Consider the following 72089-nt stretch of genomic DNA (forward strand, 5'->3'; position numbering starts at 1 on the left):
ATTTCAATCTGCCAAAGATAGCATTGTTGACAAGTCAATATAAAATACAGGGTGTTTTGAAGTGCTCTGACTGGGCATTTGTTTCAAAAACTTCCAAGAGATAGAGTTGCGAAATTTTCAGGGTATTATTTCTAGTGTAGGAGCGTTTTAAATCCTAAATTTCAGAAAAATCGGAAATAATTTCGGGTTTTTGTAAAAAAAATATTTTTTCATCGGTATTTGCTATTAAAAACGTTTCAATGAGCAAGTTGTGAGAGTGCTGTTCACAGAAATTGGTTTCATTGGAAAACAACACTTTTTCAAAGATATGAGCTGACGAAAAAACAAGCTGTCCATATGAGCCAATTTCATTCGCATTTTTGTATGTATAATAAAAATATATTTTGAGGTTTTTTTAAAGCTATAGAGTAAAATATGATGTATAAATTTTTACAAGGGCAATTTGGGAGTTCAAATTCATTGATTGTACCCCCGTCTGAAATCTAGGAGACAACAATGTACCCCTGAGCCCCACTATTCCACCGCTACCACGTTTTTCAATGGACGGGTATTTTACTTTTCTATTCGGTGAAAATTTAAAACCGTATTTATTGAGCTGGTGCTTTTGTCAAAGCATTTGACGTTCACTGATATAATTAGTATTATAAGGATAAAAGACCAGGAAATAAGGATTGTTATCTATGTACTCGATACAGTGATAAATTGCTTTTTTTGCCAAAGAATTCCTTTAATTGTTCATACCAAGTTTATGTACATTTTGTTCAAAACATTTTTCTAATTGACAGGGTCAGTTTGGAAAGTGTTGTAAATATTTTTTGTAGGAAAGTTACCTTCGGTTATTAAGGATAAGTGCTTTAATAACGTTAAAAGTCAGCGTTATTGAGTTACGTAACGAGGTGGTTAAGAAAACGCATATTTTAGTAAAATTTACCCATAGAAGGAAGTTCACGTATTAATTTAATGTTCAAGTTGATTAAAATATTATTTATAATTGATGGACAGAGCGATTAATTAGCGTTGTTATGGACTTTTTTTTAAGTAAAATAACACTTAGATCATAAATTATTAAGCATAATGACAGAGTCGTTCTGATATTGTTCTTCAAGTAAGGGTGTTTGAGAAAATGGTCATTATCGACAAGAGTTATCTTAGGTTATTGAAGTGCGCTTATTGACTAATGCACAATTGGTTCAAATATAATATGTAAGATATGCTTAATACTTCAGGTCATTAGTGGTATTTAGTCGTATCCGCATCATTTTTAAATTGAATAACCCTGCTGAAACAGGGTTAGTGAAAGAATAGAAACTCAACCTGAATCTTTCTAACTTTTATCTTATTTATTTGTTAATACTTTGTACATATCTTTACTTGAAAATTTGAATAAAATTACTTTGTTAATTTTTATAATTATCTCGGTGAGCTTTATTGTTCACTGAAGTAAAAACGACCGGAAATTGGGGTAGTGAAATTAAGATACATTAAATTTTCGGTTTTGGTTATCTAAAGCTTAGTGCTTCAGAGTAGTGCCACCATTTATAAAATATATTTTAATATTAAAAATTAATTATCAAATGGTTAATTGTAAACAAAGTTATGAGTCAGTGTTAGGTAACAAAACTTGAGGATTATTTTTCTCAAAGTTCTGTCAATAATCACGTATATCGACATTTCTGACGTTTGCTGTCTGGCGGCGAAGTATGTGGGGCCTCATATTAAAATAATTATTAGATATTAAATATTTTATTATTTAAATACTAAATATTAACTATTACATTACATTTTTATTTAATTATGTGATTAAAAGTAGTTTACTAACATTTGCATGGCCTTGGGTTTAAGCCTAGCTAATAATTTTTATATTTATTATTATCATTGTTGGTTTTCAGAAAAACTTAACGATTCCCTCCCGGTTTTATAGGAAATTTCATTGCATTTTTTAGTGTAACCTATATTATTGAACAACCACTATTGCACCAAATGAAACATTTATTTAAAACGCTCTGACTGGCGTCGATGTCAAAAAAGGCTTAAGCTAGAAGTGTAATACTCTTTCCACAGAAAGCCTTAAATTTTGGGCTAAGTTAAAAGAAATTTTTGCCAAATTTATTTCAGTGTACTAAGTTAACTGTGATTTCCTTATCTAGAGCCTAATACAAGAGGCCAGTTTAGTAACGTCAAAAATTTAAACGTGGCTTACCGGTAAGTGCTCGTATAGCTTTAGTTTAAATAATTGTTATGAAATAAATTTTACCGGGAAAGGATAGAGACGAAAAACGGCCCATAGGTCTACTATGAATCCTGGCGGACGGCCTGAAAATATTAAGGTCGGGCTGTCCTTTAATACTGATGTGTAAGACCAAACATTTGTGTTGATTTTCATATTTCCAAACATAGTAGGGGAAAAATAAGCGTCTAATGTCTGAAAAAAAGGGGGTGGTTTAAAAAATAAAGAAACCATTGTCAGAGAACCCAGCATTATACTAAGCGGAATAATTATGATCATAATCTTTAACGTGTAGGCAAAATATTAACATATAATAATAAAGAGAATTAACCTTATTTTTGACTGAATTCTCGAAGAATCCCCATCCTCCTCCTGTTCCCCAATCAGCGGCCAACGCTTCTATGCTAAAAAAAGCATTTAAGATTCAAAGGCTTAGGGAAATAGAATTGTGACCAAACTCTTATTGAAAATGGGTTTGAATAATTATTTTCTTTATTCATCTCGAAAATAACACAGTACTTGGTAAAGATTTTTGTAAATATCACGTTGAAAGAAAAGCTTGAAATGTTTTCTTCATTAAATGTTGAAAAGACCAGGACGTGATCCTGCGTCAAAAGGCCTTTAAGTTATTGCATTTTGAAATTTTATCGGTGTTTTTGCATCAAATATTCATATAATTCATGTTAATTTTTTCCACATAGTTGAGTGATGATAAAGGTACAAAAATCTAACGTTAATTAAATCATTTTTATGAAGCTGCTAGTTCCTACTGCGACGCAAAGGCAAAGAAACTTACGTTGTTAAAAGAGCCTTCCCAAAGAGCTCATAAAATATAACTAGCAGGACCGTGCTTTAGCTTAAGTGTTCCGAAGCGAATATAATTTTAGCAGTGCTACACTATTTTTAACACTAAGAGAGCCAAATAATATCAATTCAGTAATTAATTAGAAAAATTAACTAAATAAACAAAGTTTTACAATACTACTGGTTAATTCATTTTGGAGCAGAATAACTAAAACACACTTTCTAATTGTGTTATGATATTCTCTATTTAAGAGCGTATACCAAATTCCACTACATTGACAACAGATAGAAAAACCAATTACTTACCAGCTATAGCGTCACGACTCGAGGGTAAATAGTATCGATCGCGCGGCCAAGAATATATACCACCGTGAGTCGAGGCGTGGGAATTTCAGTGGCAAATACCTCCGCCGCGCGATCGAGTGTCTTTGCCACTGACAACCGGGGCCGTCTGATTTCCGTTGGCAAAAATTCTCGATCGCGCGGCCGAAGCTATTTCCCACCTACACGGACCAAGCCCCTACTTTCGGTGGTTAATAGTCTCACCAATGATTGACGCCATTTGCCACCCTTAATCTGACGTTTCTCCATTTCGGTGGTAAAAAGTTCTGGTTCCGCGTATCGTAGTTTTTACCCCGACAGTTTAGGCTGACATTTTAATGCTTAATACGAAAATGATCGTACATAATACGCATAATTTTAATTTCTGCGAATTAGATTACTAAAACTATTGGCTGCTCGGAATCTCGGCATATTCAGTTATTCAAGTAGGGGTTCGTCTCTTAAAGTATAAAAATGCATACAATTTTTAAAACTGGACCGACAAATGGAATAATTATTTCTCGAAAATTATCCATTAGATGGTATTCAAGTTTTGACTACATTTCTTGACTCTGAGAATGCTTCGCTTATTTATGTAGTTAAGTTGGGGTCATCTAAAACGGGCTACTTGTCATATTAAAACCTAAATACTATAAAACAATTTTTTACAACTTACATAGTCGGTTTCCCCTAACGGAAATTTTCAATCAATATGTGATCAAATAATGATCGATATTGGAACGGATAAAATCTTGATCAGAATTCGATAAATTTTTTATAGTTTTATAAAATTTTCATTACGGTTTGGTCAGTCGAATTTCCGAAAAAAAAACAATTTACGTATCGGTATTTGTTCATAAATATCAAGTTTTACCATATTTTAAACAATTTTCAACTGATTCTCGTCCATACCTTTGGCCGACATCTTCGCACTCTCATCACACCACTAATTCAATTCCATTTTCCCAGTTTCTTCGCTTTTGCAGAATTTGCTCTTCAGATAATGACTTCAACAACAAGGCCATCGAAATGCGCGATTGATTTTTGGCAAGAGGTTACTCTACCAAAGTTCTACAGCTTGCTCTAACCAAGGCCTCTGCTGTTACACGCGATGATGCTCTTGCCGTTCACCCCAAGAAGCCGGCCACTGAGAGGCCTTCAGTCGTCCTGACGTATCATCCGCAAATTCATCGAATCGAAAGTGTTATTCGGAAAAACTATCACCTTTTACAGATGGACCCAGACACAAGCCATATTTTCAGTGATCCGCCTAGATTTTGTTACCGCCGTGATAATAACATGCGATCTATCCTTGTTTCTAGCTCCTTGCGGGGGCATGACGCCAGCGCGACCTACGAAGGTACCCAAAAGTGCAATCGCCCGCGGTGTAACACTTGCGCTTTTGTGTCTGGTGATCTACTGGTGCATGGTCCGAAGCGGGATTTCCAGATCAAAGGGTCTTTCACCTGCACGAAGTCCAATCTCAATTACGCTCTTAGCTGTAAAGTCTGTTCGCCGACAGGTTCAGGGAGCATCTCAACGACATTAGAAAGACGCGAGCAAAGAACCACGTCAACCAGCATTTTAATCACGTTCACAACTTCAACGACGTTTCCATCCAAAACTACTAATCTTCCCACGAGAGGCCGCCGCAATGAAGAAAACCGCCTCATTTTTAATTTAGCCACAGAGTTTCGGTCGGGGTTAAACATTAAATTAGTGTTTAGCTACGTTGGTTCGTTTTTAAGGGGGTGTTGTTTATATTTTGCGGTCATCCCGACTTCGTGATTTTCCCGTCTACGTTCGACATTGCTCGGTTGTCGTCTTTTTCGAACGAGGACGGTTTTTTGGTTGTCGGATAGGCGTTTGTTCGCAAGCATTTGATGTTTGGTTACCTAGCCTCTCGGTTTCTTTCGTCATTTTCCCCTTTTAATTGTTCATCAAACTTATTGCGAACATTCCCCTTTTATGACAGTCCTTTCTAGCTTTTGTAGCCCCCCCCCCCTTTTCTCGCTTTTGTTGTCGCGTGTCAACGTCTCGCGCCTAACATCTTTAAAATTTTTAGACATTTTCAAATTGTCGGTTAGTCTTAATTAAGTTTTTCGCCTTGAAGGCCTATCGGCCGAAGTACCGCATATTTTCCCCCAATAAAGCTTAGCTTTCTCCCCCACTTTTTGGTCTCTTTACTTGTTCGCGTTTTTACTCCTCACTCTCTAGACAATTGGTGGTTCTCGTGTTTTTGTTATGGACTAATATTCTTATTCGGTAATTTTATCATTCTAATCTAGACTATGGTTGCCATAACTGTTATATTATACTGCCCTACAAAACCTTTCAGCTCGCTGATTTCATACCGGGCAATATTGTTTTTATTATCTTAGATTTAAATTTTTAACCTGCTAGAATGGTTGCGTGATCTATTGTCGATTTTGAAAACTGCATTGTCCGTGTTTCCTTTTAAGATTTGAGTAGCGAGTTGAGACCGCGAGGCTAAATGCCTAACTGACTAAATGTTGTATAGTCCGCCCCTGGAAGCAATACGAGGTGTATTTGAGGGGGATATTTCTTAAACCAAGTGGTGGTTTTATCAATAAAAATTAAATTAGGCAAAATTTACTATATAAGCATGTGCTTCTATCTAGTATGAAAAATGGAAACTAATGTAGAGCTAATATGATGTCATCTGTGTTTGAAATTGAAATTTGAGAGAAAGAAACAAGATACTGACAAGGCTGAGGAAGTTATCTTCTCAAATATCTTGGAAAAATTATTAAATAAATATTGCCCCAAAGAAATCAGAACAATTTGAAATGGTTTATTTCTGTTTAAAAATATAACTGAAACAAAGCACAGGTAAATCATGACAAATATATGTTAATTCCTGAAACAAAGAATCCTTGAGTATAAATTTAGATCGAATATACAAAGAAACCTACCAACCCAATTGTCCGATAAACTAAAGTTATTTATAAAACACTGTTTTTGATCGTTTTAGTGAATCAGCTTGCTAGAAAGCTTTATTTCCATGCTAAAGATATATTTCTCAAGAAACAATGGGTCAATCAGTTTCTGTTGACAATCAACGTTGCTTTTGGAAAGCGCTGCAGGAATTATCTCGTTATTAAGGTAGTAAAATAGTGTCACTCTAGTATATAGCGCAATTTGCTTTATATTATTTTTTAAACGTACTCGAGTTTTTAAATATATCTGTCTGTTATTAACTGAAGGATGGGGTGGTTGTTCCGATAAGCCTTGAATTGCCAAGTATTATACCAGTCGCTTCATTTTATTTCAGTGAAAGAATATACTATGTCTTAAAAAAACGCTAAGCCTCGGCTGTACTGTTAAACATAATTTTTTTCCAATATATGCTTCGTAAGTAGTTTAATTTTTGGTTAGACGTATCATCACCTACCGGTTAAGCTTGCGATAGACTATTACTTTTCCCCTGAAGTGGCTATTTTCGAAAGGTTTAGAGTAGAGCACGGTGAATCAAACGCTAATTTTACAGGATTTCCATAAATTTTTTGCTCAAAATTAATTAGTGTACATCTTAAATGTATGACGACCCTGTTAATAAGGCGCTAAAAATGTCAACTTATAAGACTTACAAAAATAGCATCATCTGCTTTAATATACGTTGAAATAGCAGACGACATTTCTATTTCGAGGTTGACACTTTAATCGCTTGTACTGACTTGTGAGGGTTTTTAAAAATAGTTGCCAATATATTTATTTTGCGTCGAAAATGTATGACAATCATTCTTGTAAATAGCAGAACCAAATCCGGTTAATTAATTGCTCAGACCAGTTTATCAATTGAAAAACTAGGGGTCACAAGTCCTTATGACCAGTTTAAAAAAACCTTATTTAAAAGACTGATGGCAACCCAGTTACAATTTCGCTTAAAGGGTTTTACCAAATAATTATAATAAAAATAATTGTAACTAAAAATGCAATTCAATAATCAAAATTAATAATGAGATATTTGGTTTTCGCCATAAGGTAGCGAGCCTCAATCCTTAACCATTTTTGATATAATAAATTTATTATTAAAATGGAATGTTAGTACGCACAAATTAGGAAAAAGGCTTTAAAAGTCGCTCGATGACTTAGGCCTAAGGTGGTGCCTTATTATAATTATTAAGATACATCCATTTATATTGAACACTACTGTTTTGAGTTATAGTTTCGTCGGGGATTTCCAACAAACCTTTCATTTCAATTTCTGGTAACTAAAACCAAGGGCTGATCACTTCCAATAATTAGTGAACAAATCTGTAACGTTGACTCTTGAGTGTAATAAATGGTTCCCATAACTGATAAATTCAGCGTAACCAAATGCTTTACCCAATTTTATATGTGTGTGATTGGAGTACAGATTTTAGAAAGTGCTTCGACACTCGACTAAAATGTTATTTTCAACATAACAAACATTGAAATGTGTGGCACCAGACAATTTAATTTTTGATCTATTCAATATAAGTACGGTATGACAAATTGAAAATAAAATTTTTTTTATAGCTTTTCGATCTTTGAACTTTCAAATTCACATTTTAAAATCTGCAATTCATGTAGAATGAAGTATTTTAAAAACTAACTTTCCACACTTTGTTCAATATTTAGACTTACAAAAATGAAAACCCCGTTTTAATAACTGTATAAATTCAGGAAATATGTTGATAAATTACATGATTAACGATTAAAATGATAAATGTTTTGTACGAGCTAAACTACAACCATATCCAAATCGTAACATTACTTTTGTAGCAACGCGCATTGGAAAAACCTTAAGTTCTCAAACGGCCTGCATACCATTAAGAGATTACTTTGTTTCTTCATCTATATAAACACTGCTTTACAAAGTTGGAAGTGGCAGAGGTTCGTATAAGCAGTCGAAAAAACCTTACTTAGAATTAAAGTTAAGTAACGAAATTGCAAATCTAGGTTATAAAGCTATTAAAAATTAGAAATTTATCGATAATTGGACTAAATTTAAGGAACGTTATGTAGATTTTTAAGCGAAAATAGAATATCACTAAAATGGGGTTCCCGTTAATTGCTCCCAAAACTTTCTTAAAAAAATACATACTAATATAACCGAAGATATAGGTACTCTGGGCCCTGATCTAACTAAAAATTTATTTTTTGACGTGATTGGACTTAATTTGAAATAAAATATCTAATACACAAAGCGTAAAAATTAAAACAAGGAAATTGGGCACCAATGCAAAAATTATCGGGCTCAGATTTAAAAATAAATTATTGGGCTATCGAGCCCTGTAAATGGACCATCCAACGAGACAAAGTTGACCTTTATCTCCTTAAGTGTTAAACAGATATTAACGACATGTTGTCAGAATTTATAGCCCGCTGTACCGGTAAATCAAGAAACCACACCAGCGGAGGCCTATCATCAGAATGCCCTACGCCAGCGTCCACAAGCCCGGACAGGTGACAAAACCAGCATGGGTAGCAGAACCCTACTACTGATGGTCGCACCCTCGACGCAAGCCGCTCAACCCAGCAGAAGGTGCAACAATGGGACGACCAGCCCGCCACTTCGCACACAGCAGTGGGATAGAGAACGGATGCTCTAGCAACTCCGGCCGACACCCCACCTACAAAAGCAGGGAGCCAAGCCCTTTGGAGAGAGCGCCTAAAGGGGAACGGCAGGCACGCAGCAGCCCGCATAACCCGGCACAGCTGACACCGGAGATCCCGGTGTGATCCAAAAGGCCGGGAGATGGGTCCGCCGCGCCCTCATACGGAGGCCCGCAGCCCCACAGCAGGCAACCCAATACGCTGAGGCAGCCAGTTTGCCCGGCCCCTCTCCATTAGCCTGGGCCGAAGCCCAGTATCCAGCCCACACCTGACCGAAGTCGGAGGTTGGAGATAGGACCCTTTGGACGGAGCTAACATCTCCCAGTGCGCCACCGCCCTTATGGGTTACAAGAGCCGGACCCCGACTCCCCGGTAAAGCCACCAGTTATTGCACACTCCGACCCCTTGAGGGCCTAGATATTAACGACAAAGAGTGGCATTTGTATCAGAATTTTAGCCTGGTGTACCACAAAGAGAGTGCACCCCACCGGGGATCCTCCTCATAATACCCTACGCCAGTGTCCACAGCCCGGACAGGTGACAGAACAGTCAAGGCAGCAAGAGAACTCACCGCTGACGGTCTCACCTTCGACGCAAGACGCTCAACGCAGCAGAAGGTGCAACAATGGGACGAGGTAACCCTCACTTCGCACACAGCAGTGGGAATAAGAGCGGATGCTAAAGCAACTCCAGCCGACACCCTACCAACGTAGGTAGAGTGCCATACCCTTCAGAAAGAGCTCCTAAAGAGGAACGGAGGGCACACATTGGCCCAAGTAACCCGGCACAGACGGCACCGGACACCCGGTTTTGCCCCAAAATGCCGAGAAACAGGACCACTGCTCCTCATACGGAGACCCGCTGCAACCCTACAGCAGGCTACCCAGTCCTCCAAGGCGGCCAGTTTGTCGGAAGACTCTCCGTTAGCCTAAGCCGAAGCCCAGATTCGACACACATACGACACACCGGCATCGGCATTAGTTACACTGTACATGAAACCATTACCGGTACACCGGGCTATAAATCTGATAAGTGTACATGAAACCATAAGACTATCAATGTCTCCTAAGTTTGAATTGGGCATGAAGGCGCGTTTAATCAGCATAAGACTAGCGCTGGAGAAAACAATTAGGACCTACGCCACCTAGTGGATAAAAAGAGCAAATACTTCCCACCCCCTTAGCCCTACCACCTATACTACCTCTTGCCATCCGGTAGTATGCATTGGAGGAATTGTGCATAAGTTAAAAATTTTCACCACCAAATAGATTTATGTTTTGCACAATAGAAAATTTAAAACAAATTTCCAAAAAGTTGAACCTCATATTAAGCCCTTTGATGACATAATTTAAGATATCGGTATAGAGGACAGGGTCGTCAAAGGTTGATGGTACGAAACAATTTTCATCACTATCATATTCAATGGTGTAAGGAATCTATGAAAGAAATAGAACCCATTTGTGTTATTAAGAATAGTATTTATGTTAAAAACACTTATGGTGAAATTGAAAAAGTTACATTTGCGTGTGCTTCTCTACGCACAAAAGGTTTGTTCGCCTCTTTGGTCTTTTTGCGCTAAGAGCGTACCTTTTTGAGATTTAGGTAACAGTAATAGAATGGTTAAAATGACCAGCCTCATTGTAATCTAAAAGCCATTGACGTTTGACACACTCACTTGAAATGTAACATTTTGCACACTCATTGATCATAAAGCATTATATATTTATCGCTTATAAGGGTTTCACAATGGTAATAAATAAAGACTGCTACTTCATGGATTATTTTTTATTTAGTATAATTTTTTTTTAAAATGCGGGAGTTTTCGGACCGTGGTCCTTCATCCTTTTAATAACGTTGTGAAATTGTAAATACGCCATGGAACGTAATTTTAGCAACTGTGATGCATTAGGGTTTTCCGATAACTTATGATGCATTCAACTCAGATATAAGTTTTTATACTCACTTCTTGGTAAATAATTTTCAAAGTCATTTGATTATTATAATATTACCGGTAGTTAATTTAATGCATTGTCTAGTAAATAAAAGAAATTAATTAGTAATTGACTGCGGACGTTTTACACGCAATAAGGAAATTGAAATTTTAAAATTTCTTTTACCAGAAACTTTCAGAACGCGGATAATTTTCACTAGAGTCAGTTCAAAGTAAGTAATATATTTTAATTTTTAGTCTGAGTTCTTTGAAATCAATCGGGTTTGTTAAAAGTCCTACCAAATATTCAGTTTTAATACTGAAACCTAAAAATCTGTATTGAATCAAGTAAGCAAAGTTTATTTAGGATTCGTCAACACTTGGAGCCATGATTAAGTGTAAAGAAGCGTGTGGAAAACGCAGGGGCCTATGTGTTCCACTGCACGTGACACTAGACCCTTTGGCGTTGCACAGACTACTTTTCTTTCAATTAGATAATGTTCTATTATCCAAGTTTCGCCAGTGTTACAAAGCAGATTATGTCAAAGTGAAACTAAGAAATGTTTTCTTTTTCGATTTTCATGAAACACCAATTTATTTATTTCCACTTTTTAGAATACTAGATTCAAGTTTCACCTTTAAGCTCGAAGACTGTTCTAAAAAGTAGGAGTGCTCTGTCAAATCCTACGTTATTTTAGGGTACCTGTGGTTTAAACACAATATAACGAAAGTTAGAATGTTCTGGAAAATATTTGGTCAACAGATGCCTTCAGGAAGTTTAGACCGTGTAAAAACGAGAAGAAACTTAATTTTCTCCTGACCTTTACCTGAACGATAGATTATTAAAACGTTTAGGTATAATAATTTGTTGAATTTTTCATAACCCTTGGACGTGTAGAATGTTTATTATATCTTTATATTAAATATAGTAATTTGTATTTAGTCACTTGGAATACTACGGAGAGATTATATTTAAAGATTTGATAACATATTTTCTTAGGTAAATAGTAGAAATCTAAACCAAATTTTAAACTTCGCAGGTTCGAAATGATTTTAAAAGGTCGCAATTTTCGACGAAAACACGTATGCCGATTCAAAACTAAAAGCATACATGCACGGTTTTAATTACTCCGTTAAATTTGTGAAATATATAAATTGTGAAAAGTATGAAAATTATTGCTAACAATATTATTCCCATTTCATAGATTTATAAATTCCATATAATGACATGTTTCTCCTGCACTATTCATCTTTGAAAATGCATTTCGAGAAACAACCGTAAACCTGCAACATTATATATTTCAATCGAAGAGTAACACGAAGGATGATCATTTATTATGACTTTGTGATGACTGTTTTAGGCGTTTCTTTCAATTACCTTCTTGCTCGAAGAGTAAGCTCTTTTCCTCATTGGTTCCCTTATACCAACAACTTCCAACGCGATTCAAGACATAACTTCCTCCAGTAATGGTAAACGACAAATTCCGATTTAAGAAATATTTTATATACTTCTTAAATTACTAATAATCCCCAAATGATAAGGAAATCAAACATATCTTTAATTTTAATTATTGTTTACAAATAGAGGTAAGATCTCTTACAGGGAGTTTCAGTGACTGAGATGTTACAGCCTACTGGGATTCCATACTTAATAAATCGTTATTTTTTATTGAATCTTTTCCAGATTTCATTTCATGCTTCACACACGCAAGAGTCTTTTCTAAATTTAGCGTCAGTTTGCATTGTTGTACCGAACTAAGTAATATTTAACTTTCAGTAAAAATCTATGTAGATAATGGAACTGCAAACTACAATATAGAAATTGGAATTTAAAGGTAAAACAATCGTAAAAGCACTCTGTTTCCAATGTACTTCGACACGAAACGCCTTTTAGGTTTTAGTCGAAATACCTTACGGTATTTACTTACGATTTTTTTTAACTATTGTTACATCAAATACACACTTTCGATAAACGCCTTGTGTGGTAAATGCACTTTTTGAAGGAAAATATTTCCCTAGTTCAATTATATCTATTTTTCATTTTGAACTATATATGTAAAACTCATAACCTACAGGTAGGCGTGTCTAAAAATCAATTGGAGATTATTTTGTTTAAAGTGATCAAAACCATTTTCGGTTGCCATGGCAAATCGAATGGGTAGTGCAACGTCTCCTTTTGGAAAATTTCATATCTCATATAGGTCTACATTACGCCCAACTTATATCAAAATCGCCAATAAACACCTCGGGTACTCCCCTTGTTAGTGGGGTACCCCGTATTTTGAACCAAATCTCGAGCGTTTAAAAAAAACGTAACAACCGAGGCACTTGTCATTTTAATTAGTATTTTAAAGTAATTTGTTAAATTAGTGTTTATAGTGATTAAGTTAGCTACAAAGAAACAATAGGGAATTCTGTCAAATATCTTTTTGGGATTTAACTGTAAATTTAATGTGTGTATAATACTTGATTCTCAATATTGCATATCTTAAGTAAGTTTTAAATCTCTTGCGTTGTAATTTCCTTTAAACCTTATTAATTTAGTAAAACTAATTGTAGCGTTATTTTAAAAAGAATAAAACACGCGGAATTGTTTACGCGGCTCGCGCTGAGCTGTTGAAAAAAGTATATAATAAAAAGAGACATTCGGGCCTAATATTGTAACGAAAACGGATGGACGCAATCTCAGGGCAATAAATTATCCCGTCATTATATAAAGCTTATTCTGATTTATTTTAACTACTAACCTGATCGTAAGACACCACATTTTGGCGACGGATATGGGATTTGCTTCGCTTTAACATCTTTTTCCCAACTACTTATTAAAAAATGGTTTCTTAAACAATATCCGTATCGTTTGATTGATTAAATCTTCATTAATTATATTTTACGAGGCTGTGATGACCGAAAAAAGCCGAACTCATTCGGAAAACATCATCATGGTTTAAGGGGTTTTCCCCCGGGCTCTTCGGTTTCCCCTTCCATAAAAACTTGTTGACGTTAACGGCGATAGTTAGTTTAGGGAGTTGTTGGCTTGCAGGGCTTGCCACCGCCCTCCTACGCATTGTAACCCGGCCACCTGAATTAAAGTCTTTAAAAGTCACTCGTTGACTTAGGCCTAAGGTGGTGCCTTGGGTATTAGCCTAGCTGATTAAACAAGAATAATTTAAATAATAAATATATAGGCGTTTTATTTTTAGAACTTATAAACCAGAAAATCAAAATACTCGAAGGCGTTCATAGAGATACTATATTCGAAATTCTGGTCTCACTCCTTGAAAGATATTGAAAAAATCATTCCCGCCGAGCGGAAGCCTTCGCTAGCAAGTTACCGTGTTATTTTTACCGGTTTGGATATATGTATGTTTCGCAACATTTTAAATTCGTAGCATCGAAAATTTCCTTTTTTCTAGACATTCCCTCTAACTTATTGTGATATTCCTTCCACAATTCAATAAGAATAAACAATTCTTTGGCTGACCAAATATCGGAATTTGGTTCTGAAGTTGAAGAACCCGTACGCTTTGCGGCTTTAGCCATAATTTAATAAATCTTAATAATTAGCTGTACAGTACGAGCGCTTTCGTCAAAAATGAGCCTAAACAGATCAGCTACAACAAATTTAATAGAAAAAGTGTGTGTAGGGGGCTTCCCGTTCTGGTTTTCCCAAATATTTTGAGAAAGAAACTACAGAAAGCCGTTCGCACGTGCATATTTTCTCAAAAGTTTTTGGTTCCGTCTTTTCGAGTAGCGTTCGGACGACAACGGATCTCACATAGGGGGGGTGAATTGACCCTCCCAGGATAGTCGGAGTTCTCCGTGCGAACAAGGTTTTATACTCGATAACGTTTTCAGAGGACCGAATTTGTGATAAGACTGGGGGTAGTGACATAGGTAATGAAACTTATTTGTCATAATTTCGGGACCGAACACTTTACGCTCTTTATTTAAAAATATTTCTATAAGTTTTTGAAGTTTCGGAAAGACCGAAATATGTAAATGAGTAGAATAAATGAGTCGATAATTTCTCTGAGCTTAAGGTACACTTCCCAGCTTGAATAATTCTCCTCGGGCATAAATTGGGAAAACATGAAAGGGAAAAGCCTAAATAATCAGTACATTTCACTCGTGGATCCTTTAAGGTGTCCATTTAATAGCAGTTTTGATTTGTATTTCTGGACGACTTGTTTCAGTTTTACCATAAGTGAACGTCTTTATGATACGGTTAAGTTCATCGAGGTTTAAGTGAGTAATTACAAACATATAATTCAATATATGTTTTAGAACTCTGGGTATTACGCCCTCTTTTAAATCGTGCATAGGATCAGGAGGAAGCTGTTGCGTAAGGTCAAAAGAACTGATATTCATGAGTGGGCTTTCAAAAAAGACTCCGTAAACTATTCGTTCTTTTTGGTCTTTCGAAATATCGTCTAAATGGTATTTATGACGCTCTACTGATCTTAAAAGCAAGTCCTTTTCATTTGATTTAAGCGCGATATTAGCTTTGCTCACCATGCAAAATCAACAAATTCTTCCGGAAGTAAAACAAGGATTAAAACCTGCCAGTTATCTTTTTTCAATCGAAATTCCATTGGTTGCCATGAGATTCAAATCGAAGATTAGAGGCTCGAGTGCTTCATTCCATCCATAATTATCTACGTCAATTGATTAAGCTTAAAATACCAGATGTATATCGCTCAATTTTGATCTGTATCTTGCTTGAAAATTAAGTTTTGATCCAAGTGGGTTGCAAGCTTCAAACTCATCCAAAAATATTTGTAAGAAAAGAGTTTTTGAAGAAAAAGTATCATTTTTTGTTGAAATGGATTTACGTTGACGGATTTAAAGTCTGTGATACATCAAATATTTTCAATGCCCTTTTGTGCTCTTGAGAATGCTTTTGCATTATTTAAATCATTGTCGTTTATAGAGTTATGTTTGTTAGGTTTAGATAATACTAAAATTGACCATTAGGTAAAAAAATTGATAAACAAATGTAAAGGAGTATAGAAATTTTAAAAATTTTGAAAATGAGGGCACGGTCTGGCATTTATTTCAGAAAAATTTGAATGTGTTAAAAATTAAAGGACTGTAAATTTTTTCAACCATTTAAAAAATGAAACTTATGTCTTATTTTAAATGTTTGTGTAGTTTCACCTTCGCTTTGAAATTAAACCACTTGGTTTATTTCAGTACTAAATTAAATGTCAAAGGGTTTATTAAATAAAATGTGCAGTGTTTAAATAGGAACATGTTGGGTTTTATATAAATCCAGTTTAGGTAGGTTTTAAGATTGTAATGGGTTTATTTTTCTTAAAAGTATACTCTTAAGGGATTTTAGTAAGAATCGCAAATTATTGATTTTAAACCTTTTAGGGATTTTATGAAAGGACAATTAAGGGTTTATTTAAAAATAATGGTTCTTTAACAAGATCATTAATGTTTTGGTTTTCAACTCTTTGGAAACCGCCAAGGGGTTTTTTTATATAAATTATTACCTTTACGGATATGATGTATGAACCTGTTGGATTCGAATTTAAGTTTAGTTTAAACCTATGTGAGTATTATTATTAACCATTTAGGGTTTGGACAGTAAAATAAATGATTCCCTCAATGGTTTTAAATTAATTCCTTAACGGATTGGTTTTCTAACAAAAATGAACAAACCATTAAGGGTTTAGAAGAAGTCCCTTTATTTTTACAGTGCGCCCTTAGGCGCTTTGACACTAACAGAAGTCAAACATGAAAGAGAACTAGACGAATTGATCCCGCAAGTTCAAATTAACTGATAAGTTGAAACCAAACTGGGAAGTAGTCAAGAGAGTTCAAAACGAACTATCTGACGAGAACGGCTTACTTTTAAAAAGTTTAAAGTAGTGCTACCTACCGGCCTCTTGGATAATGACATAGTTATTGCACATGAAGGACATCTAGGAATTGTGCGGACTAAGCAAACTCTACGAAACAAAATATGGTTCGCAAAAATTGGTGAAAAAATTAAAAGTACAATCGACTCATGCATATCGTGTCAAGCAACTACCCCACGTACGTCTTACGAACCATTGACAATGACCGATTTACCACTTCCATCTTGGCTTTCAGTGACTATTGATCACTTTGGCCCAACTCAATTTTGTTTAAATGAACAGCCGATAATATTTCCTTTAATCGTGTAGCATTTTGAAGGGGTACTCTAACTGACGTATTTTTCACGATGATGCTTCCTAAGGCGTCTCCTGAAATTATGACCTTAAAAGGGTTTAGTTTGCAATTCATCCCTGTTGGTCTCTGCAGCCTTGTATTTTGGTAGTTGTTGAGTTTCGCTTGACGCTGCGTTAGTATTATTATTATAATTATAAATTTTACAATATATTTTACAAGTATTGCATCGTCCCATTGCCACATTAGTATGACACTCATGCGTGACTGGGACTACCTTAAAGTTATATGAAAAAAATGTTATAAATTAAACAAAACAATCTGTAAAACTAAACTTCGCGTTACATTGGATTAAATGAAATAAAATTTCGTGAATTAAATGTATAATATATTATTAAGTTCCGCGAGATCAATATTCTTTAGCCATGTAATAATTCGTTCTTTAAAAATATGGAGGTTACTTAATTTTTTAGATCTTTCTCTAACAAATTATATATTTTGGCCACTTGGATACTAGCAGAAGTCTACAATAAACCTCTTATTCCGCCAATATTAAAAACTTACAACAATTTTTTGAAAATATTACTAAAGAAATAACTTAACGGGAATGGATTGAAAAATTATCTTGCGAGTTTTTAAAGACCTTGAAAACATAGATCACCTGGTTGAGCGCACATATACTTTCCCTAAAATTGTTATACGGAATGAGCATAAATCTTTTTGAATTTTTTTTTGGTTGTTTAGAATAATGCTCATCCGTGAGCAGTAACTCGTAAAAGGACATTTCAAGAAATTCTTGGAAGTTAGATATTTCTCACCAAAGGGATATATAATAGACGTCTGATAGTGATTTTAATTTTTTTTCAAAATTATAAATATTTTTCAGTGAACTTGAAGAGCTTTTTTATAACTCCAGTAGTGCTAAGGGTATCGGAGAAAAAACTGTTTCAACAGAAAATTAAAGACATTTTTAACAAGTTTGAAAATTAAACATATACTGAACACTTCATACTTAATTTTATTAAAAGACTATAGATACTTTATGGCTTAAATATTTAATTTCTATACTAAACATGGTGAGCTTTCGACCCATGGTTCTTTGTCATAGCCTTCGTTACACGTGCATGAATTGTCTGTAACGAAGGCTTTGACCAGGAACCATGTTTCGAAAGCAGCTGCTGTACATGTAAATAAAATATTTTAGACATGATAATAATCAGCTTGGCTAATACCCAAGCGACTTTTGAAGCCATTAATTTAGGTGGCCGGGTAACATTGCGTAGGAGGGTGGTGACAGGCCCTGCATGCCACGCCAACAGCTCCCTACAGTAACTATTACCGTTAACCTCAACAAGTTTTTATGGAAGGGGAAACCGAAGATCACGGGGGAAAAACCCCTTTAACCAGTGGAGAGAGGACTTGCAAACTCAACGCAGAAGGAGTTGCTCCGAGTTTTCACCCAGTGCCACAAGCTGTGATCGAACCCGGCTCCTCTTGTTGCGAGGCGAAAGTGCTAACCACTCCTCCACCCCACATGAAGTACCTTGTCTTTTAATTAGATTAACATTGTATTAGTCTGCGATGGCTGGAAAAAGTTTTTAAATTTATGATAATATACTGAACATCTTTTAACACATCCTTTTCTGCATCTCCTTTAATGAAGAGGCAGGGCCGATCTCTGAGGAGCCAAATGTTACTTATAATAGTTCAATTTCAAATGAAGCTAGTGCTTCTAAATTAAATGACAGTACAGAAGAGAGAGAAGTTGGTGGCAGAACTACAGTAGCAACTCAGCTAAAAGCATTGAGAAAGGACACGGACAAAAGGCACGAGGAAAGGGAAGAAAACAAAGAACGTCGCCATTAAGAAAGAATGGCAATTATTCAAAAGTGTTTTTTTCAAAGGATAACAAAATGATCCATTAGTAAGTGAAGTTTAAGGGAATGAAGAAATTGGGAAATATTACCAGCTGCCGTTGGTTGAACACCTGTTAAAATATTGATTTCATGATTTGGATCTCCAACAATTTCGTTTTCCATTTCCTCTATAATAAGCATTTTTTATCACTGGGATAATATGCAATATTATAAAACATGCAGCATGAAAAAATTAAGTCGTAGATTGTTTCTATTTCTCTTAAATTGGCCAAATTCAAAATGGTTAATTTCTTTTTTATAAAAACTATCTAAAGGATAGGTGCTGTCACCCCACCTATCAAATGAAAGTTGTGAATTGAAAGAAAAGCAATAATCTAAAGAATTTATAAGAAGTGTAAAAGTGAGAGTTTAGAGCCACGGGGTGTAAAATCCCATAGGGTTATAACGGGGTGCCAATATTTTCCGTAGGGTTAGCGCGGGGTGCCGGTATCTCCCTCGAAACCGCATCGGCTCGATGTGGCCAGATTTGCCGGCATCGAGAATACGAGAGAGACCGATGAAAACTTGAAGTGAGAATCGAAGCCGGTCAGAGTCTTGTTGACGGGGTGTAATATCGTTCGAGGAGGAAGCTGAGTTTCGTGACGAGGTAGGGGAGAGAGACCCGGAAGAGAGTGAGGTCTCGGATTTCAACCGCGCCAGAAAGGAGCGGCTTGTTTATACGCGCGTTTCCTCGGTACCGGGTGGGAGTTTACGCGGGGATTAACGAAATACCCAATAGGGTATGGCATGGGGTATAATTCATGAACAAAGTACGGGTCAGCATCGAGAATACGAGAGCGTCCGTCGAAAACGCGAAGGGACCATCGGAGCCAGCCGGAGATTTATTGACGGGGCGTAATAAGGAAGCGGAATAGAGGTCCGCGATAAAACGAGGTCAAGCTTTTCATCCGCGCCAGAAAGAAGCGGTTTGTTTATACACGTGTTTAGTCGGTACGGGGCATGAATCTACGGTGAGGGTAGCGATATTACGACGATTGTATATTTGCGGGGATTTGAACGGAGAGCAACGTCTAGGGTTAACCAGGTGGAAAGAAGCCGATTGTTTTCCAGCGTGTTTAGTCTGCAAATATAATTCTTACAGATGCGAAACGTCAATTGAAATGAACGGAGAGTAACGTAGATGTTGATACGCCAAGGATTGAAATTACTCTTTTTGTAAAGTATATGAAACCAAGAGACTCAGTTTCCTTAAAATTACATCCCGAATTTGGAATCTTGTCTTTCACGTTTTAGAAGCGGCGCTCACCAGTCATACGAGGAGTAACCCAAAATGTGAGTTTTATCACGTATTAATTATTCGCGAATCATTTTTAATTTGTATTGTCAATTCTAGGTCGGAGAATAACTCTCGCATTCTCGAAGTCAACTTTCTGAGAGCCAACAACGAATATGTTCTCAAAGAATTGGCATTCTTGGTGGTTGAAACTGGAGAGAGTGGGGTGTACGCCTTTAAGCCGCCTTTTCCGTATCACGAGCTAAACGTGAAAGACAAAAGACTTTGTTCGTGGATCTCGACGAATATTTGCGGGATGCAGTGGGACGAGGGTGAATACGAAATAAACGAATTGGATGGAATCATCACCTACATCACATCTAAAGCGTCAACCTTCTTCACGAAAGGTCTGGAGAAAACATCGTTCCTCTCGAATCGTTTCGTTAAGAAGATCATTAACGTTGAGGACATTGGATGCCCAAAATTTAAAAATTTTGCAGATTTGGGTCCAAGGGTCTGCAAATACCATTTTCAAAATTTCAATTGTGCATTATTTAAAGCGCATCAGATAAATTTATGGAAAAAATATAAATAAAATATTTTGGTCTTAACCATGTCTGATTTTTTTTCCTTTTACCTCTCTCATATAGATTTACTTGAATCAAACATTGGGAAGTGGAATGGTTAAATAGAAACATTTTTACTTACAACCGTCTAATTGGTCTACTGTTGGAAATCAGAATTAGTCTTATTACCAAGAATATATTTATACTAAATATAGATAAATACAATCTTTATTTATACCCCACTGTATAAATACGTTCTTATGTATACCTTATAGTATAAATACGTTATTTATTCTTTGTGACATAAATAAAGCGTAATTTATATCTTATGGCGTAAATACATTCTTGTTATTACGAAAGGTTGTAAACTATAAGCTCTATTTATTACTTGTGGTGGAGACGACTTCCAGAAGAAATTTCAATTCTGGCTGGGATATATAAGTCCATCTCCCGAAAATCAAAATCATATTCATTTCAGAATGGCAACTAACAATACCGTCTTAGACAAAAAAGTTACCGTCGCGGTCTTAAGATATAAGGCTGCGCTGGGACACATTCCCGGCCGCCCCGAATTACCAACCTTCAATTTTCGAACTTTCGAAGTCATTATCCGGAAGCAACATCGGGGATTTTGGGTGGAATTCCGCCCGGATGAAGCGTGTGCATTTATTGACGTGCACCTATGTTACCACCCGAACATAGCCAACATAAGACGGGCTCTCGGAGGATTAAACCAACTAATCGGGGTATGTTTATTTTCGTTTATTACGTATAAAACGTGTATTTATTCCAATTATTTTAAGATCGAAAAACTGGATTTAACGATATCGGCGGAAGAAGACTCCATCGCTTCGCTCCTCTTTTTCGGAATGAACAACGAGCCGAATCCTTCAACGCCAGAAATCCCGACCACCCTATCATTGATCCCTTCCACATCTTCATCGGGATGTTCTATAACCGGAAACTCATCATCATCTCTATCGTCTCTACCATCAATAGCGTCAACTTCTTCTACCCCCGAAGTTCCTTCGACTCTTCTCGCATCTGCTTCAGTTTCCACACAGAAGCGGAAGAAAAGAAGCGCTCCATCAGAGAAGCAGATTAAAAAAAAACAAAAAAAATTGACTTTAACGATGATTTGGAAAAATTATTGGCTTTAGAACAAATTGTTCAACAAACCCTCGGTGAGGAATTTGTAATGTGAAAATAAATAAATATTAAGAGAAAATACCAAAGTTTAATTTTTACGTACTTATAATTAGGAATTATATTTAATTTTGGTTGGGAATTAATAAGATATTATTTTTTTAATCCTTGTAAATTCTAAAGAGCGCATCAGATATAATTTTCCAAAGATTCTTTATAACATTGAAAACATTCTAGCGAGGTAGAGGCGACCCCCGTTATAATAACAAAGTAGAGATGTACTTTCATTGAAAGAATTCTCCCACGTCCCAAGCGCTAAGAACGAAATAAAAAACCCCGCTCTTCCCCAACTGGCGAAGGACCCTACTATTATAACCTAAACAACGCGAAGCGAATGTTTAGGGGTGCAAAGTGTATAAAAGCTCGAATCGGAGCTGATGACATTGTCAGTTGCGAGTAGCGGCTAGTGAGTCAAAATGTTTTCGTGCACCATATGTGTTAGAGAATTTGCAACAAAGTTTACTTTGAATCGACATAAACGAGAACAACACGGTAATAGAAAATACGTTTGTTTGCTTTGTGGTAACAGTTTCGCGCGCAAATACGGATTGCAACGTCATTCGCGAATTCACGCGAGTGGTTCAGATTCATCGACACCCGATCCATCGCGTAAAGAAGCCATCCTCCCATTTCAGCAGCCAGTTTCACCGACACCCGCACAGCCATGGCAAAATAATCCTCTACCACTTCAAAAACCGATGGAAATAGACGACGCCGAGGATAGCTTTCTCGAAAACGTCAAAGAACTTTCCGTTATCGATGACGCCATCATTAGCTCGCGTTATACCCCGAAAACCACTCAAACGGACCCAGAGGTATTAATCACTTCTATATGTTCAGCCTTATTTAAATACTTGAAAAATCGCTTATCTAAGAAACGGGGTATAAAATGGAGCGTATTTATTCGCGCGAAGTACGTGCGTAAACTCAATGACGGCGAGGAAGTTGAAGCGTTACCGTATTTCCGTAGCAAGACTCAAACTTCCCTCATGCCGGACGTAATACCAGTTCAAATAGACTCTTGCATAAAGCAAGTTGCGGAAGCAATGGGGGAATTCCAAGACATGGGTAGTGGATGGACCATTGATCGGATTTTGTTTTTCCAAGTGGATATTATAACGTATCTTCCACTCGTAGGTGGTACCTATATAGATCTACCCTCGGGGCTTTGTAAAGGTAAAGGTCTCCTAAATATTAAAACTAAAGACCAGAAGTGTTTCTTATGGTGCATTCTAGCAAAACTACATCCTACAAATTCACATTGACGCCGAAAGGAACAATACCAAAAATTTGAAAGTGAAATAGACTATAGTGACATTTCATTCCCTTTTCAATTACACGTTTTAAAACTTACAAAATTTGAATTTAAAAACAATCTATTAATCAACGTTTTTGGTTATGATAACGAAGTTTTCCCGCTTCACGTCAGTGAAAACAAAGTGCCGGAAGATCGACAAATAGACCTTCTATATCTCGTGTCAGGAAAAAACCAGCACTTTTGTCTTATTAGCGACCTTAGTCGCTTGTTGAGTCACTTCACAAATCATAACGGAAAAATTTACGTATGTCGTTATTGCTTACACCGCTACTCTGGTGTAAGCGCCGAAAGTAATCATAGAGAGCACGTAAAAAACTGTAATGTCCACGGTCCACAGCTTGTGAAAATGCCCCACAAAGAACCCATTTTAAAATCGACTGGCTACAAAAGGTAAAAAAGAAATCTTATTACAAATTTTCACTTTTTAATATTCTTCTTAAATTTAGGTACCTTACGTCATATACGCGGATTTTGAATCTATCATTGATAAAATCCATACATGTTTACCCGATTCTTCACTGTCATCAACAATCAAACTTTCCGAACATGTAGCGTGTGGTTTCAGCTATGTTGTTGTAGGACCCGATGGTATTTATATTTTGTACTGTTTTTAAAAAATATCTTCGCTACAAAGAATATTCAATTTATAGGAAAACCGCATCCGCCCGTGACTTATAGAGGAACTGACGCTACTGATGTTTTTCTTGAAAGTTTGTTGATGGAACGGGAGTACATCACCGAATTATTAAAGAAAAACGTTCCCATGGTTTTGACACCAGTCGAAGAAGAATCGGTTCGCAACGCCATTCATTGTTACGTGTGTAGAGATCTTCTCACGCAGAGCGATCCGGGAGTTAGAGACCATTGTCATTATTCCGGTATATTACACTTTTATCGGTGGTTTTTATTATCAGAAAGCTAAACGTCTAATTACAATTTTTAGGGCGTTTTCGCGGAGTGGCCCACAATTCGTGTAATTTAAAGCTAAGAGTTGGAAAGTTTACACCCGTCGTCATGCACAATTTATCACGGCACGTAACTTATTTTCCTTTCTACTATCGACGAAATTATAACTAAATTATATGTATTTTCAAATTGTAGATACGACGCCAATCTTATTATGCAGAGGATTGGGTTGATGAAGGAACATAAAATTTCCTGCATTCCATCAAACACCGAAACTTATTTAAGTTTCACTATAGGTCGTCTCCGTTTCATCGATTCACTTCGTTTCATGCCAGCTTCCCTCGAAACTCTAATTAATAACTTAGCTATGGGGGGTCGGATAAATTTCCTATTTTAAACTCTTTCTATCCTTCGCATCAAGTCCCGTATTTACTTAAAAAATTAACCTATCCTTACGACTACATGAGCAGCGTGGCAAAGTTTGAGGAGACACTTCCTCCCAGAGAAGCATTTTTCAACTCTCTCACTGACGAACACATATCAGATGAAAGTTACGAATCAGTCCGACAAGTGTGGAATACTTTCAACGTAAAAAATCTAGGTATTTCGCCAGAAATCTTTAATGGAAAGAAATAATGTTACTAACGAAAATTTTCTTGACAGGTGAACTACACGATTTGTACGTTCAAGCGGATACCCTCCAGCTCGCTGACGTCTTCGAAAGTTTCCGCGCCATGTGTGTAGCATACTATGGCCTGGATTGCGCGCACGCGTACACCGGATCAGGATTCGCCTAGGAATCTGCGCTTCACATGACCAAAGTGAAGTTGGAGTTACTCCTCGATATTGACATGCACTTATTTATTGAGCGCGGTATTCGAGGAGGGGTTTCGATGATTAGCCACAGATTCGCCAAGGCGAATAATAAATACATACCCGAAACTTACGACCCCGAGCAGCCGAGTAATTTTATAATGTACTTCGACATGAACAATTTGTACGGGTCGTCGATGGTCGGCTACCTACCCACTAGTAAGTTCGCTTGGGTACCTGTAAAAGACCTCCTCGATTACACTAATTTACACGTGCTTACTTTATCGGACGAGTCATCCTATGGTTTCATTTTGGAGGTTGATTTAGAGTATCCTGCTGAATTGCATCAAGAACACAATTGCTACCCCCTTGCGCCCGAATCTCGCGCAATAACCACCGATTTATTTTCTTCATATTATAAACTGATGCTTAAACAATTGAACCTTTCCACAAAAGACACTCTTTCTAAGCTTGTACCTAATCTATTCAACAAGCAACGTTACGTAGTTCACTATCGTAATTTAAAATACTACGTTTCGAAGGGGATGAAACTTACTAAAGTTCACAGGATACTCTCGTTTGACCAAAGTCCTTGGCTTCGTCCCTTCATCGAGTTCAATACGGAGAAAAGAAAACTTGCCAAAAACAACTTTGAACGGGAATTTTTCAAGTTGCTCAATAATAGCACTTTTGGTATATTAAATATAAATTTAAAAAATAATCAATACTAATCTCATTTTCTCTAATACTAGGTAAGACCATGGAAAATCTCCGTAATCGTATAGACTTTCATCTCGTGCAAACACCTGAGCGGGCCATCAAGAAAGCGTCTTCTCCGGCATTTGAAAAGTTCACTATTTTCCACAACGAACTCGTAGGCATTCAAATGAAGAGGAAGTCGCTTACTTTGAATAGACCTATTTTATTCCGGTTTCTCCATTTTGGATCTATCCAAACTTTCCATGTATGAGTTTCATTACGAGTACATGCGGAAGAATTTCGGGGGTAAAGCGCGACTCCTTTTCACAGATACTGACAGCCTCACGTATGACATACAATCCGAGGATGTGTACGCGGACTTACAGAAGTCCTCCCACCTCTTCGATTTCTCAGGATATCCCGTTAATCATCCTCTTCACAATGAATCAAATAAAAAAGTGATTGGGAAGATGAAAGACGAGATGGAAGGAGTTCCGATTCGCGAGTTTTGCGGTTTACGCCCGAAAATGTATAGTATCCTTTCGGAGAAGGGGGAGAAAAAAACCGCGAAGGGTGTTTGCAAGAGAGTCGTCAAAAAAAGTATCCGCCACTCGAGCTACCGCAATTGTCTTTTTCGGAATCAAATTACGAGCAACTGTATGATGCGAATTGTGAGTCAGAGACATCAACTCTTTACCATTTCCCAAAACAAAATGTCTCTAAATCCTTGTGATAATAAAAGATACATTTTGGGTAACGGTATTCAAACTCTATCCTATGGACATCACTGGATCGACAAGATAAAAAAGGTGTGACTGAATTCGTAAAATACGTATATGACTAAAAGAGCATTATGTATATAACTAAAAGAATATTTAGAGTATTTTTATTTATTTTCACAAATATTATTCTAAAAATGTTAAATATTTTCAACTGGAAATGATCTGTGAATTTACTTTAACAAAAAATTTTATGAACTAGTGTTTTTGCAATTTGTTTTGAATGTTGGTAAATTAAAAAAAAACATTTAAAAGTTATTCAATATTTATTGAATAGTTTGAATACACAAATTCTTTAATCATATCATTATCATTTTTTTGTTTAGAAAATCTTGTCACAATATCAAACATTTTTATACCCCGACATCGATTAATAGCAAAATACACGCAAAAGCCTCCACAAGTCCTACTAAGATTTCCTTGTAGTTGTAACGAATTAAAAGTAACAGTTTTACTATTTCTTTCGACAAAGTCATTAAAGCGAAACATATCGGGGGCGTTCCCGAAAGAATCGAAAAATTCTGTAGCGCTGTTAGTTTTCGAGAAATAGAGTACAACCCAATGTTCTCCGGACGTTTCTGAAGTAGCCGTGTTCACGATATAAAGAGAGTGGAAAGTCTTCACGTATTTGGGTAATTGATCCGCAGCCATAACTCCCCGAAATAGGTTTTTGGTGGACTTATCGTTTTCCATAATTCTAGTTAGGTGTAACGTATCCATTCTAGTTCAAAAGCACGGTTCTGTTTTTATCAATTTCAATCAAACTCTGGAATTCCGCGTACACAATTACAGCAATCGTTTCGGCTAAAGCTGATGCGAATTTTATCTCGAGCCTCAAATTTCCGTTTTTAACTAAATGGAAATAAGCGGCGTTGCTCATCAAATCAGCCGTCAAATCGTAGACGAAAAGGCAGTTCCCACCAACGTAATCTTCGCGACTTATTTGGTTTCCCTCGTCAATGTTCCACTGACCCGTTTGTAGAAATAAATTGGCGTAAGCCTGGATGTAGCTATTCTCCGCGAAATTGGGAGTGAGAGGGCGATGGGGCACGCTGTTTCCGTCCACAAACAATCGAATGTGGTTTAAATTAAAGTGCTGGAAATTATATGGTGATAATTTTAAGTCACCTAGAAAAGCCGTTTGACTAACCATCCCAATCACGACTTTATTGGGAATCTGGCCGGTAAATAAATGATCCTGCACTACACTCATGTTCCCCTGGGGGATCGAAAATGAAGTGCATTCGGTGTGAGTGATGGGGTATTTAGCTCTAGCCACTTGTAATACTTTCGCGTGAGATAATGGTATTTCTGGAATTAATTTAACTTTTCTCAGATAAAGCGAAGCTGATTTGATTTCCAATTGACATTTCGGTTTACCAAAAACAAATTTTAAATCCAACAAGTTTAGAAAATATCGAGGTTGTTGACAAACATCTAAATGGAGGACGCCGATCATATCGATAATTCCCTTTTGAGCAAATTCAGCTCTTTTCAAGAAACCTTCGTTTTTGGTAAAGTCGTTAAACTCACCCGCCGTGTCGCGATAGAATAAGGAGCTGGTCAGATGACTCGTTTTAGCCGAGTCACCAAAAGTTAGCATGGTTTGAATCATACTTTTATACGGGTAATTTTGAGCCGAAGGAGTAACGGATTTTTCGTTTAAAAATAGATGCACTTCGGGAAAGAGACTGTGTAAAAATAAATTGACCGGCGCCACATTATCAGCTGGTGTAGTTACCACTCCGATCACGGCGGCTTTGGGGAGAGATCCATTTTGTTTTTTCACTTCCACCTGAACATGTAGGAGAGTCTGCGACAAGTCTACGTAGGATTCTGAATTGCCACTAATGAAAAACGTTAACGCTGAATTGTTGGTAATACTTGAAATGGGATTGTATTCGACCCATTCGCCACCGATAATCCCCGTCTGCGATAACGGAACTTGAAAAAGGTCCAATTCCGAATTCACACACCCGCTTGAATGTGGATGTAACAGTGCCATAATAACGCTTTATGAAAATATATCGGAGTAAGAAGGGCACGATGTTTTCCTCCTCTTGGATTTACGTCGAGTGATTTTGCGCGGTCGGGAGCGTTTCTTTTTAAGTCCAGATCCCGTCATTTGCTTAACCACTTCCGCGGCTGAAATTAAGGTTTCTTTGCCAGCGCTTTTGGATCTAGTTGCGAGTACCTTTTTGATTGGAATACCGCTAGCAACGTCCGTGACGGCTTTCGCTCCAGTATCGAGGAATTTTCTTCCTAAGAACTGGGCTCCACGCTTGAAAAGGGGCATGGCACTGCGAAAAGCTGAAGCTAGTATATTGCCTAATCCATATCCTCTTTGAACACCCACACCTCGATAAACAGGAATTGATCCATAGCCAGCCTGATTCAAATAGTAGTTCTCGTAATCGCTTACGGCGGGATTATACTGCGAGTGTCTCATGATGTTGGTCGTTCGTTATGCTTTACTAAAATGAACGCGACTCGTTCTCGCACGTGTTGTTATAGGGTGAGCCAGGCCCTCCGTGGTCTGAAATGTAGAGTAACGTGCACCTTTCCACGTTCAAATCGCACGGGGTTCCCCAAGTCGTCCATAATGTTAATTTCGATAATTTGAATATTTGAACCCGCGACTGGTAAATAATGTGGTTTAGTGAATATCGAGTCTATAGTTTCACCGTCTTTCCCTTTAACGCTAATAATTCTTAGGAGAGGTACGTTCCTGTCCCCGACGATCGTACTTTCAACGATATCGGAATAAACAAACAACGAATGTAATCCCACGTCCATATCTACGGTATATGGAGCTATCGTCGATTCCCTAATTTCAAGTTCTTGTACTTGCTGAATCGAAAACCCCAACATAACCGCTATATCAGGAGGGATTTTACAATAAAAACTCTTAGCAATGTAAACCGAAACTCGTTTCAGATGTTTTATGTATTTAAACTCAACATTTTTACCCTCAAATTTTAACATTTCAAGGAAATCTTCGATTGTAGAGAAATTTGCTTTGGGTATAATAGCTAGTTTTTCTTCGGTAAAACCTTCCGACATGATATCATCCGTCCAAACTCGGACTACCCGCTCTTCTTTGATATTGTTCCACGTTCTAGGATAACTTATTTCCGCTAACCCTACTTCGTAAGGTCCATTCAGCTGAACATTTTTCGGAAGGTAAGCTCTGAATTTGCTCAGAGTATTATCGGGAAAGTAATTCAGCGAAGAATCGGATGGTAGAGTGATGTAGAAACTCATTCTAAGTCTACTTCTTGAACCCAACTGTCAAATTGCGGTCCGTACCCCTTCCAGCGTACGAGTAACTCGACTGAATTATCAGATTTGCGTCGCCGCCTGAGCACTTTTTCAATTTTAAAAGCACAAGTCTCGAGATCTTTTCCGACTTTTTGTACTTCTTCCTTGTAAAACACTCCCAAAATGGGTTCCGAATCCAAAGCCTCCAGTTTATATACCGCCGGTTGCCTCGGTATCCGCTTAATCACTCGAAACAATTCTTCGGAAAAATTTGGGATATATCCTTTCTCAAAGATACCCTTGTTTTTGCTAATTCTTACAATATCACCAATTTCGAAATCATAGGTCACTGGCGGACTGAAATCAATACCTCCGTATAGAGTTTTCCAAATTATTTTCGAATTTTCTGACGTTACTTCGACTGGCTTACATTTAATTGAACGGTGATAGCTGTTATTGTACGCGGTAACTAAATCTTGGAGCGTATCGACGTATTTATTTGTATTTTTGCCAGTGAAATATCGATACATTCTCGATTTAAACGATCGAATAAAGCGTTCGACGATACTGGCCTTAACTTCAGAATTCGTCGCGAAAAATTCTATTCCCCGTGATTTTAACTCCAATTGAACGGCTTTACAAACAAACTCATTCCCGTGATCACTCTGTAGGCGTTTTGGTCGTCTTTCACCATCTAGTATGTTTTTCAGAGCATTCACTATGGTAGCCCCCTTCTTATCTTTCACCAGCTCAACGAAAGCGAATTTGCTAAATACGTCAATACAAGCGAGTATGTAACGATATCCCTTATTTTGTCTCGATAGTTTCTGCAGGTCAATTAAATCAGCTTGCCATTGTTCGTCAATACCGTAAACTATTGTCTTATTTCTTTCGTACCGCCGCTTTACATTTTTGTGTAACGTATACGTATCTTGGTTCTGTAAAAAATCTTTAACCTCATTCAATGATACGTTGAATCCCTTTTCTCGGGCTGAACGATACAATCCTCGAAGGCCAACGTAACCGCCAGAGTCTGCTACGTCGTAGTATATATTTCTAAGTTTATCCATAGTTGGTAAAATTTCCCGGTGTGGGTACCGTGTAGTACCATAATAGGAATTCAGATAATTCCATTATTACGAATATAAATATTATTATGACAGCGGTTAAAATTTTCCGATTTTTGGAATAAGAATCCACTTATCTGGACGTCACACCCACAGCTACAGTTTCGGAAAAGCATCCATCCTGAGACAAAAAATTGAAATAAATACTCGTTAACTTACGTTAAAGGTTTTATTGATAAATACAGTCAAATCGTCACCCACTGTTGCGGTCTGGGTGGAGTCGCGAGATAAGATAATGATTTTAACAAATTTAACCTCGCGGGATTCTTGATAATTTTTTTTGGTACATTATTATTTTGCAAAGTTTCGTAAAAATTATTAATTCCCGTAGGATCGACATTTTATTTTTCTAACCGCGTCGTAAATTAAATCTATAACGTTCGATCCCGAAACGACCCGCCCCCCCCAATTTCCATTTCGCCTAATTCGTTCCACGAAATATATCGCAATGTCCAATTGTACAAAGATATCGCGTCGGTGAGCAGACTTGGTGGTATAGATGTGGCAATTTCTTCGTACCAGGTTTTTTGTGATTGCTGTTGTTTTTCAACTGGTTTCTGATTAGAACTTCAGTGTCGCTGCAAAGTTTGATTATAAAATGATAATTTTTAGGATTGGGATATATTGGGGTTCTCGAGAATCGCTTTCATTTCCGGTTCCAGGACAACTTCTTCTAGAGTAGCGTTTTTCATACGACGTAAGGCGTCTTCGGAAACTAAAATCATTTTGCGGGCCATTTTTACTTATTAATAGCGCGGTTTATCGCCGCGCCGGCGAATGAGCTCACGATTGAAAGAAGCGGAGCTAATAAAAGCGGGAGAAATCCCCCCTTCTGCACTAGAATCTGTTTTCTTTTAGCGAGAGGAATTTTACGACATAGATGGTGTATCACTTTACGATGTTTCTTCAACCGACTCTTTTGCTCATCTGTAAGTTGAACGTTCCCACGAAGTACATTTATACAGCATTCGACCAACGATAAAATAGCGTCTCGATTTGCTAGCTTGACGATAGCTTTTCTCTGTTTCAAATATTTCAAAAAGTTTAAGTTTTTACAAACTCGTTTTGAAGTTCGTACGCTCATTTTGGAACACAAATCCCGGCTTCTTCTCCCGGTATGATTCCCGTTCGCAGCTGATATTCATTTGAAGTGTTTGGTTTTAAATCGATGAATAAATAGCCGTACGGTTTCATCACGGCTTGACGGAAAGCGTCCACGACGAATTTGGTATTTGACGGAGAAATTTGTTTAGCAATATTTAGTACGCTGGAAACGTCTCTAGCGGAACGGAAGGTGACGAGGTACTGCGAATTCAGATTGAGAGTTCTAACCTCTTTCCCGTGATAAAACAAATTTTGCATTAAAATCAGTACCGACGTGTTTCGATGATGCGAACCTCGGATGAATAAATTGGTCACGTCTTTGTTATTAGCTATTTCACCGAGAATGACAAAATTTCTTATCGTTGGATTCAAAGTTCCTGGGTCCAACAATCCTTCGTGAAACTCGACTGTTGGATTATGCTCCAATACTGAATTAAATAATTTCTGTTGGTACTCTGTATAACACCTAATTATTCGTTGGGGTGGGGGAGATATGCAAGAGTCATTATGTTTGATTAATTTCGCGATAAAGTGAGATTTTCCAGACTGCGTGGGTCCTGACACGAGCCCCGTGAAAGGATGTATCATGATAGGATTCATGTTTGTAAATGAGATAAGAAATAATAAGCGTGGTTTTTAATACGATTCTTTTTATTGATATTTTTTTTAACAATCTACCGTCTTATGTAACATGTTCTTCAAATTACACATAATAAAAGACAAAATATTATCCGGAAAATCCTCGCTTAAAAATGTGTTAAGTTTTGAGATTATTTCCGAATAACTTATTTTTGCCATGGCGTTAAACAAGTACGCATCTAAACGGGAATTCCAATCTATCATTAAACAGTCATGCTCATCTTGCGAAAGATGATCAACTTCACAACCACTGCACTGCTTATTAATATAATCGGTAACTTTGTTTAGTACAGTTTCTTTAATATCGTTGAAGACGCGTTTGACTTCGTTATGGTAGATCATCACTTCACCGTATTTTTCCATCAACGTCTTCCAGGGATACCGCGTCAGAGTGAATCCACGCTTGGTCAGGTAGTGCTTGCCGTAATTGGTCCCAGTGTCAAGAGCGATTTCCCTGACGTCCACTACTCTACGATCTTGAAAAATGCACAGTTCTACCCGTCTCGTTTCCGATCCTTCGAAGAACCACGTTGAGGGTGGGATAGAATCGTCTTCCAAGAATGAAGTTATTTCCTCGTTCGCTCTCCACAATTGCTAGAATTGACTTTCAGTCAGCGCTATGCCAACGCCTCCTTCTAGGTTTCCGATGTAGATATTACAGTCCGGGGTTACCAACACTCCTTTCGTGGTAGAAACCGGAAAAACCTTACTGCTATTCCTGAAAATTTTATATTTGTTAAACAGAATCTCGGTATTAAGATCATGTTCTATACATACATTTTATCAGTATTCCAAGACGTCATAGACTAGCAATTACAAATTGAGAATGAAGTTTTGTGGGAAAATAAAACTCCTTATATAGTACTCGTCGTTTTTTTTAACTTATTTCCTATATTGCGCGATACATCGTTTTATTCATTATCATTTACGTTAATTTAAGTCTTATTTCGTTCGTAGCAAATATTCTCCCTTTTCTCCGAAAGATATTATAATAGTCGTAATATCGCTACCCTCACCGTAGATTCATGCCCGTACCGACTAAACACGTGTATAAACAAACCGCTTCTTTCTGGCGCGGATGAAAAGCTTGACCTCGTTTTAACGCGGACCTCTATTCCGCTTCCTTATTACGCCCCGTCAATAAATCTCCGGCTGGCTCCGATGGTCCCTTCGCGTTTTCGTATTATCGATGCTGACCCGTACTTTGTTCATGAATTATACCCCATGCCATACCCTATTGGGTATTTCGTTAATCCCCGCGTAAACTCCCACCCGGTACCGAGGAAACGCGCGTATAAACAAGCCGCTCCTTTCTGGCGCGGTTGAAATCCGAGACCTCACTCTCTTCCGGGTCTCTCTCCCCTACCTCGTCACGAAACTCAGCTTCCTCCTCGAACGATATTACACCCCGTCAACAAGACTCTGACCGGCTTCGATTCTCACTTCACGTTTTCATCGGTCTCTCTCGTATTCTCGATGCCGGCAAATCTGGCCACATCGAGCCGATGCGGTTTCGAGTGAGATACCGGCACCCCGCGCTAACCCTATGGAAAATATTGGCACCCCGTTATAACCCTACGTGATTTTTGCACCCCGTGGCTCTAAACTCTCACTTTTACACTACTGTAATATCCTACCTGCGCAAATTTCAGGTAAAACGAACGAGTTCCTAAGATATGATCTCCCTGTATCACGACCTGCATCGCCCCTTAATTCCTATGACGATAGTAGTATTTAAGGGGGGTTTGAAGGGACTAAATGCGAGGAGATGGAAGTAATTAAGTGCATGTTAAATCGTGGATGCGCCCTTGGTAGTTCAGGATACACTCTTACTAGAAAAAACCGACTTTGGGGACAATGTTGTGCCGAAACTTAAGTCGGTTTTTATTGACATAAAACTCTTTACTTTCGCATTTATAAGTGTTTTGTCTATTTTATTTTAAACATGACAAACTACAAAATCCTTCTTTTTTGCTTTTATACGCATTTAAGAGCCTACGGATTCATCCATACTCATTGGTTGATCTTCCAGAAAATATTTAAAATGCCATATCTTTAACTTTGAAATGTCCAATTCAGCTTGGTAAAGCATAGCTGGAAGGTAAAATATTAGTTATATTTTACCAAGCATTGAATTATGTGCATCTGATGTTGGTGCATTTCAAATATTTAAAGGACAATGCAACTTGATGATCAGAAATGTGTTGAAGTTGTTGTAAGTTATTCTTAGCCTTGACTGTTCTCATTGAAATGACCGCGTCGCGCTTCGGACGGTCACTATGTGAGGGGGGTTGAAAAAGGTGACCTTGTGGCCAGAGGTAGCCTAAATTCCCCCTTCGTTATTTTATCTCTCTCCGTACATCCATCTTCGGGATAAGCGAGTCCCCCTATTATACGAACAAATCACCGCGAACCCCCTAAAACCCTTCCTTTTTTCCCCTGCAGTTTCTTTTACAACAAGTCTGAATTGAGGGTTGCCAATTATCGTATTCGGAGTATTTCTCCTTTTTGTGTTATATTTTTAAAAATAGCTTTAAGTGAAGTGTGATACATGCCTGGCGTCTCGACGGCGCCAGGCTTGACATAATTGCAAACCATGATTTATTGGGGACGCTACGTCTGACCCTTTGAGGTGTCCCGCTCGTGGGAACAGAAAAATTAAAAGTAGCGTGATAACACTTTTCTGATGATTGGTTGAATCCGGCCACGACATAAGGTCCGGCTCCTCTCATTGGAGTGAATGTGCGCGCCTCGTGAGCCACGTGACTTTGGCCACGAACAAAACCAAGGTGTTCACGCCCTTTTGGTTAGAACTGGCTTGGGTCTCACCTTTTTTTCCATGAGGTCGAAGACACATTCTAAGTTGTTGCGGTGGCGGGAATCAGTGAAGCCGCGAGATTCTCGACCGCGAAGCGAGGGTACCGTTACGGTTTTCCGTGTCCACCAAACTTTAGGGTTGCTTTCAGCGCCATCGGTCGATTTTTGGCGATTTGGTGGGACAAGCTTTTTAAGGAGGGCGCACGTGTTTCTCCACCTGGTGGATTATTACCCTATGTTATTCTCTCCTGTATAGAAATTATTGTTTGGAGTTTTTTAAGTAAGTACCACATATTACGGTTATTATTATTCATGGTTTTAGATATGAGTTTCAGTGGCTTGAATCAACTTTCAAATTGAAAACAAAGAATTTTTGGTATAAACAATGTTTGACTCTTTCCATTTTATAACATTATTGTACCGTATTATACCGTTCAATTAATAAGTAATAGCTAACAATGATTCCACACGAAGCCGAAAACAGGACTCAAATTTCAAACTGCTTTTATTTAACTTGTCTACCCCCCCCCCTCGCTAACCCACCGTCTTCTCCAAAGTTTGAGAGACTTCCGCGAATGTGTTGACGCGAAGGTTCGTGTGAAATATCCAGCAAGCGTTAGCTTTTATTATTCATCCAAGATGTCATTCTGTTTTGAAGTTTAAATATTAGTTTCAGTGGAAAGTATAAAAATCTTATTAGTTTGTGTGCGTACTCAATTAGTGCAGTTCATTAAGACATGAAGTTCACATTAAATGTAGTAGTAGGTTTGACTTTTTTATGTTCTTAAGTTCGGTCCCAATAGTATATACTCAATTTTGCAACTTCGAAATCCCTATGCTAACTCTGGGGTACGCTAAAAACCGCGAGATTTTCGGACTTTTTTCCTCATAGCTCCAAATGAAAGCGATTTAGCGCAAATGTCCTTACCATCGTTTTAAACCAGAGTACATGTTCTACAATTTGAGCACAAAACGAGCTCTCTTAGTCTAATAGTGTCTGAGATACAGCTCTTCAAAAATAGGCAATTTTTGCCATAACGTCGTGACCTACGATCCTTAATATAGCAAAAGGTTTGTAGGAAATTTCATTAGCTTTCATTGAAGCATAAGTACCTTCCTGTAGGCCTACTAGTTCTCGAGAAAATGATCAAATAGTTAAATTACTGTTTACCGCTAAATTTAAGCAAGTGTCGGCCCTAGTGTAGTTGCGTTTTGGCTCCGTAGATGTCACCGGAAATTTTTGTCAAAAAGGTTTTTATAAACTATCGTCCATGTTTCGAGCCAAATATCGCTACAACGACGTGTCCTACGACCCTTATAGTTTGTAGGAAATTTAATTTGCTTTCATTTAAGCACAAGTACGTCCTCGAGAAATAGTGAAATTGCTGTTTTGTGGTAAATGAATCCTATCATTTTTCTAGCGATTCCTATGGTTTTATTTATTTATATATTATTAGTACTACGTTTTCCGTTTAATATATCTTATATATATTATAGATATGTATATGTTTTATTTATACAAATTTTATATTTCACTATGATTTTTCTTGTTTTTTGGAATAAGAACAATGCGCCAAACTTGAAAAATAGTGTTAAAACAAATTATTCAATTACAGTCATTAGCTAATTGCAGACGATATACGTTCTTAAAATTTACTGAAAACGTACACAACTAAACAGAATTACAAACGTATTGAAAATTAAATTAATCACAAACTGGTTTTTGTGCCATTTAAAACTACGTCTTTATTTGAACATAGATGGACATGGAAAACATACAATACACTAAGAATATTTCGGTTTCTTTGATGGGCCGGGTGTGTCCTCAAAATCTTCTTCATGTTTTGGCTGCGCCAATTTTGTAAGAGGCGCTTTTCTTCTTCGTCAGATTCTTCCATCTCGACGGCTGGTACGTTGATGCAACGCTTCTATTCACAGGATCTGCATAGAGCAGAGCATTTCAGCCCTACTCTCTGGCATTTACATCTTCCACCATCACAGCCTTTCTTGCAAATGTGTCAGAATTTATAGCCCGGTGTACCTAGTAACAAAGACCATACCACCTGAAGTCTATCATCATAGTGCCCTACGCCAGCGTCCACCTAGCCCGGACAGGTGAACCCTATTACTGATGGTCGCACCTTTGACGCCACCCACTGAACCCAACAGAAGGTACAGCAATGGGCGGACAAATTCCCACACAGCAGTGGGATTAAAAGTGGATGCTGTAGCAACTCCAGACGACACCCTACCTACGGAGGTAAGGAGTCAAACCCTTTGGAGAGAGCTCCTAAATCGAAACGGCGGGCACACAGCAGCCCAAGTAACCCCGCACAGCTGGCATCTGAGATCCCGGTGTGCCCCCAAAAGGCCGGGAAACAGGACCACCGTGCCCTCATACGGAGGCCCGCCGCCCCACAGCAGGATACCCAATCAGCCGAGGCGGCCAGTTTGCACGGACCCGCTCAGTATCCAGCCCAAACCTAACCGAAGTTGGAGGTGGATATAGGACCATTTGATCGGAGAAATAGCGCAAATGGAAAATATCTGCGCAAGTGGTTGGGAGAAGAAAGAGACCCAGATGGATGGGGATGGGAGAGAATCCAACAAGGGCTGATGCCTACTACGATGAAGAATGACCCTGCCCCTCAGAAGCTCCTAAAGTGCTCTCGTGCACTTGCAAGAAAGAATGTGATGGTGAAAGGTGTAAATTCCAGAGAGTAGGGCTGAAATGCTCTGCTCTCTGCAGATCATGTGAAGGGAAGCGGTGTGTCAACGTACCAGCCGTCGAGATGGAAGAATCTGACGAAGAAGACCTAAGCCTAGCGCCTCCTACAAAATTGGCGCAGCCAAACCATGCCGAAGATTTTGAGGACACACCCGGCCCATCAAAGAAAACGAAATATTCTAAGTGTATGCTTTTCATGTCCATGTATGTTCAAATAAAGACGTTGTTTTAATTTTCAATACTTTTGTAATTTTGTTTAGTTATATCTTATTCAAAAACTCACAAACAAAAACAATAAGAAAAATCATAGTAAAATATAAAATAAATAAAATTGGTATAAATAAAACATATAAATATACATAAATATCTATAATACATATAAGATATATTAAACGGAAACCGTAGTACTAATAATATATCAAAGGAAATAAATAAAACCATAGGAATCGCTAGAAAAATGATAGGACTCATTTACCACAAAACAGCAATTTCACTATTTCTCGAGGACGTACTTGTGCTTAAATGAAAGCAAATTAAATTTCCTACAAACTATAAGGGTCGTAGGACACGTCGTTGTAGCGATATTTGGCTAGAAACATGGACGATAGTTTAAAAAAACCTTTTTGACAAAAAATTTCGGTGACATCTACTGAGCCAAAACGCAACTACACTAGGGCCGACACTTGCTTTAATTTAGCGGTAAACAGTAATTTAACTATTTGATCATTTATTCGAGAACTAGTAGGCCTACAGGAAGGTACTTATGCTTCAATGAAAGCTAATGAAATTTCCTACAAACTATTTGCTATATTAAGGGTCGTAGGACACGTTGTTATGGAAACATAGATGATAGTTTAAAAACCAAAATTATGGCAAAAATTGCCTATTTTTGAAGAGCTGTATCTCAGACACTATTAGACTTACAGAGCTCAAATTGTAGAACATGTACTCTGGTTTAAAACTATAATAAGCACTTTTGCGCTAAAACGCATACGTTTGGAGCTATGAGGAAAAAACTGAAAAAAGTCCGAAAATATCGCGGTTTTTAGCACAGGGATTTCGAAGCTGCAAAATTGTGTTTATACTACTGGGACCGAACCTAAGAACATAAAAAAGTCAAACCTACTACTACATTTAATGCGTACATCGGCCCTTTTTTGTCTAAATGAACTGCACTAAAAAAACCTAGCTTGACCCAGTTCTTCATATTTCCCCGAACCGACTTAAATCTCATCCCCTACAATCTATTTATTTAGTAAAATTTATAAATTATATTGTCTTTCATAAAATGTATGGGGAAGTTGTCTTTGGTTTTGGGTTAGCTTAATTATTATTTTTTCTTTAGATAAAGATTAATTATTGATGAATATATTTATCGATAGAATTGATGTTATAAAAATTTCCTGTTTTAGATTTTAGTGGAAATGAAATTGAGGCTTTTGTAAGTTAAGAATTTTTTCTAACTACATGTACAGGGTTCATAAAAACCTTGGAAACCTGGAAATGTCAGGGAATTTGATTGGTGACAGAAAAAGTATGGGAAATTCCTTTTTTTTTGGAACATTAAGGGAAATTTATGATGGTTCCGAAAGTTTGAGCTGATGAATACAAATTTACATCAATAAGTTTTCTTATTAAACATTTGACTTTATTTCTTCTTTAAAAGGATAATATTGAACCAATTTAACTTAAATTACAATCATCAAATGAGATACTCTGTGAATCTTAGTTTTATTTTATCTTGTACCTGGAAAAATCATGAAAATATCAGTTGGAAAACCTGTATTATCAGGGAAATCGGTTTGCCAATAGCTGTATGAACCCTGGTATAGTTTAAAGGGTTCCACCATTTCATTAGCCATGGGAGAAACCAGCACCCCTTTTGATGTTCTGAGCCGTATCTATCCCCATTGTGGCTAGTGGTAACCTTTATTTACCTTCAAAGTACATTATATGTTGGTGTTTTCAGGGTAGTGTTAGCTATGTGGAAGCCCTTTACGGAATTCGTGTGCCTGGCAAAAATAATTATGGAATTGCCATTGCTAGTGCATTTTTGGAACCAAACGAAGATTGTCGAGTCATGCTTGAGTGTATTTCATGAAAATTTGTGGTATACTCGAGTGAGCATATTAAAAAATCCAAGAATTTCCAACAGATTCCGAAGAAAAACTTTTAGTTGAAGAAATATTATATGAACACTAGAAGATCGCTAGTACCATTATCAAAAGAAAAAAATTCCTTACAGCGCAGATGCAATGTCAGAAATTAGGGTCATTTCCCAAGATGATTATAGTTACTTTTGTAATTTTTCAAACAACATATATGTTGTTGAAGTACCAACAAACTGTCTAGCCTGTGATGCACTGTTGCCTAAGATCTTCTATAGTGAAATGCCACGGTAAAGTTTTATTTTTTTTATTTACATGAATTTTTTTCAGAATCACTTCTAGACTGCTATAGCTAATTTTAGTTAGAAAATAACCCATGTAGACAAATTTTTGTTCAGTTTGGGCTCAGTCAGCCAAAATAATGAAATATTTACTATATTACAAGAAAGATTCTATTATACCGAAAAATTTTAGTAAATTCGCTGTATTATATGGTAAAACAGCAAAGTTTCAAGCAAACTATGTTGTATATTTTGAGTGGTCCTGCTTTGAATTTTAGATGTTTAACTAAAAGGTGTTTCAAATCAAAGACAGATCAGCGATTAGTATTATATTTCAATTTACTATAATGGTATAAAAATGGTAATGTTAAGTAATATTTTCAGTCTTCCATTGCATCTGCACTGATACAATGTGTAACAGATCAGTAGACTTTGATGGTGTTGAAGTTGGTGCTCTAAACATGGGACACTACATGGTTAGTCATCAGATACTTTGGGAGTACCATGATGCTTCTGTTTTTGGAAGATAAAACTATTTATCTTTCATCGGCTAGCTATTAGTGGCCAATATAGCGGCGTTAATATTGGACGATATTTCGGCCGATATTAACAAATTTATCTATCATAACAGTAGTGTGTATGATAAAATCACTGTAAAAGACGTTACAGTACACTGTCATACCATTTTATTTAAATTTTTCATGAAAAAAGGTTTGCAAGAGCATATCCGAATGTTTCTTTTCATTTTAAGTTGTACATATTTTCTATCACAAATCTAATATCGTATTTTATTGGTTTACACTCGTAACCCCTTGTCTAAAAAAGGTATGATTTATCTTCTGAAGTCTGTCGTACATGGCGCGGCCAATAAAATTAAATATTATTTTTTATAAGTTAAAATTTTTTTAAATGTTTTTCGTAAATATATTTTTTTAATACTGGTATCGGCCAATATCGGCTTCACTTATATATCGGTGCATCCCTAATGCGAAGTAAGTTGGTGTTGGAAATCCCCAAGAAACATAACCTCATTATTTCGTGGGTCTTCCAATAGTTGATCATTCATATCTAGATAGCAATTCCAATTAGGTGGTCGATAACACATCCCAAAGACAAGTCGCTTGCAGTTCTTCTCTTAAAGACTACACCAAAGGGTTTCTAAGTTGGATTTTTAATCTTTTACTTCCATCGTTATGGGTAATATCATAAGTAACATAAACCTAAGTATGACACTTCCTATTCACCCTATGCAATTTTTTTAATTATAGTCTGTTTCGCCAATGACTAACTTGAAAGATAGTTTTATATTTTGATTGCTTTGTCTCATGCTATTATGTTAATGTTTGTAACCTCACCCCTGGACCCAACAGGTTATTTCGGAGATCATGTTCCGTTTGAGTTTTATGGCAACGAGAGATAAAACAATTATAATATTTTGCTTAACTGCTGTTATGTGATCATTTAGACTACGGATTTTTCTGATCGTTGTCTCCTACTCTATCCGGCTCATTCCGATCGGCCACAATTGCTCATCTTCATGCTTGTCTGATAGAGACAGGTTCCTTGTTGTAATTCCTGTAATATTCCAATGTAGTATTCATCTGTCTCCTCGGTGGGTTTTATTTTTCTTCCATTAACTAGTACATCTGGGATTCTACCCATCTTCAACTGTTTTCTTTTCTCTTTTGTTTTGGCTTATTTCCTTTTTAACTGTGTTATTCTATAATTTCCTTTTACTTCCGTAAAAAGCCTCTTTTGACTACTCCCATACGGTATTTCTTTTACATGATTCGTATGGAGTTGTGGCGCAATGAATAAGTCAGCCCACCTTCGGGTATGTTTGTTGTTTCTTGTTTTAGCACGTTGAGTCTATTTGAGATATGTAGAAATTGTTTAACAGTACTTACATGTACTTCTAGTTTACTATTTCCTTGTAGTATAACTGTCAGTCTTAATAAGTTTGATAACTTGTTTAATCTCACCTAAATTAGTCTTCATTACAATACGATCCATGCTCTTCGTAAGAACAGTCATGTTCTCCTTAATTGCTTCAATTTCAGCAACAATTAAGTTTATATGATCTTTATTTTTTTAATTACATTTTGAAATACCTCAACTTGTGTTAGTTTGAGCTAATGGAAACTGCCAGATTCCTAAGTCACCTTCATGGATTGTTTTATGCTAAATCTACAAATTCTACAGCAATAAAAGCTTTTGCTTCAGAGGATTTTATGTCAACACATACTAGACACATGTCACAAATAGCAATAGCCCCACTACTCACATCTTTTCTTCCATATTTGCACTTAGGCAAACCGCTTCCATTTAAAGGGATAGCCCTTTCAGACTTTTATTTTAATTGAAGCTTTTGGACCATATGCTTTTTTCATTTGTAAACATGGTATTGACTGTAAGTAGATAGAAAGTCCCTTTAAACATGTAATCCAAGATGGCGGCCGATAGCTTTGAACAGTGCTTATGTTCCCCCCTGGTTTTTTCCTTGTGGCCACACCCTTGTTTGGCATGTGGTTACACCTTGATTGTTCGGAGAGACCTTGGTTAACCCCATTCACCAATGATGACGTCAATTTTTTTTCAAAAACCGGTTTTGACCTTGGGAAAAAACATATTTTAGTTTTAACCCTAAATTTGACCTTGAATATAACCTTTGACCTCGACGCTTGACCACTGTCCACAACCCCTAAACCTCGGTCTATCACCCCAACAAGTTTGGACACGATCGGACAAACTCGGACCGAGATATCGGCGGTAATATTTGACCCCACAATTACTGACGTTCATTCACTTTTGGTGTCACTTTTTCTTTTTTTCGTTTTTTAGCCATTTAAAATCCTAATTAGTTAATTGCAAGATAGGGAAACGAATTCGCAACCTTCGCTTTACAGCATTGACAAGTTTGTCTGTCACGTGCTATCCAACTTACCCCTGTCGAAATAAAATACATATTTTAAAACACAACAAATTGTAATAACTTATGTTTTAACCCTGTTGAAATGAGACTTCAATTTATTTACTTTTGGAGATAAATAAATAATACAATAACGACATAATAAACAATCAATACATATTTTAAAAACACCACAAATTACAATGGCGCTGATTGGTCAATATCCGCGCGAGATATAGCCAATTTTGTTTATAATAAATAAAATAAAATGTATTTACTTTTGGAGATACAATGTTTTTTATATTTGCAATACAAAGGTAGAATTTTACCCAAATAGGATAGTTTGCTGGTTCTCAATAGTAAACGAAAACATTCTAAAATAACATAATCAAATAAAACAATTACATAATAAACAATCAAAAACAATCAATACACAATTAATATGATAAAACCTTACAATGGGCTTAATTGGTCGATATCCGCCAGAGATTTAGTCGGTAATATATTATAAAAAATTCAGTTTATTTATTTTTTAAAGATAATGTTTATTGTTTTAGCGATTCAAATTAATAGTTTTATTCACCTGCAATAAAACCGTATTACTTTATCAATATAAAATATTTTTTTGTTTATTTTTGAAGATACAATGTTGTTTTTATTGCTACTTTTGCAACTCACAAGACTATAATTTTACCGAAATGGATGTTTGGTTAATTTTCAATAGTAAAATAATATATTCTAAAGTAGTAAAACATTTTAAGTTACATAATCAATAAAAATTCCAAAAACAATTTATTTAAAATAAATAAAAAATAATTATCTTTCTTTTAAATTAAAAATAACAACATCTGGCATCGTTGATCCTACTCTATTTTTTTACTCACTTTCGCATCTCCGCGCCAGATTGAATTAATCAATAAATTATAAACGCAGATCACGTTTCACCCGAAGACATTCCACAGAGCCAGAGAGAAGAAAAAAACTGGGTTTTACAACTTAACGCCAGATATAAATAAAATGTCAATTAATAAACCCTCTAATTTGAAAACAAATTGTAAATCAAAATGATTTCTTTTAAAAAAAGAGCTAAATAACAATTTTTTTTGAAGATACAATCTTTTGTAATACTGAAAAATAATAGTAATAATAATAATAATACTTTTTCGCAAAAAATAAATGTATTGGCTACCAGGAGAGTGCAATAAATAATTAAGATTAAATTGTTTACACCCATAAAATTATTTTTTCAAGAATTACAAATTAAATTATATAAACAATAAAGATTAACAAAACAATTGCAAAACTGTACAAAATATATTATACAATAAAGATAGAATTAAAAATTGAAAGGTTGTAAATATAGAATATAAAAAAATTAGAAGTAATACAAAGATATAATTAAAAATTAACTTAATTTTGAAGAATTTTTTCTTTACTACAAAATGAGGTACTAGGTTTGAAATTCGGGCTAAAAATTTGTAATTGTTAATTAGTATAATTAAATGAATATATTAATAAATATTAACCTAGCAAATTATTTGATTTTATTCTGATGTAAGGGGTTTACGTAGGTAAAAGAGCGGATTTTATCTTGAATTACCCAAAACATTACATTTGAAATACAGCATCATTGCTAATAATGGTTTTGAATATAAACAACATGTTTTTAAAATTTAATTAATAAAAAGGTAAAAATAAAACAAAAAGAAAATGTCAATAAAACCGTATAATTTTGTATTTTTATATTGTTCGCGTAGTTTCTATACATCAAATATCTGAAAAAGCTTTTATTATAATTTAATATTAGAATTATTATTAATAAATATGAATATTCGGAATGTCTCGCTAGAATAAAGTTGATTTTCTCAAAAATACTTTTATCTTATATTAATAAATAATAAGTGTTACCTTGTACACTATCGAATGTTAATTATAAAGCAATTTAATTTTCTCGTATATACCCTTTAACATAGAGGGAATTAATAACCTGTTTAAAAAGGCAACGTCATTTCTGTGCTTTTTCTAACATACCGTGTTAGATTTGTTATTCTAATAAAAAGATAAAAACCAAATTTTATTTAATACAAAATTTTAATAGGTTTGCAATTCGAGGTATCAGATGAAAAACAATTTAGCTTAAATTATAATTTACTAATTAGATGACATAATATTGTTTTACAACCTGTATTATATAACTGTTTTATACATTGATTTCAGCTTAAACAGCAAATACGTTATCATATTCCCAATCACAAAGACATTTCAACTGTTAAGTACATGTTTTTTAATTTTACATTTATTTAAACAAAATGCTTGTGATGTTGGCTAAAGCACTACTTTGGTATAAAGACACTTAATGATATTAAAGGGAGTTTATAATTAATTTGATTCACTTTAACAAAACACTTGTGACGTAATAGAGAGAAGGGTCTTTCAGACGATCTAAATTTTAGCATTTCTGAACTTTTATATGAATTATGTTTAATTACTTATGTGACGTGGTTAGATGTGCAAGAAATAAGAAAGCATTTGGAAGAAATGGAAAAGCATATTGAAGAGTGGAAATTTAAGCTAGAGGAAGCTAGTCAAAGAGAAATTTTACTGAGAAATAAAGTTAAAGATATAAAAACAGATATAATTGGATTGAAAATATTGCAAGATAGTTGGAAGAGAGAAGAAAACTAGAAAGCGTGTTTACAAAAGGTTCTTTTAAACGTAACTTAGTACATTAATTAAGTATTTTTAAATATTTGAATATCGAAATTGTATTTTGTTGAACTAAAAGTAGAGTTTAGTTGTTTTTCTAGTATTTTTCTATGTATTTGGATATACGAAATATATTTTATCCGATTTAAAGTAGAGTTAAGACGTTTTTGTAATATTTTCTATGTATTTGCGTATTGGAAAAGTATTTTAACGTATTAAACGCCAAATCAAAGTGTTTTTGTAGTATTGTGCCACATATATTTGCGTATGAAATATACTCTAACGTAATAAAGTTGATTAAAGAGTTTTTATAGCATCTTTCTGACTATATTTGTGTATAAAAATTGCATTTTACCGTATTTAAAATATAGATAAGTGGTTTTGGTCGTATTTTTATACCTATATTTACATATTAAACATTTTTTTAATTTTAATTTTCCTATTTACAACACTATCTTTAATATATAAGTTTATTCCTAAATTTATAAGCTTATTACAATTGACATCATTTTCGTCTAATCTTACAAAAATTATTTAAGAAATAATATTTGTAATAGGAAAATCGTTGATGTTAAATTCCTTGAAATACCGTAATCCTATGTAGTATTTTTCTACATATATTGGCATTTTGGAAATATATTGTAACGTATTGAATGTAGAGTATAGAGATTGTTGCAGTATTTTTCTTCCTACGTGACTACATCAGAAACGTCAATGTTATCCTCTTTATTAATCAAGCTGACCCTGAACATATGTTTTACACTTTGTTCTACGATGTTTTAACATACATCATTTCAATACACTCTTAACTTATTCCATGCGCTATTTAAAACACATGAGATAAAGATAACGAGGAAACAAGTTGACTCTGAACAAATATGTTTTACTCTACGGGAAGGATGTTGTAAGATTAAATTCATAATGGTTAATGTGAAGTATTTTTCTACCTTTTAAATTTTGTGGTATTTCTTTATCTCTATGTGTTTTGGAAATGTATTTTAAAGACAAGAGTCTTACCAATCATACATACATCATCTAATCTGGAATTTATGTTTAACAAATGGATGAATTCGTGTTTACAAAAGGTTCTTTTAAACGTAACTTAGTGCATTAATTAAGTATTTTATTAAATTTGAATATCAGTTTTTAATTTTAAAGTGTAATACCTAGAAGAATGTAAGACAATTTTTCCGAAAAAATAATAACACTTTTACAAGTATATTTAATTTAAGGTTCCGAGTTGAAAATTATCTTATAACATTGTATTATTCATTATGAATTTTTGGTTAAAAACAAAATTTGGAAAACGTTATGTTATTAATTTTATTCAAATAAGCAACACTTGTTAGTTATAAACTAGATTAATTGTTAAAAACTAAACCACAAAATTTGTTAGTAAACCATGATTTTCAAAAATTAACATATTAACCTCACAGAATGCAAAACTTATCAGACAGTAAAGTGAGTCATAAAATCGATTGATTTAAAATATATTATAAATACGACAAAATAAAGGTGTTTCGGGTAGTTAAATTGTTCTTATAAGAAAATATTAGTATATTTTCTACTAAATCATGTTTAGATGGATTATGAATTAACCGTTTGAATAATACGTATAAGAATCAATCGTTATCGAGATGATTAGAGTTATTTCAAACTTGAAATGATTTAATTCGTAAAATATTTTAAACGTAACAAGGAAAGACTAAGTAACATTTACACCGGAGAAAACAAAGCGCATTCTAGCCAAGGGATGTACTATTAAGGAAACGTAATTGACTTCTTGTCGTTTTTACCTGAGAGTAAGAGTGATGGAAATGGAGCCAATTAAGCCTATGGTAATACTGTGAGGTTAGTGGGTGGCCGATTCTGTCCACCTTGGTATTCGGCGATTATTAATGTATTATTTTTATGGTCCGTTATTCAGCGTTAACATTTCACTCCTATACGCTTAAGTAGGATTTATTGACCGTCGTCTTGATTGTTGGCTACTGTTATAATTACTACAATGATTACGATATGTTTTATTTATTCCGAGAGATTGATTTGACATACACTTTACAGCGATAAGTTATTAATGCTTTAAATTTTATTAAAAATGGTGTCCTAGGTAAAATATTTCTAAGTCAAAAACACCCTTAGATAAATGGTCAAAGTTTAAATATTTTATTTAATTTAAAAATATAAACTTTATTATAACAGATTTGACATATTATAATAATAATAATAATAATAATCAGCTAGGCTAATATATTACATATAGTTGAAATCTTTGAAAGATGATATAATTATTTTTAGTGTTATTTAATGAAAATTATAATAAAATATCGCATTAAGAAACATTTTCCTAGAGTAGGTTTTTAATGGAATATGCAATTATCAATATAAAACTATCATTTGATATTATAGGTTATGTTGTTGCAAATGTGATTATTAAATTTTATTCCACGTGAAATAATTTTTTTGTTATTTTACTTTAACACTAACACAACTTTGTTTATTTCAAATAATGTTTGGAATATAGACTATTATCTAAATCTTCCAGGTTTTACTGGTTTTATTAAAAAATCTATTGCTTTTGGTCCCAGTTTATTAATATTTTGGTAAAGAATATTTTTTCACATACAACGAGACAACCCGAGGTGGTTCTCACTGATTTTGTTCAAAGTTGGGGAATAAAGTCCGAAATGTAACACGAAAACAATAAAGGCGAAATTACGCTTGGCTTCCGTTTTGTTATGGAAACCAAAAAATGCTTCTGACAACTTAAAAAGAAAAGTTCAACGTAAAATAACATTGGAAAATAACAATGTTTAATTATCTGACCGAGTAAAAAAATTATATTTATTTTGAAAGAAATCTTGTTTCGTTTTGCAAATAAGCGCATATTAATGTATCTATTTGTGTGATAAATTCGATATTATCATTGTTATTAAAAATTATGTCAAATTCATATTAAACGAGTAAATTTGAATACATTTGGGCAAATTAAAATAATATTGGGTAACTTCTTATATTATTGAATTAACTTAAATATTTTTTACTTGAATTCGTATTAAAATGGGAAATTTCGAATACATTTAGGTAAATTCTTGTATCTTGGCTAAATATAAAAATATTTTGTATATTTGATTAATATTTAATAAATTCAAATAATACTAGGTCGATTCAAATATTCATTTAAACAGTTTTGAGTAAATTCCAATAGTATTGTGTCAATTGATATAAAGATAAGTAAATAAAACGTTGGATTATATTTATATTTTTATTAGATTCCAATTATATTGGGTTATTTGAATTTTTATTTGTATATTCGCATAATATTGTGTGAATTCCAATAATATTAGAACAATTCAAATATTGTTTTTTTATATTTTGATTAAAATCCCATAAAATTGTGTTAATCGATATAATGATAGGAAGCGTCTCCGATAAGACGTCATTTTCTAAAACTATAAACGTTCTTCAAACTACTGCCAAGGTTGAAATGTTTAGTATCCCACAATTTCGGGCCATTACAAAAAGTTGAAGACCTAAAAAGCAATTAAACGTTCTAAATTACGGCCTCACGAACAATGTGAACTAATTTTATCCTTAAACGTGACGATTCGGCTCGATTCGTGAGTTTTCTAATGCCCTTCTTTTGTTTCTGAAATTATCCTCGCTTGATTGAGAAAACAATTTAAACTACAAAATTTAAAAAAGGAACCGGTTAATACTATTTGTTTTTTTTAAACAAAATACCAACAAATACCTAACTAGCGTTATATTTTGACCAACGTTTGAACAGCTCTAAAACCCAAAATGGGCTTAAGACAAAACCTTCGCAACCGGGTTTTATACAGAAAATTATCAAATTGTGTACAGGAACTGCACCGAGTGTCTATATTTTACTTAAATGAATACGGCATATAATTGTAAGTCTTTCAAAACTTAATGATATTTTGTAGTTTAAATTGTTTTCTCAATCAAGCGAGGATAATTTCAGAAACAAAAGAAGGGCATTAGAAAACTCACGAATCGAGCCGAATCGTCACGTTTAAGAATAAAATTAGTTCACATTGTTCGTGAGGCCGTAATTTAGAACGTTTAATTGCTTTTTAGGTCTTCAACTTTTTGTAATGGCCCGAAATTGTGGGATCCTAAACATTTCAACCTTGGCAGTAGTTTGAAGAACGTTTATAGTTTTAGAAAATGACGTCTTATCGGAGACGCTTCCTATCATTATATCGATTAACACAATTTTATGGGATTTTAATCAAAATATAAAAAACAATATTTGAATTGTTCTAATATTATTGGAATTCACACAATATTATGCGAATATACAAATAAAAATTCAAATAACCCAATATGATTGGAATCTAATAAAAATATAAATATTATCAACGTTTTATTTACTTATCTTTATATCAATTGACACAATACTATTGGAATTTACTCAAAACTGTTTAAATGAATATTTGAATCGACCTAGTATTATTTGAATTTATTAAATATTAATCAAATATACAAAATATTTTTATATTTAGCCAAGATACAAGAATTTACCTAAATGTATTCGAAATTTCCCATTTTAATACGAATTCAAGTAAAAAATATTTAAGTTAATTCAATAATATAAGAAGTTATCCAATATTATTTTAATTTGCCCAAATGTATTCAAATTTACTCGTTTAATATGAATTTGACATAATTTTTAATAACAATGATAATATCGGATTTATCACACAAAGAGATACATTAATATGCGCTTATTTGCAAAACGAAACAAGATTTCTTTCAAAATAAATATAATTTTTTTACTCGGTCAGATAATTAAACATTGTTATTTTCCAATGTTATTTTACGTTGAACTTTTCTTTTTAAGTTGTCAGAAGCATTTTTTGGTTTCCATAACAAAACGGAAGCCAAGCGTAATTTCCCCTTTATTGTTTTCGTGTTACATTTCGAACTTTATTCCACAACTTTGAACAAAATCAGTGAGAACCACCTCGGGTTGTCTCGTTGTATGTGAAAAAATATTCTTTACCAAAATATTAATAAACTGGGACCAAAAGCAATAGCTTTTTAATAAAACCAGTAAAACCTGGAAGATTTAGATAATAGTCTATATTCCAAACATTATTTGAAATAAACAAAGTTGTGTTAGTGTTAAAGTAAAATAACAAAAAATTATTTCACGTGGAATAAAATTTAATAATCACATTTGCAACAACATAACCTATAATATCAAATGATAGTTTTATATTGATAATTGCATATTCCATTAAAAACCTACTCTAGGAAAATGTTTCTTAATGCGATATTTTATTATAATTTTCATTAAATAACTAAAAATAATTATATCATCTTTCAAAGATTTCAACTCTATGTAATATATTAGCCTAGCTGATTATTATTATTATTATTATTATATGTCAAATCTGTTATAATAAAGTTTATATTTTTAAATTAAATAAAATATTTAAACTTTGACCATTTATCTAAGGGTGTTTTTGACTTAGAAATATTTTACCTAGGACACCATTTTTAATAAAATTTAAAGCATTAATAACTTATCGCTGTAAAGTGTATGTCAAATCAATCTCTCGGAATAAATAAAACATATCGTAATCATTGTAGTAATTATAACAGTAGCCAACAATCAAGACGACGGTCAATAAATCCTACTTAAGCGTATAGGAGTGAAATGTTAACGCTGAATAACGGACCATAAAAATAATACATTAATAATCACCGAATACCAAGGTGGACAGAATCGGCCACCCACTAACCTCACAGTATTACCATAGGCTTAATTGGCTCCATTTCCATCACTCTTACTCTCAGGTAAAAACGACAAGAAGTCAATTACGTTTCCTTAATAGTACATCCCTTGGCTAGAATGCGCTTTGTTTTATCCGGGGTAAATGTTACTTAGTCTTTCCTTGTTACGTTTAAAATATTTTACGAATTAAATAATTTCAAGATTGAAATAACTCTAATCATCTCGATAACGGTTAATTCATAATCCATCTAAACATGATTTAGTAGAAAATATACTAATATTTTCGTATAAGTGTTAATTTTCTTGTCCTATAATAATCAGACAATTAGTATTTTAAAGCAGATCAAATAAATAAACAGGTACTGTATACGGAAAATGTGTTACAATGCAAAAAATAATAGCCCGAAACCACAAGAAATTTTTTAAATGTTTGCTTAATATTAGAAACGTTTGCCCCGAAGATAGATACAATATTTTATTTTTTTGCTTAAAATGTACATGTTTCATTTCTTTATATTTTATATATTTTTTTAAATTTCGTGACGAAGATTTTGCGGTTTGATAAAATCTCATTACGAGATTAGCGGAGGTAAAATATTATTTAAAGGTTTTATTGCATTATTTTGGATATTTTTTTCTGTATAATAAATATCATGAAAAATGTATATTTAATTTTTAAATACAATACAAAACTAAATTTATTGAAATTTAAAAATGCAGTCGATACATTTAAGCGATCATACAAATTACTAAGAGAACAATTTAACTACCCGAAACACCTTTATTTTGTCGTATTTATAATATATTTTAAATCAATCGATTTTATGACTCACTTTACTGTCTGATAAGTTTTGCATTCTGTGAGGTTAATATGTTAATTTTTTAAAATCATGGTTTACTAACATATTTTGTGGTTTAGTTTTTAACAATTAATCTAGTTTATAACTAACAAGTGTTGCTTATTTGAATAAAATTAATAACATAACTTTTTCCAAATTTTGTTTTTAACCAAAAATTCAAAATGAATAATACAATGTTATAAGATAATTTTCAACTCGGAACCTTAAATTAAATATACTTGTAAAATTGTTATTATTTTTTCGGAAAAATTGTCTTACATTCTTCTAGGTATTACACTTTAAAATTAAAAACTGATATTCAAATTTAATAAAATACTTAATTAATGCACTAAGTTACGTTTAAAAGAACCTTTTGTAAACACGAATTCATCCATTTGTTAAACATAAATTCCAGATTAGATGATGTATGTATGATTGGTAAGACTCTTGTCTTTAAAATACATTTCCAATACACATAGAGATAAAGAAATACCACAAAATTTAAAAGGTAGAAAATTACTTCACATTAACCATTATGAATTTAATCTTACAACATTCTTCCCGTAGAGTAAAACATATTTGTTCAGAGTCAACTTGTTTCCTCGTTATCTTTATCTCATGTGTTTTAAATAGCGTATGGAATAAGTTAAGAGTGTATTGAAATGGTGTATGTTAAAACATCGTAGAACAAAGTGTAAAACATATGTTCAGGGTCAGCTTGATTAATAAAGAGAATAACATTGACGTTTCTGATGTAGTCACGTAGGAAGAAAAATACTGCAACAATCTCTATACTCTACATTCAATACGTTAAAATATATTTCCAAAATGCCAATATATGTAGAAAAATACTACATAGGCTTACGGTATTTCAAGGAATTTAACATCCACGATTTTCCTATTACAAATATTATTTCTTAAATAATTTTTGTAAGATTAGTCGAAAATGATGTCAATTGTAATAAGCTTATAAATTTAGGAATACACTTATATATTAAAGATAGTGTTGTAAATAGGAAAATTAAAATTAAAAAAATGTTTAATATGTAAATATAGGTATAAAAATACGACCAAAACCACTTATCTATATTTTAAATACGGTAAAATGCAATTTTTATACACAAATATAGTCAGAAAGATACTATAAAACTCTTTAATCAATTTTATTACGTTAGAGTATATTTCAATACGCAAATATATGTTGAACAATACTACAAAAACACTTTAATTTGGCGTTTAATACGTTAAAATACTTTTCCAATACGCAAATACATAGAAAATATTACAAAAACGTCTTAACTCTACTTTAAATCGGATAAAATATATTTCAGATATCCAAATACATAGAAAAATACTAGAAAAACAACTAAACTCTACTTTTAATTCAACAAAATACAATTTCGATATTCAAATATTTAAAAATACTTAATTAATGTACTAAGTTACGTTTAAAAGAACCTTTTGTAAACACGCTTTCTAGTTTTCTTCTCTCTTCCAACTATCTTGCAATATTTTCAATCCAATTATATCTGTTTTTATATCTTTAACTTTATTTCTCAGTAAAATTTCTCTTTGACTAGCTTCCTCTAGCTTAAATTTCCACTCTTCAATATGCTTTTCCATTTCTTCCAAATGCTTTCTTATTTCTTGCACATCTAAAATGCTAAAATTTAGATCGTCTGAAAGACCCTTCTCTCTATTACGTCACAAGTGTTTTGTTAAAGTGAATCAAATTAATTATAAACTCCCTTTAATATCATTAAGTGTCTTTATACCAAAGTAGTGCTTTAGCCAACATCACAAGCATTTTGTTTAAATAAATGTAAAATTAAAAAACATGTACTTAACAGTTGAAATGTCTTTGTGATTGGGAATATGATAACGTATTTGCTGTTTAAGCTGAAATCAATGTATAAAACAGTTATATAATACAGGTTGTAAAACAATATTATGTCATCTAATTAGTAAATTATAATTTAAGCTAAATTGTTTTTCATCTGATACCTCGAATTGCAAACCTATTAAAATTTTGTATTAAATAAAATTTGGTTTTTATCTTTTTATTAGAATAACAAATCTAACACGGTTGCGCGCGTATGTTAGAAAAAGCACAGAAATGACGTTGCCTTTTTAAACAGGTTATTAATTCCCTCTATGTTAAAGGGTATATACGAGAAAATTAAATTGCTTTATAATTAACATTCGATAGTGTACAAGGTAACACTTATTATTTATTAATATAAGATAAAAGTATTTTTGAGAAAATCAACTTTATTCTAGCGAGACATTCCGAATATTCATATTTATTAATAATAATTCTAATATTAAATTATAATAAAAGCTTTTTCAGATATTTGATGTATAGAAACTACGCGAACAATATAAAAATACAAAATTATACGGTTTTATTGACATTTTCTTTTTGTTTTATTTTTACCTTTTTATTAATTAAATTTTAAAAACATGTTGTTTATATTCAAAACCATTATTAGCAATGATGCTGTATTTCAAATGTAATGTTTTGGGTAATTCAAGATAAAATCCGCTCTTTTACCTACGTAAACCCCTTACATCAGAATAAAATCAAATAATTTGCTAGGTTAATATTTATTAATATATTCATTTAATTATACTAATTAACAATTACAAATTTTTAGCCCGAATTTCAAACCTAGTACCTCATTTTGTAGTAAAGAAAAAATTCTACAAAATTAAGTTAATTTTTAATTATATCTTTGTATAACTTCTAATTTTTTTATATTCTATATTTACAACCTTTCAATTTTTAATTCTATCTTTATTGTATAATATATTTTGTACAGTTTTGCAATTGTTTTGTTAATCTTTATTTTTTATATAATTTAATTTGTAATTCTTGAAAAAATAATTTTATGGGTGTAAACAATTTAATCTTATTTATTTATTGCACTCTCCTGGTATCCAATACATTTATTTTTTGCGAAAAAGTATTATTATTATTATTACTATTATTTTTCAGTATTACAAAAGATTGTATCTTCAAAAGTAAATTGTTATTTAGCTCTTTTTTAAAAGAAATCATTTTTATTTACAATTTGTTTTCAAATTAGAGGATTTATTAATTGACATTTTATTAATATCTGGCGTTAAGTTGTAAAACCCAGTTTTTTTCTTCTCTCTGGCTCTGTGGAATGTCTTCGGGTGAAACGTGATCTGCGTTTATAATTTATTGATTAATTCAAATTGGCGCGGAGATGCGAAAGTGAGTAAAAAAATAGAGTAGGATCAACGATGCCAGATGTTGTTATTTTTAATTTAAAAGAAAGATAATTATTTTTTATTTATTTTAAATAAATTGTTTTTGGAATTTCTAATGACAATAAAACAACATTGTATCTTCAAAAATAAACAAAAAAAATTATTTTATATTGATAAAGTAATACGGTTTTATATTATTAATAAAACTATTAATTTGAATCGCTAAAACAATAAACATTATCTTTAAAAAATAAATAAACTGAATTTTTTATAATATATTACCGACTAAATCTCTGGCGGATATCGACCAATTAAGCCCATTGTAAGGTTTTATCATATTAATTGTGTATTGATTGTTTTTGTTTATTATGTAATTGTTTTATTTGATTATGTTATTTTAGAATGTTTTCGTTTACTATTGAGAACCAGCAAACTATCCTATTTGGGTAAAATTCTACCTTTGTATTGCAAATGTAAAAAAACATTGTATCTCCAAAAGTAAATACATTTTATTTTATTTATTATAAACAAAATTGGCTATATCTCGCGCGGATATTGACCAATCAGCGCCATTGTAATTTGTGGTGTTTTTAAAATATGTATTGATTGTTTATTATGTCGTTATTGTATTATTTATTTATCTCCAAAAGTAAATAAATTGAAGTCTCATTTCAACAGGGTTAAAACATAAGTTATTACAATTTGTTGTGTTTTAAAATATGTATTTTATTTCGACAGGGGTGAGTTGGATAGCACGTGACAGACAAACTTGTCAAGGCTGTAAAGCGAAGGTTGCGAATTCGTTTCCCTATCTTGCAATTAACTAATTAGGATTTTAAATGGCTAAAAAACGAAAAAAAGAAAAAGTGACACCAAAAGTGAATGAACGTCAGTAATTGTGGGGTCAAATATTACCGCCGATATCTCGGTCCGAGTTTGTCCGATCGTGTCCAAACTTGTTGGGGTGATAGACCGAGGTTTAGGTGTTGTGGACAGTGGTCAAGCGTCGAGGTCAAAGGTTATATTCAAGGTCAAATTTAGGGTTAAAACTAAAATATGTTTTTTCCCAAGGTCAAAACCGGTTTTTGAAAAAAAATTGACGTCATCATTGGTGAATGGGGTTAACCAAGGTCTCTCCGAACAATCAAGGTGTAACCACATGCCAAACAAGGGTGTGGCCACAAGGAAAAAACCAGGGGGGAACATAAGCACTGTTCAAAGCTATCGGCCGCCATCTTGGATTACATGTTTAAAGGGACTTTCTATCTACTTACAGTCAATACCATGTTTACAAATGAAAAAAGCATATGGTCCAAAAGCTTCAATTAAAATAAAAGTCTGAAAGGGCTATCCCTTTAAATGGAAGCGGTTTGCCTAAGTGCAAATATGGAAGAAAAGATGTGAGTAGTGGGGCTATTGCTATTTGTGACATGTGTCTAGTATGTGTTGACATAAAATCCTCTGAAGCAAAAGCTTTTATTGCTGTAGAATTTGTAGATTTAGCATAAAACAATCCATGAAGGTGACTTAGGAATCTGGCAGTTTTCATTAGCTCAAACTAACACAAGTTGAGGTATTTCAAAATGTAATTAAAAAAATAAAGATCATATAAAGTTAATTGTTGCTGAAATTGAAGCAATTAAGGAGAACATGACTGTTCTTACGAAGAGCATGGATCGTATTGTAATGAAGACTAATTTAGGTGAGATTAAACAAGTTATCAAACTTATTAAGACTGACAGTTATACTACAAGGAAATAGTAAACTAGAAGTACATGTAAGTACTGTTAAACAATTTCTACATATCTCAAATAGACTCAACGTGCTAAAACAAGAAACAACAAACATACCCGAAGGTGGGCTGACTTATTCATTGCGCCACAACTCCATACGAATCATGTAAAAGAAATACCGTATGGGAGTAGTCAAAAGAGGCTTTTTACGGAAGTAAAAGGAAATTATAGAATAACACAGTTAAAAAGGAAATAAGCCAAAACAAAAGAGAAAAGAAAACAGTTGAAGATGGGTAGAATCCCAGATGTACTAGTTAATGGAAGAAAAATAAAACCCACCGAGGAGACAGATGAATACTACATTGGAATATTACAGGAATTACAACAAGGAACCTGTCTCTATCAGACAAGCATGAAGATGAGCAATTGTGGCCGATCGGAATGAGCCGGATAGAGTAGGAGACAGCGATCAGAAAAATCCGTAGTCTAAATGATCACATAACAGCAGTTAAGCAAAATATTATATTTTTTTATCTCTCGTTGCCATAAAACTCAAACGGAACATGATCTCCGAAATAACCTGTTGGGTCCAGGGGTGAGGTTACAAACATTAACATAATAGCATGAGACAAAGCAATCAAAATATAAAACTATCTTTCAAGTTAGTCATTGGCGAAACAGACTATAATTAAAAAAATTGCATAGGGTGAATAGGAAGTGTCATACTTAGGTTTATGTTACTTATGATATTACCCATAACGATGGAAGTAAAAGATTAAAAATCCAACTTAGAAACCCTTTGGTGTAGTCTTTAAGAGAAGAACTGCAAGCGACTTGTCTTTGGGATGTGTTATCGACCACCTAATTGGAATTGCTATCTAGATATGAATGATCAACTATTGGAAGACCCACGAAATAATGAGGTTATGTTTCTTGGGGATTTCCAACACCAACTTACTTCGCATTAGGGATGCACCGATATATAAGCGAAGCCGATATTGGCCGATACCAGTATTAAAATAATATATTTACGAAAAACATTTAAAAAAATTTTAACTTATAAAAAATAATATTTAATTTTATTGGCTGCGCCATGTACGACAGACTTCAGAAGCTAAATCATACCTTTTTTAGACAAGGGGTTACGAGTGTAAACCAATAAAATACGATATTAGATTTGTGATAGAAAATATGTACAACTTAAAATGAAAAGAAACATTCGGATATGCTCTTGCAAACCTTTTTTCATGAAAAATTTAAATAAAATGGTATGACAGTGTACTGTAACGTCTTTTACAGTGATTTTAACATACACACTACTGTTATGATAGATAAATTTGTTAATATCGGCCGAAATATCGTCCAATATTAACGCCGCTATATTGGCCACTAATAGCTAGCCGATATATTGGCTGTAACCATATCGGTGCATCCCTACTTCGCATATACCTAGCCTAAAGACATAATCATACAGTATTCACCAGATGATAGCTGAAGCTTCTCTAATAGTCTTAGAAATCATAAATATACGTATATACCAAAAAGAATAAAACAATTAAGTAACCAATATTGTACTGGGGTTCTCCAACCGCACAACTTAATTTTGCGTCCAGAAAAAAACTTTCCATAAATCCTAAAAAGTGAGAAACTACTGAAAAACAACAGCGGAATCATTAAACCAATAGGTTGAGGGCATCGAAGATGTTGACATAGGGCTCAATATTATAAATTATATTATAACAAATGCATGCTTCTTATGTAACCAGGAAGCTAAATGTGACAATTACGCCTTGGCTAAGCTGCAAAATTAAACACCTAATGCATCTACGTGATCTATACCATAGGAAAAGTAGAGTTCCTGGTCAAAGGCACTTTTAGGTTCAATATAAGGAGTATAGAAACAAAGTCACTGAACAAATCCGAGGATAAAAAAATTACTTTGTCTATTTAAACCCATAGAGCACTTTTCACTGATGCAAGTGTATATGATTAAAGGAGAGGACTTATATACAATATACATTGAACCTAGATGTTATTCGCAAGTGCGTCTTCATCTTGCAAAATTCTGCTGACCTTAATGGGTTTAGTTTTAAATTCCCTGACCATATATAGGCCCATTTTCAAATTCCCTGACTCTAAAAGGTTGTGTACGAACCCTGTGGCGACTTGGGTATTAGACTAGCTAACAATAATAATTAAATACATTATTAGTTACACAAACTTTGTGTGAGGAATATTTCTAATTTCAGATGAAATATTCATGGGTTTCATACTTAGGAACTTCCTTTTAAAGCCCAATGTTGTACCATCAAAAAGTATAATTTTTGGGTTTTCGAGGCAGATGTTGCACTTGAATCCATTTGCATTGTTAATGCTCACTAAACTGAGAAAATCATTCCAACTAGCTTTTAGTTGTGCATATTAAATCAATTTTCTTATATTTTGGTATGAATGACCTCTTTGGAATCTAGCAACTACACTTTCATAAAATGCATGCAATGACATCCTTTGGATACAAAAAATTACAATTAATGAAGTGAATCTTAGTAGAACAAACAAATTAAACAAAATTCTCAAATTTGTAACTTAGACAATTTTTTGTTAAAAAAAGAAAGAGGGAACGCGATTCACAAAATTTCTTTTTAGATGAAAGATAAATAGTTTTATCTTCCAAAAACAGAAGCATCATGGTACTCCCAAAGTATCTGATGACTAACCATGTAGTGTCCCATGTTTAGAGCACCAACTTCAACACCATCAAAGTCTACTGATCTGTTACACATTGTATCAGTGCAGATGCAATGGAAGACTGAAAATATTACTTAACATTACCATTTTTATACCATTATAGTAAATTGAAATATAATACTAATCGCTGATCTGTCTTTGATTTGAAACACCTTTTAGTTAAACATCTAAAATTCAAAGCAGGACCACTCAAAATATACAACATAGTTTGCTTGAACTTTGCTGTTTTACCATATAATACAGCAAATTTACTAAACTTTTTCGGTATAATAGAATCTTTCTTGTAATAAAAGTAAATATTTCATTATTTTGGCTGACTGAGCCCAAACTGAACAAAAATTTGTCTACATGGGTTATTTTCTAACTAAAATTAGCTATAGCAGTCTAGAAGTGATTCTGAAAACAATTCATGTAAATAAAAAAAATAAAACTTTACCGTGGCATTTCACTATAGAAGATCTTAGGCAACAATGCATCACAGGCTAGACAGTTTGTTGGTACTTCAACAACATATATGTTGTTTGAAAAATTACAAAAGTAACTATAATCATCTTGGGAAATGACCCTAATTTCTGACATTGCATCTGCGCTGTAAGGAATTTTTTTCTTTTGATAATGGTACTAGCGATCTTCTAGTGTTCATATAATATTTCTTTAACTAAAAGTTTTTCTTCGGAATCTGTTGGAAATTCTTGGATTTTTTGATATGCTCACTCGAGTATACCACAAATTTCCATGAAATACACTCAAGCATGACTCGACAATCTTCGTTTGGTTCCAAAATTGCACTAGCAATGGCAATTCCATAATAATTTTTGCCAGGCACACGAATTCCGTAAAGGGCTTCCACATAGCTAACACTACCCTGAAAACACCAACATATAATGTACTTTGAAGGTAAATAAAGGTTACCACTAGCCACAATGGGGATAGATACGGCTCAGAACATCAAAAGGGGTGCTGGTTTCTCCCATGGCTAATGAAATGGTGGAACCCTTTAAACTATACCAGGGTTCATACAGCTATTGGCAAACCGATTTCCCTGATAATACAGGTTTTCCAACTGATATTTTCATGATTTTTCCAGGTACAAGATAAAATAAAACTAAGATTCACAGAGTATCTCATTTGATGATTGTAATTTAAGTTAAATTGGTTCAATATTATCCTTTTAAAGAAGAAATAAAGTCAAATGTTTAATAAGAAAACTTATTGATGTAAATTTGTATTCATCAGCTCAAACTTTCGGAACCATCATAAATTTCCCTTAATGTTCCAAAAAAAAGGAATTTCCCATACTTTTTCTGTCACCAATCAAATTCCCTGACATTTCCAGGTTTCCAAGGTTTTTATGAACCCTGTACATGTAGTTAGAAAAAATTCTTAACTTACAAAAGCCTCAATTTCATTTCCACTGAAATCTAAAACAGGAAATTTTTATAACATCAATTCTATCGATAAATATATTCATCAATAATTAATCTTTATCTAAAGAAAAAATAATAATTAAGCTAACCCAAAACCAAAGACAACTTCCCCATACATGTTATAGTGCATTTTATGAAAGACAATATAATTTATAAATTTTACTAAATAAATAGATTGTAGGGGATGAGATTTTAGTCGGTTCGGGGAAATATGAAGAACTGGGTCAAGCTAGGTTTTTTTAGTGCAGTTCATTTAGACAAAAAAAAAGGGCCGAAGTACGCATTAAATGTAGTAGTAGGTTTGAATTTTTTATGTTCTTAGGTTCGGTCCCAGTAGTATAAACTCAATTTTGCAACTTCGAAATCCCTGTGCTAAAAACCGCGAGATTTTCGGACTTTTTTCAGTTTTTTCCTCATAGCTCCAAACGTATGCGTTTTAGCGCAAAAGTGCTTATTATAGTTTTAAACCAGAGTACATGTTCTACAATTTGAGCTCTGTAAGTCTAATAGTGTCTGAGATACAGCTCTTCAAAAATAGGCAATTTTTGCCATAATTTTGGTTTTTAAACTATCATCTATGTTTCCATAACAACGTGTCCTACGACCCTTAATATAGCAAATAGTTTGTAGGAAATTTCATTAGCTTTCATTGAAGCATAAGTACCTTCCTGTAGGCCTACTCTTTATCGAATAAATGATCAAATAGTTAAATTACTGTTTACCGCTAAATTAAAGCAAGTGTCGGCCCTAGTGTAGTTGCGTTTTGGCTCAGTAGATGTCACCGAAAATTTTTGTCAAAAAGGTTTTTTTAAACTATCGTCCATGTTTCTAGCCAAATATCGCTACAACGACGTGTCCTACGACCCTTATAGTTTGTAGGAAATTTAATTTGCTTTCATTTAAGCACAAGTACGTCCTCGAGAAATAGTGAAATTGCTGTTTTGTGGTAAATGAATCCTATCATTTTTCTAGCGATTCCTATGGTTTTATTTATTTCCTTTGATATATTATTAGTACTACGGTTTCCGTTTAATATATCTTATATGTTTTATTTATACCAATTTTATTTATTTTATATTTTACTATGATTTTTCTTATTGTTTTTGTTTGTGAGTTTTTGAATAAGATATAACTAAACAAAATTACAAAAGTATTGAAAATTAAAACAACGTCTTTATTTGAACATACATGGATATGAAAAGCATACACTTAGAATATTTCGTTTTCTTTGATGGGCCGGGTGTGTCCTCAAAATCTTCGGCATGGTTTGGCTGCGCCAATTTTGTAGGAGGCGCTAGGCTTAGGTCTTCTTCGTCAGATTCTTCCATCTCGACGGCTGGTACGTTGACACAACGCTTCCCTTCACAGGATCTGCAGAGAGCAGAGCATTTCAGCCCTACTCTCTGGAATTTACACCTTCCACCATCACAGCCTTTCTTGCAAGTGCACGAGAGCACTTTAGGAGCTTCTGAGGGGCAGGGTCATTCTTCATCGTAGTAGGCATCAGCCCTTGTTGGATTCTCTCCCATCCCCATCCATCTGGGTCTCTTTCTTCTCCCAACCACTTGCGCAGATATTTTCCATTTGCGCTATTTCTCCGATCAAATGGTCCTATATCCACCTCCAACTTCGGTTAGGTTTGGGCTGGATACTGAGCTTTGGCTCAGGCTAACGGAGAGGGTCCGTGCAAACTGGCCGCCTCGGCCGATTGGGTATCCTGCTGTGGGGCGGCGGGCCTCCGTATGAGGGCACGGTGGTCCTGTTTCCCGGCCTTTTGGGGGCACACCGGGATCTCAGATGCCAGCTGTGCGGGGTTACTTGGGCTGCTGTGTGCCCGCCGTTTCGATTTAGGAGCTCTCTCCAAAGGGTTTGACTCCTTACCTCCGTAGGTAGGGTGTCGTCTGGAGTTGCTACAGCATCCACTTTTAATCCCACTGCTGTGTGGGAATTTGTCCGCCCATTGCTGTACCTTCTGTTGGGTTGAGTGGGTTGCGTCAAAGGTGCGACCATCAGTAATAGGGTTCACCTGTCCGGGCTAGGTGGACGCTGGCGTAGGGCACTATGATGATAGACTCGGTGGTATGGTCTTTGTTACTAGGTACACCGGGCTATAAATTCTGACACATTTGCAAGAAAGGCTGTGATGGTGGAAGATGTAAATGCCAGAGAGTAGGGCTGAAATGCTCTGCTCTATGCAGATCCTGTGAATCGAAGCGTTGCATCAACGTACCAGCCGTCGAGATGGAAGAATCTGACGAAGAAGAAAAGCGCCTCTTACAAAATTGGCGCAGCCAAAACATGAAGAAGATTTTGAGGACCCACCCGGCCCATCAAAGAAACCGAAATATTCTTAGTGTATTTTCTTTTTTCTTGTAATTTTGTATGTTTTCCATGTCCATCTATGTTCAAATAAAGACGTAGTTTTAAATGGCACAAAAACCAGTTTGTGATTAATTTAATTTTCAATACGTTTGTAATTCTGTTTAGTTGTGTACGTTTTCAGTAAATTTTAAGAACGTATATCGTCTGCAATTAGCTAATGACTGTAATTGAATAATTTGTTTTAACACTATTTTTCAAGTTTGGAGCATTGTTCTTATTCCAAAAAACAAGAAAAATCATAGTGAAATATAAAATTTGTATAAATAAAACATATACATATCTATAATATATATAAGATATATTAAACGGAAAACGTAGTACTAATAATATATAAATAAATAAAACCATAGGAATCGCTAGAAAAATGATAGGATTCATTTACCACAAAACAGCAATTTCACTATTTCTCGAGGACGTACTTGTGCTTAAATGAAAGCAAATTAAATTTCCTACAAACTATAAGGGTCGAAGGACACGTCGTTGTAGCGATATTTGGCTCGAAACATGGACGATAGTTTATAAAAACCTTTTTGACAAAAATTTCCGGTGACATCTACTGAGCCAAAACGCAACTACACTAGGGCCGACACTTTAATTTAGCGGTAAACAGTAATTTAACTATTTGATCATTTTCTCGAGAACTTGGTGGCCTACAGAAAGGTACTTATGCTTCAATGAAAGCTAATGAAATTTCCTACAAACCTTTTGCTATATTAAGGATCGTAGGTCACGACGTTATGGCAAAATTTGGCTCGAAACATAGATGATAGTTTAAAAACCAAAATTATGGCAAAAATTGCCTATTTTGAAGAGCTGTATCTCAGACACTATTAGACTTAGAGAGCTCGTTTTGTGCTCAAATTGTAGAACATGTACTCTGGTTTAAAACGATGGTAAGGACATTTGCGCTAAATCGCATTCATTTGGAGCTATGAGGAAAAAACTGAAAAAAGTCCGAAAATCTCGCGGTTTTTAGCGTACCCCAGAGTTAGCATAGGGATTTCGAAGTTGCAAAATTGAGTATATACTACTGGGACCGAACTTAAGAACATAAAAAAGTCAAACCTACTACTACAATTAATGTGAACTTCATGTCTAAATGAACTGCACTAATTGAGTTTGCACACAAACTAATAAGATTTTTATAACTTTCCACTGAAACTAATATTTCAACTTCAAAACAGAATGACATCTTGGATGAATAATAAAAGCTAACGCTTGCTGGATATTTCACACGAACCTTCGCGTCAACACATTCGCGGAAGTCTCTCAAACTTTGGAGAAGACGGTGGGTTAGCGAGGGGGGGGGGTAGACAATTTAGTGAGACAAGCTTCGCGGCGCGTGCACGAGATTTCAAAAATAAGTTAAATAACGGCAGTTTGAAATTTGAGTCCTGTTTTCGGCTTCGTGTGGAATCATTGTTAGCTATTACTTATTAATTGAACGGTATAATACGGTACAATAATGTTATAAAATGGAAAGAGTCAAACATTGTTTATACCAAAAATTCTTTGTTTTCAATTTGAAAGTTGATTCAAGCCACTGAAACTCATATCTAAAACCATGAATAATAATAACCGTAATATGTGGTACTTACTTAAAAAACTCCAAACAATAATAATTTCTATACAGGAGAGAATAACATAGGGTAATAATCCACCAGGTGGAGAAACACGTGCGCCCTCCTTAAAAAGCTTGTCCCACCAAATCGCGAAAAATCGACCGATGGCGCTGAAAGCAACCCTAAAGTTTGGTGGACACGGAAAACCGAGATGGAAATATCCAGTAAGCGTTAGCTTTTATTATTAATCCAAGATGACATGTAATATAAGTTGCATTCATGGATAAAGCTAACTTAAATTGGACTAAATTTTTTTAACACTTCAGATAATAAGCAGTATATTTGCCAAATTTAGAATAATTTTGTGAGTTGCATAGTGATTGCCCCTGGATTTCTCTTTTTCCAAATTATCTTACCTAAGTTACCTTAAAAGAAAAAATGTTAATGTAACCATACCTTCTAACATTTCTTGTGTTAAATAATCATCTAGGAAAAACTTTGCACGATTTGCATGGGGACAAAAATTGTTTTTTCTCTGAGCTCTGTATGTAGTAAAATACAATTGAATTTAGCTAATTCTATGCTTCCACTGGTAAAACTAAATTCAACATTACCATCAAAGGTTTCTTTTATCATTGTTGATAAGTTTATAAAGAAATATCACAAGCTACACAACATTAAATCATTTAGGCAGCATCTGTAAATACTTTCTTCTTTGGTTTAATAAAAATAATTTTTTATTCGTGTTACAAATAAAAGGAAAATTATGATTGAACTTGTTAACATAATTGAATATCTATGTCAACTAAGTGGGAATTACAATTATTCTTCAAAAAATAACCAGAAATTGTAGTAAACTCATATAAAAACACATATGTGTACATGTATATGATTTTGACGTAGTCTTTTTATCTTTACCTTGATATGTTGCTTTATGTTGATAATGTGTAAAGTGCGTAAATTTAAATTTTAAGTCTTAATGTCTTTAAACCGAGGAAACAATTCAAATTGGCATCATTTCTTTAAATCCATTGGTTCTCGAGATAAACTTCGAATGACCTTGAGCCACGCATTAAAGGTCATCCGAGTTGGCAATTTCTAAAGACCCTATACTAGATGATTATATCTATCAATTTTTTTTACTCGAGTGTAACGCAGATGGCGTGTAGCTAGTTAAGCCAAGTTATTCTTAGATTATTTCTGCTAAGGTTATTATTGCGCCATTGTCACCCGCACCCTTTATCTTGCAAGACAATTTGTGCCACTCATGTGCTTCACCACACATGGCATTTAATCTTGTGGGGAAAATTTCCCCTCTACTGCTGCAGTTAGTTGTCATTCCACATTTTCCCAAGAACTAGTTTAAGGGTAGCGTTCTCTTTTTTTGTAAAACTTCTGATAAAGCGATATTGGGAAAAATCGATTTGTGCAGTAAATAAAAATTAATAATTAATCATCAACTTTAATTTTTTTCTGTTCCATGTTGAAGTTCAACATCCAAAAACAAGTTCCTCTTTTATCACATGGCTGAATACCCCGCACTTTTGATTCTTCGAGTTGGTAGTGTAAAAATACGCTTCCATAAAGTAAATCAAAAACATAAATTGACGTTCTATCCCTATTCAAAATCTTCCTACATAATCAAAATTATAAATGTCATCTAAGACACCAAGTTGTTTATTTAAAAAACTAATTATTTATATCCCTCCCCCCTTTAAGCCTTTTGGAAGAATAAATGGTGATTCATTCTGACTGCAACACTTTTATTTTCTTTTGATGATCTGAATTAAACGAATTAATATAGTTAACTAAACAATTTGTGTGCGAAAAATTAAATTATCAGTGGTAATCGATTTAAAGGTTTTTAAATTTATTTTAAAGATATATTCGTTCACCGAGTCTACAGTGACCCTTCTCCCACAGTGTAGCTCCACATTTTGCCTTAGTAGCACAGCATTTTGTTTATATTTTTAGTGTATTCTTATGTATACACCTTGGTGTGATGGGCAGTTAAAGAAACCTAAGACTAGATGATTATATCCTAGCTATAAGTAGCTGGTGAAGTTTTTTGGTTGTTTGTTTTCCCTGTGGATATGCTTTCACCATCTGTAGGGATTTTATACTGAGAACCTTGCGTCGTCCTCCTAGCCTAAAGGAGACCCAGCGACCAAGCCTACAATGGTGAGTTTTATCCTCCCTCCCGCGTAGCCTTCGGGATTAGTGAGTTTGAAAAGGGATGTCTAGGGGATATTTGCTTACCATTACACGAAATTCAAAATTAATAATTAACATCTAATTAAAGAAGGTAAACCAAATAAAAACAAGAAAACACTTACAATAACTATACACATACTGAGCGCTACAGGTTACCAGGATAACCAAAATAAATAAAACACTTTTAACAATAAGACACTTATGAAAGAATTCAATTTACATAACAACTGATGGCCACAGCCATCCTCCTTATTTCAAAATACTTATTACGGTCCGGATTGGTGGTCCATGTTAGTCAGAGTCCTTAACCGCACCTATTGCTGTTCATGATCACGCACACATACGCGGTTGCTTCCCCGTAATTGCGAACATTTAATCGAAGCTTTATTTTGTCATTGCTGACCGAGAACTTCTCTAGCTACGCGAGACCGTAACGGTACCCTCACTTCGCGGTCGAGAATCTCGCGGCTTCACTGATTCCCGCCACCGCAACAACTTAGAATGTGTCTTCGACCTCATGGAAAAAAGGTGAGACCCAAGCCAGTTCTAACCAAAAGGGCGTGAACACCTTGGTTTTGTTCGTGGCTCACGAGGCGCGCACATTCACTCCAATGAGAGGAGCCGGACCTTAAGTCGTGGCCGGATTCAACCAATCATCAGAAAAGCGTTATCACGCTACTTTTAATTTTTCTGTTCCGACGAGCGGGACACCTCAAAGGGTCAGACGTAGCGTCCCCAATAAATCATGGTTTGCAATTATGTCAAGCCTGACGCCGTCGAGACGCCAGGCATGTATCACACTTCACTTAAAGCTATTTTTAAAAATATAACACAAAAAGGAGAAATACTCCGAATACGATAATTGGCAACCCTCAATTCAGACTTGTTGTAAAAGAAACTGCAGGGAAAAAAGGAAGGGTTTTAGGGGGTTCGCGGTGATTTGTTAGTATAATAGGAGGACTCGCTAATCCCGAAGATGGATGTACGGAGAGAGATAAAATAACGAAGGGGGAATTTAGGCTACCTCTGGCCACAAGGTCACCTTTTTCAACCCCCCTCACATAGTGACCGTCCGAAGCGCGGCGCGGTCACTTCAATGAGAACAGTCAAGGCTAAGAATAACTTACAACAATTTCAACACATTTCTGTTCATCAAGTTGCATTGTCCTTTAAATATTTGAAATGCACCAACATCAGATGCACATAATTCAATGCTTGGTAAAATATAACGGTATGTCAGAATTACCCATTTATGCTTTAACTGATTCCACATTGTTAAAGTTCAAAATACTACAAATTGATTTTTTTCCTCATTTTGAATCAAGTAATATTTTTTCAGCCAATATGCTAGCCAGTAGATGCTCACAGATGAGTTACGCTATTCTAAAAACCAGCATTTGGTCATTTCTATGTACATGTACACAGTGGCGTAGCTACGAAAATTTGACCTATGGCAAACCATAGAAATTGCGCCCCTTCCCCGGTGGTCAGAGTTATAAAAAATGGAATATAAGTGAAACTTTATTGATTATTTAATAACTATAATCTTTTATTGTACAAGAAATATTGTGTAATTCGAAACCAACTTATAGTGTTACCTTCCAGGCTTTGATTCACGAAAATTTGTCAATAATATCGTCGAAGTCTGTTTTTACACACAATCCTTAGGGATTTGTGTGTATTACGATCACCTACTGTGTAGCCGCCGCCCCCGTCGCTGCCGCCGCCGCGGCCGTACAAACGAATGCTCGCGGTACGTTAGTGGTACAAAGGCGATTGATATCTCAATCAGTAGGCATTATTATAGGCTCGACGGCAGTATAGTATTTTTTGGGATCGGAGCCCGAGAAGTTGGGCAAATTCCCAATTTCCTATTTTTGGTGGTTTCGCTTTGTGTGGTAGATATTTTATTTAAAAATAAGTACGATAACGTTAAAATTTATTTTTGGTTAGGTTAGGATACAACGGATGTACAATTTCAGTTATATCAGTAAATATTAAATTTAAGTATAGTTTCCTTGTTAATTTACTGGACCCCAATTTTCGCGGTTTTATATTTCCGGCTAAAAGTCTAAATAACGTTCCTTAACTTAAATCCGATTTTCATGAGAGTTATATTTTTGAATAGCTGTGGTTTCCATATAACCTACATTTGGAACTACGTTGCTTAATTTTAATTCTAAGTAAGGTTTTTTGTATAGCGTATACGGACCCCCGCAACTTCCGACATTGTAAATCCACGTGTCTATAGAGTTCTAAACGTCAGTTTCCTTCTCACATTTTTCAATGCCGTTCGCGCCGAGCTTTCAACGTATGCCCAGAAGTAATTATAACTCAACGTTTTACGCCCTTTTTACGCACGTCGTACGACAGGAAGAAGGTAAGTAAGATTTGATTCTAGGCCCATTCCAGCTTAGGTTGCAGTTGCGTTGAAAAAAGTTAATTTTAAGTGAGTTAATTAGGCATTTCACGTCAGACCTGGATTCTTTAAGCGCTGAAGCTAAATTCGCATTCCATTGAAATCCTACCTGAACTAAGAATAACGAATGACCAGGCGCGTAATAAATAAGTGTGACCCTAAATATTTGTTATGCCCAGAAGTTAAGAATAAGTGTGCCACTAAATATTTTTATAACCAGCCGCCGTACATACGATTTTTAATTTTAAGTGAGATTTTTGGCCAATTCGCGGGACCCCGCAACCCACGTACGCACCATTGTCATATTTGAATTTCGTGCCAATTGATACAGGCGTAAAGCTCGTCGTTTGGATACGAAATATTGTGTGTACTTAAATGTCCGGGACATCTTGTTTCCATTTCTTCTCTATCGATACTTAGCAAAGCAAGTTCACACAACCTTCCTTTGCCCCAGGCATTTTTCCAGTAAGTTACCTAAATCTAATCTCATCTTAGAGATATATATATAACGGAAATATAAACATTCAGAGAAACCTAAAACACAACACCAAAGCAGACCGCCAAAAAAAATTTTAAACATAATTTGGCGCCCCCCGTCAAGTGGCGCCCATGGCACGCGCCATGGCTGCCAAACCCTAGATACGCCTCTGCATGTACAATGTTAAAAAAATGTAATTCATCTGTGACCATCATCTGGCTAAAATGTTGGTTGAACCAATTTTACTTGACCCACATGGTAAAAACTTAGGTTGAAATTTTAAGTATTTAAAATTAAACTTTTTAATATTCTGGGTTCAGTGTAGCGTATATGGGTGATTCTGACCTACCATGAAAGCTCAATGCAAGAGTGACTTATAAATTCAGTCAAGATTATTTCAAAGTACTAATGTGGCATGAATATTTCTGGAAACTTGCCAAAAAATAACTTCGTTCAATATTTCCAGTTATATCTATGCCAAATTAGTACCTTAAAATAATATTGGCTAAATTTGTAAGTCGTATTAGCTTTGAGCTTTCACGGTAGGTCAGAATTACCCATCTATGCAACAACCATTTTCAGAATATGAAATTTTAAATTCAAAATACTACAAACTTAACCTTTTTTTTCATGTTGGTTCAAGTAAAATGTTTTCAGCCAACATTTTAGCCAGACTATGCTCACAGATGAGTTACGCTATTCTAAATACAAGCATTTGGTCATTTCTATGTATATATACAGTGTTAAAATGGTGTGGCTCATATGTCACCATCGCCTGGCTAAAATGTTTTTTGAACAAATTTCAGTTGACCCAACATGGGAAACAATTAGGTTGAAACTTTAAGTATTTAAAACTAAAAACTTTACATTCTAGGTCCAGTTTAGCGAAGATGGGTGATTCTCAGGGTCAAAAAGAAAAAGTTTTTTTTTGGACCAATCCACCCCAAAAAAACCACTTTAAAATTTCAGATTTTAAATGTAACTTTTGATGGACATTCTTTAAAGTTTTTACTTCATTTCATTCTGAAGCGAGTTTCCTGCCGAAAGTTATTTTTAACGTTAGTCCAAACTCCACCTGACAAAGTAAGTAGAGAAGCAGTACATCTAGCAGACAATATC

The 72089-nt window shown here is 34.6% G+C and overlaps 3 protein-coding genes across 3 annotated transcripts; 2 read left to right on the forward strand and 1 right to left on the reverse strand.

Moving 5' to 3' along the window:
* Window positions 1–20182: 20182 nt before the first annotated feature.
* LOC149945873 (uncharacterized) lies at window positions 20183–20790 on the forward strand. Its single transcript, XM_090173847.1, has 2 exons — window positions 20183–20254; window positions 20316–20790. Coding segments are annotated over exons 1-2 (477 nt in total). The 5' UTR covers window positions 20183–20252.
* A 4213-nt stretch (window positions 20791–25003) lies between these two features.
* Window positions 25004–25974, forward strand: LOC149945874 (uncharacterized). The gene is made up of 2 exons (XM_090173850.1): window positions 25004–25697; window positions 25757–25974. Exons 1-2 carry the CDS (start codon window positions 25004–25006, stop codon window positions 25972–25974), a joined length of 912 nt encoding a protein of 303 aa, XP_090029976.1.
* Window positions 25975–27203: 1229 nt separating this feature from the next.
* LOC149945875 (uncharacterized protein F54H12.2-like) lies at window positions 27204–28487 on the reverse strand. The gene has a single exon (XM_090173864.1). The coding sequence runs from the start codon at window positions 28485–28487 to the stop codon at window positions 27204–27206; it is 1284 nt and encodes a 427-aa protein (XP_090029990.1).
* Window positions 28488–72089: the final 43602 nt, after the last annotated feature.

This window comes from Leiobunum rupestre, chromosome 4 (genome assembly GCF_980474605.1).
Source record: "Leiobunum rupestre chromosome 4, qqLeiRupe1.1.hap1, whole genome shotgun sequence".
In the NCBI taxonomy this organism is placed as follows: Eukaryota; Metazoa; Arthropoda; class Arachnida; order Opiliones; family Sclerosomatidae; genus Leiobunum; species Leiobunum rupestre.

Coding starts and splice junctions, on each gene's coding strand:
- LOC149945874 (XM_090173850.1), top strand. CDS start 25,004: ATGACCAAAGTGAAGTTGGAGTTACTCCTCGATATTGACATGCACTTA. Junction 25,698..25,756: donor GCTCAATAATAGCACTTTTG/GTATATTAAATA, acceptor CTCTAATACTAG/GTAAGACCATGGAAAATCTC.
- LOC149945875 (XM_090173864.1), bottom strand. CDS start 28,487: ATGGCACTGTTACATCCACATTCAAGCGGGTGTGTGAATTCGGAATTG.